Source organism: Hypanus sabinus, chromosome 13 (genome assembly GCF_030144855.1).
Source record: "Hypanus sabinus isolate sHypSab1 chromosome 13, sHypSab1.hap1, whole genome shotgun sequence".
NCBI lineage: Eukaryota > Metazoa > Chordata > Chondrichthyes > Myliobatiformes > Dasyatidae > Hypanus > Hypanus sabinus.
In genome coordinates, this window is record NC_082718.1 from 35,315,841 (window position 1) to 35,387,929 (window position 72,089).

At 41.0% G+C, this 72,089-nt stretch overlaps 1 long non-coding RNA gene across 3 annotated transcripts; it reads right to left on the bottom strand.

Annotated features, from left to right (window-relative positions):
• Positions 1-5,223: 5,223 nt before the first annotated feature.
• LOC132403774 (uncharacterized) lies at positions 5,224-49,299 on the bottom strand. Of its 3 annotated transcripts, XR_009515340.1 has the most exons (5): positions 42,585-49,299; positions 42,177-42,331; positions 37,871-41,455; positions 9,253-9,551; positions 5,224-5,439 (listed from the first exon to the last, which is right to left on the bottom strand). It is a non-coding gene; the product is annotated as an uncharacterized LOC132403774 (long non-coding RNA). The 3 variants fall into 3 exon arrangements; XR_009515338.1 differs by lacking the exons at positions 37,871-41,455; positions 42,177-42,331; positions 42,585-49,299 and adding an exon at positions 20,847-21,004 and having other exon boundaries at positions 9,253-9,461; XR_009515339.1 differs by lacking the exons at positions 37,871-41,455; positions 42,177-42,331; positions 42,585-49,299 and adding an exon at positions 20,847-20,986.
• Positions 49,300-72,089: the final 22,790 nt, after the last annotated feature.

A 72,089-nucleotide genomic window follows, 5' to 3' on the forward strand; every position in this document is an offset into this window, starting at 1 on the left:
GCCACGATGAGGCCACACACAGGTTGGAGGAGTAACACCTTTGGACAGCCACCAATCTGCTGGCATGGACATCGATTTCTCAAACTTCTGATAATTCCACCCACCCCTCTTCTTCACTGTTCCCTATTCCCAATTCCCTCTTTCACCTTATCTCCTTACCTGCCTATTACCACCCTCTGTTGCTTCTCCCCTTTCCCTTTCTTACATGGCCTTCTGTCCTCTCCTATTAGATTCCCCTTCTCCAGCTGTTTATCTCTTTCAACAATCAGCTTCCCAGCTCCTTACTTCACCCCTCCCCCTCCTGGATTCACCTATCACCTATGACCTTCTAATTCTTCTTCCCCTCCCCCACCTTCTTATTCTGGCTTCTCATCTCTTTTTCCAGTCCTAATGAAGGGTCTTGTCCCGAAGCGTCAACTGTTTACTCTTTTCTATAGATGCTGCCTGGCCTGCTGCATTCCTCAGGCATTTTGAGTTATTACTTTGATTTCCAGCACTGTAGATTTTTTCTTCTTTATGATTCAACATTATAGTGCAAACTCAGAGATCATTGTGGTGAACTACATATACCTGTCTGGACACGCCCCCTGCTGACTGCTCCTGTGGCTCCTCCCACAGACCCCTGTATAAAGGTGATCAAGGCCTGAGCCCAGCCTCTCAGTCTCCAGGATGTAGTATGGTGGTCACTCACTGCTTGTTCCTTCTTCCAGTCAATAAAAGCCGATATCTCGCCTTTACGTCTCAGAGTGAGTTATTGATGGTGCATCAATCATATTTTTTTTGCATAGGGAAGTAATAAATCACGTTGAGGTTCTGGGCTCCGTTACTTCTAAAGCTGTAGAATCATTGTCAAAGCTCCAGTGAGCAGTAACAAGAGAATTCAGGACTCTAGCATTTCCATTGGATTCCCAAATTTCCTGTCACATATGGGAATAATGCTGGCACTTCGCAGTGGAAATGATTGCCAGTTCTAGCTGACATATGGTGAAGTTTTTGCATGTTGATCTGAACACTAGGGAGAATTTAAATGCTCATTTCCAAAATAGAACCATATGATCATATGCATCCTCCTGAAATGGCTTTGATTTGACATGTCATCCCAATAATGGCACTTCTAACAGCTGGAGTTCCAGGCGAAGTATTCTGATCCAGAGGCTGGTGTGCTCTTATTGAGCAGCCGCTGATGCTCATATTTCAGCTCTTCAGTAATATACAATACTGTGCAGAAGCCTTAGAGTCCAAAGACTTGTGCAGAGTTTTGTAGTTGTCAATATGGAGTGGAGAGCAAGTTTGTGGAGCAGATGGGAGCAAAGGATGTTGGGAATGGTGAGGGTTGAGTGCTGTAGGAGGGGTGTGGAACAAGAGGCAGAGGAGGAATGTCATGGCAGGGGGTGACCTGGGTGCAGACACACCCAGCCCTGAGACGCCAGGCAAGGTCATTAAATTCCAAACAACTGATTTGTTGATCATTACAGAATGTCTCTCTGGTGCCTTCCACTCTCTCCTCTCTCCCTTCCCCTTTTCCAAACCCTGATTCCCCCTTCCCTACCTTCTTCTAACTCACAGTCTATAATAGAGACCCATATCAGAATCAGACTGATCATTGCTCACATTGGTTGGAATTTTTTTCCCAGCAGTAGGACAGCACGATACATAAAATTACTACAGTACTATGCAAAAGGACATAATGTTGAGGATTTATGAGGCCTGGTGAGGCCTCACTTGGAGTATTCTGAGCAGATTTGGGCCCCTCATCTGAGAAAGGATGTGCTGACATTGAAAAGGATTCAAAGGAGGTTCATGAGAATGTTGGTTTTTAAAAGTTTCCCAGTTCTCTAACTTCCATTAGTTTTTGCTCTACTATATTCCCTCTCTTAAGCTTTTATATTGCCTTTGACTTCTCTTGTTAGCCATAGCTGTGTCATCTTGCCTTTAGAATACTTCTTCTTTGGTGTGGATATATCCTGTGCCTTCTAAACTGCTTCCAGAAATTCCAGCTACTGCTGCTCTGCTGTCATCCTGCCTGTGTTCTTTTCCAGACAATTCTGGTCAATCCTTTCTCATGCCTCATGCCTCTGTAATTCCCTGTACTCATAATTTGTGGGGGGGGGGGGTGGGTTTGTACATTGAGTCTTTGATGTTTTCTTTGCACGAGTTCCATGATGCTTCTTTGTTTCGTGGCTGTCTGTGGAGAAGACATATCTCAGGGTTGTATTCAAGAACATTTCCAAAGCTTTCTTGAATAAGAGTAATGTCCCCACAAGTGCTTGGGAACCCATAAACCATGCCCAGTCAAAATGGAGAACAGGGGTTTTGAGATGTTATTAAAAACTTCAGCCTCTTTCAAAGGACCACGCAGAACCTCAATGGAATAGAAGAGGGGAGACGTAACCTACTTCTTCAATCTTGACTAAGAGTCTCAGTCCGAAATATCAACTGTTTACTCTTTTCCATAGATGCTGCCTGATCTGCTCAGTTCCTCCAGTATTTTGTGTGTGTTGCTCTGGATTTCTAACATCTGCAGACTTTCCTGTGCTCATAACCTCCTAAGCTAAGCTCATGCCCACCCAGCAATCATCTCCAGCGGCAGAGAGTTTGTGGTTCCTATTTTGACCTCATCAGTCACAAAGCCACAGAGCTGGAATAGAAGCAAGTGGATCTGAAAGCCTGCCTAGGAAAAAGAATTACTCAATGCACCTTTACAGCATACAATAGAGCTTGATATTCTGCGTACCATTGAATAATGGAGCTTCAGGCAGTTTGGAACAGGACCTTTCAGCCAACAGATCCCAAACTAGCAGTCTGCCATCACTCACAAGGCTGTCAAGTGGCCTATTAATATTTGATAACTACTTCTAAGGTTTTTTAAATGTAAGTCGTGACTTCTACACAACAATCAATTATTCAGTAAAGTTTACTGAATGCTCCACTGTTATTCAAACTTGATTTGTACTCAGAATTTTCTGGTAAGTCACATGAAAGCAAACTTGATGCATTGGAATAAAGAGCAGATAAGTCAGTATTGTATTCTTCTGTATTGTGTTATGGAAAATTATATCTATTATTTATCCAATGAGATCCGATTTCTCCCTGTGGTTTAAAAATAGATAATATCTGAGTCTTCATGTAAAATGCAATTAGCATTAGAGGTTTAATTTGGAAGAGGTGAACTATTTGAAATCATTGTAAATTGCTGTGACTACTGCAAATGAGGTTTCTATTTTCCCACACAGTAAGCTTTCACAAAGAGTAGGAGATGAAGACCAGCTGACTGTAATAGGTGTTTGTAAAATGTATGGGATCAGTAGGATCTTAGTTTTTAAGGAAGAGTCCATGACAAAGTGTACAGACAAACGTATACAGGACACAAGTGGATCAAGCAAGCAGTTTTGTTCAGAGGTTCAACCCAGATTGTCTCTGGAACTTCTTGTACAGATTACTACAGCACAGAAAATAGGAAGTTACATGAAATCACCTTCAAAGGACTGAACATTTTAATGTAATGATTCTTGTTTGTAGTTAATGTTGCCTAAGCAAACTGCGGTATCCTGTCCCTTTTGTGAGACATAGCACAGAAACTGTCCCTTCAGCCCTAAAGCCAATGCGACCAAAATGCGCGTCTAGGCTAAAATGTTGAGCACCATTTTCTAACAAGTAGGTCTTTTTCCATTTTTTTTCTGCTACTTTCACTGCTGTGGTAGAGAAATAATCAACCACCTTCTACAATTATTGATGCTTCTTTATTGGGTATTGTCTATAAGGCGTTCATCATCGAGCTTTATTTAGATGCTTTGTTCCCAGCATAGACATTTCGAGCCAAATTTTGCATCATGGGAGTAGTAGACTAGAGTCTCAGGATTTCCAATAAAGGCTGATGATCAAAAACTAACGTGAATGGCTTTCTCCAGCAAAAAAAAAAAGATTTTTTAACTCCAAATATTGTTACCAATGCCCCTTTCTTAATTTTAGTGTAAAATATTTCTCTTGGTCACTGAGCATTGATGGATGCATTGACCTTTTCTTTGTCCCTGTCCATGATGCACAAATCACTGCCCCAACTGTGTAGTCAGACAATAGCAAGCTATCACAAACTATCTTACTTACTGCCCATTATGCTGCTTGTGTTTAGGGCAGCAATGAAGGTCTTCCATCTCTGTCTGTCCTTGGTCAGTTAGATGTAGAAGGATCCTTCATTACGGTTTCTATAACAGATTTGTTTACCAGTTAGGGTTGCTAACCCTGAACTGAACTACCAAACCTGGAGGTCAGGTGGACCACTTTTAGTCTGGCCTCTACCTCTTGAGCTGTTTGCCATAGGTGACCCTACCAAGACTCAAAGCATAATGCCTTGACTCAAGCCAACATAGCTCTTTGGGTTATCAAGGAACACAGCCTCCCTCCAAACCATAACCTCTTGGAGGATTACAAACTGTCACAAGCAAATTTTCATGCCATAGTTAGTGAGAAAATAATACTATATGCCCAAACAGCCTCACCATTGAGGGTTTTCTAAAACAGTTGCCTTGTGTTAATTATGGTCTACATTTCTTTAACAGCTGGCAAATAAAAAAATGGAATGAAATATTAATAGAACAGCCATTGTAATGGATCAGCTGAGATTTGAGTAGAGCTCAGTAATATTTTGGTTTTTTGGTTCTGATGCTGGTTTCAGCTTTCACCTTAACTGGCTGCAGTCTGATTTCATCAACTCAAAGACTTGAATGTTCTTAATGTTCTCTGGATGAAGTTGATGGTGATGGTGATTGCAATTAAAATGTCATTCTGATTGTACAAAAATGTTAGATGCCCACAGAATCTTGTTCATAATCCCCTGAAAATCTTGATACCTGTTAGCATAGATTGACAATGTTAATTGTTAAGCCAGACAGCATCTGGGAAGAGGCATTTCAGACCATGGCCCTTCATCAGGACAAGTCAAATAATATCTACATTGGGGATTTCCAACCTGGAGTCCATGGACCCTTCAGTTAATTGCAGAACCCCTGTAAGGACTTTGTATATTCTCCCATTAACCACATGGGATTCCTTCGGATTCTCCAGTTTCTTTGCACAGTCCAAATATGTATTGGTTGCTAAGTTAAATGGTCATTGTAAGTTTGTCCTGTGAAATTGGGGGATTACTGGGCCCCATGGCTTAAAATGCTGGAAGGGCCTATTCTGCACTGTATCTCAATAAATAAATAAATTAAATAAATAAATATATGTGAGACAAATCTAATTTATTGAAGGCTTTTGTCCCAGTCATTGTGGCAGATAAACTTTGGGCAGGTGTTACTGTTCATCATTCATCCCTCTGTTAAGGGTCAATTCATAATCTCCATGGTGTTACCAGCTGTTGTTTGCTTTGGATGGTGTTGCCTTCAGTAGGAAATTACTAAGTTGCATTTTCATCACTCTTGGTTCATTCAGCACTTCTACCTATGCAGATGGGAAAGATTTTGGAATAAAATAGAAAGGCATTCGTCAGATTTGTATGAAGAGAATTTGACACATTTTAATGTCCTTGAACATCTATGAATATTGCGTCAGGACTAAAAACTTGGCTTGTGAAGAGTTTATGTTAAATGCATATTTCCAACTATTCCTCAATGGGCTCAGTCAATTTCTTCCAAAGGGTTGCATGGTAGCATAGTGGTTAGCAGAACACTTTACAGTACAGGCATCCAGGTTTCAATTCCTGCCAGTGCCTGTAAGGTGTTTGTACATTCTTCCCACGACTGTGTGGGTTTCCTCTGGTTGCTCAGGTTTCCTCCCACAGTCTAAAGACATGCCGTTTGGTAGGTTAATTATTTATTTACTGTCCGTTATGCTACAGGTACTTAGGGTAGCAATGAAGGCCCTCCATCTCTGTCTGCAAAGAAGGATGCTTGATTTCTGTTTCTGTAACAATTTTTTTTTGACAGTCAGGGTCATTAGCCCTGAGCCGAACCCCTGATCATGGAGGACCAGTGGACCATTCTTAGTCTGGCTTCTACCCTTTGATCTGTTTTGCACGGAGCCAAAACACAAGGTCCTGACATCAGGCAACATAGATTTCTAGGTCATTGAAGCATGCAAGCCTCCAAACCATCGAAAATATTGTGGTCCTCTTGGAGGTGGTAGGTTAATTGGTCTTTGTAAATTGTGCTGTGATTTGGCAAGGGTTAAATTGGGGGATTGCTGATTGGCACAGCTCAGAAGGCAAGGGGACTCTATTGTCAATAAATAAAATGAATAATTAGTAGGCTTCCTTTTTATTCACAAGAAAGGAGCACATTTTTAGTTTGTCCTTATATTCTCAGCATCTTGGAAGAATATATTCTCAAGTTTAATCCTTTTTGTTCATAAACTCTGATCATACTTTCTTAGTTCAATAATGGAGAAGTCTACAGTAATCCCAAAGTATATACTGATGTCTTGATTATTAACATACATTTCAATTGCAAAATAACTACTTGTTTTAAATTTTCACTCCTGGCATATATGTTGTTTCAAGTGCATTCATCACGATGTATATCCTCCTAAATATTCTATTCTGCCTACCCTTGCATACAAAGTCTATGTGTGCTTGCTTTCTACAATTAAAATATCTGACTGACACATTTGAGACAAATTGTTTGCATGGACAAGCCTGGGAAAGCTGGATTTTGGATATTAAAGATATCGAGAGAGATGAAGTTAGTAATGGAGATGGATTTGCACACCACTGTTGTAACACATGGTTATCTGAGTTCCTGTCACCTTCCTGCCAATTTGAACCAGCCAGGCTGTTCTCCCCTGACCCCTGTCTCATTGAAAAGGCAGTTTTGCCCACAGAATGCCATTCACTGGGGAAAAAAATCACCAGTCTCTGTAAACTCCAGAGACTGTTGTGTGTGAATATTCCTGGAGATCAGCGGTTTCTGAGATACTCAAACCTCCTTGTCTGGCACCAACAATCATTCCACAGTAAAGTCACTCAGATCATATTCCTTCCCCATTCTGACATATGGTCTGAATGACAACCAAACCTCTTGACCATGTCTACATGCTTTTAAGCATTGAGTTTCTGCCACATCATTGGCTGATTTGATATTTTTAACAAAGCGGAGTTGTCAGGTGCACCTAATAAAGTGGTCATTGAGAGAATGAATTGAGGTAAACACGAATCATGGTCATACTGAATGGTGGAACAGACTCATTCTTGCTTTTATTTTTAAATTCTGACCATTGATGCTCATGTAATCCAGACATTTGTCAATGTTCCCTCCATTGCATTGCTATTGGTTTGTAGACTGACTTTTTCTTTTTTTTGAGATACAGAGCAGATAAGGCTCTTTAAGTCAATGAATGGATCCTTTGAGCCACACCAACCAGTAATACCCCAATTTAATCCTAGCCTATTCACGGGACAACTTACAATGACCAATTAACCTACCAACTGGTGCTGTGGAAGGAAACCAATACACCCAGAGGAGATCCACATGGTCACTAGAAGAACATACAAACTCTCACAGGCAGCAACAGGAATTGAACCCAGGTCGCTGATACTGTAAAGTATTGTGCTAACCACTATGTTACCATGCCACCCTGCCTATACCAGCTGAAATTACTTCTCATTTTTTGTGGCCATTTTCACAAACGAAGCTCTCTTTCATTTCCCTGTTTTCAGTAACTTGAACTGGATGTGTGTTACCAGAAGTCGACATGCTGAAGATTTATTTTAAGTATGCAATTGCTAATTATTTAATGTGATCTCATTATGGATTCCACATTAAAACATTTAATCTTGTACTGACCCTCAAAATTTGCATATTGATTGAGCCCAGAGAACATGACAAAATCTTTGCAGCCAATCAAAACCTTAACCCAACAATTAGTCCTGAAGTAGGGCCTCAGCCTGAAGCACGCCTGTTTTCATTTCCATAGATGCTGCCTGACCTGCTGAGTTCCTCCTGCATTTTGTGTGTATTGCTTTAGATCTCCAGCATCTGCAGATTTTCTCATGTTCATATATTGTGAAAATAAAACCTAATAATGAGGTCTAAAAGACTCTAACCCTAACCCTCAAAGTGACATGCCTTTCATTATCTTGGTCCATGGGGAAAACACAGGCCGGTGCCTAATCAACCCTAGCTGGGTCACCTGGGTGAGGCTGTTTGCTGTTTACATCTTACTTTGAGATGAAGCCTAATAGTTAGGCCTCAAAACATAACTCTCCAAAGGGTCAAAATAAAATCTAAAGAGGTCTAAAATACCTTATATTTTCCTCAGGGTTTACTCCCAAGTCTTTCCCCATGAGTGGGTGTAGCCACAGGACAGCAGAGGCTTGAGATCAGAGTTTTCCTTCTCCTAGATGAGCTGCTAACATGGCCGTCAAGCCCCATCTGCCCAAAGCGACTGGTTTTAGGTTGCCAGTAATCCACCTTTGCCTCTTCTCCTGTCAGTAGAAATTTTTCAGTCGGGCTTGGTAGCTAAGCCACACATGTAGGCCAGGAGATGGACTTGGTTGTCAGAGACTATTTGAGACCGTCGCCATTGGGTGCATTTGATAGATAGTGAGATCTTATCTACAACACCTCCTATCCCACACTACCACCTACCCCTGCCCAGCTATGACCACCTTTAGGAACCGAGCTGCCATAGCAGACAGAAAAAAGTCTTAAGAATTCAATCTTCAAGTTGGAATTGCAGCCAACAGAACAACACTGACACATTCACATTCAAACAGTAGCTTCCTGGAACAGCAATTCTCTCTTTTTTTTTCAAATTATATGAACAAGATGTAAATTGATTTTAAAAAATAAGCAATAACTTTAACAGCATACACAAAATGGTGGAGGAACTCAGCAGGCCAGACAGCGTGCACGGAAGAGAGTAAGCAGTCAATATTTAGGACGTGACCCTTCATCAGGGCTGGATTGAAAGTCAGAGTAAGTAGGTGGGAGGAAGGGAGGAAGAAAAAGAAGGTGGTAGATGATAGGTGAAATGGGTAGGGAGGGGGTGAAGTGAAGAGCTGTGAAGTTGATTGGTGTAAGAGATAAAGATCTGGAGAAGGGGGAGTTTAATAGGAGCCGATAGAAGACCATGGAAAAAAGGGAAGGGGGAGGAGCACCAGAGGGAGGTGATAGACAGATAAGAAGATAAGATGAGAGAGGGGAACAGGAATGATGAATAGTGAAGGAGAGGAGGCTGGGCTATTACCGGAAGTTGGAGAAATTGATATACATGCCATCAAGTTGGAGGCTACCCAGACGGAATATAAGACGTCACCTGCCACCTTGTACTTCCCTGGTATTCTCCTCTTTCTTTCCAGTCCTGAAGTAGGGTCTAGGCTCGAAACGTCGACTGTTTATTCCTTTCCATAGATGCCCCCTGGCCTGATGAAGTTGTCTGACATTTTCTGTGAGTTGCTCTGGATTTCCAGCATCTGCAGATTTTCTTGTGTTTGCGAATAACCTTAACATTTTATGCTCCTGTTTCTATTCAGTACAATAAAGGAAGACAGGATTTATAGACCCCCCTGGACACCTCATTACTTCTCAATTCACAAACTCAGTGTTCTTAACTGTCTGTTACCAAGAAAGGGGAAAAAAAATCAGGAACAAGCATTAATGTCACACAGACAACGTATGACACCTATTATGGTGCCACATCATTATTGCTTTATTTCTGTCTGATATTTAATTAGATAACACACTAGGAGCACAAGCAGATTCCATTTTAATTATTTTTATAGAATAATTGAATGAACTAATCAGATATAAAGTACATTCTTTCATCTGAGAAGCCTGGCATTCCCTGCGTTATTATGCTCTGCTTTGTGGACAATTGAAAAAGCAACATAAAGGATTGTGTATATTTTGGCATGGGTAGGTGCCAAATGCCAAAATCTCCTTCATCATCTCTACCTACTTTCAGTATCAGAATAAGGTTTAATATCACCGGCATATGCCATGAAAGTTGTCTTTGCAGTAGTAGAACAATGCATTACATAATAATAAAGAAAAACATGAATTACAGTAAAAAAATATATATATATATAATTAAATCTGTTTCACTATTCCAAATTTTTGAGTAACCTTGTTTTAAAGCTCAATTATGTTTTGTAAACTAGTCTAATTCCATAGAATTAAGTTCTAAGTAAGTTTATTAATAAAGCGCATACACATCACCATATACAACTCTGAGATTAAGTTGCAGGAAAATTTACACTTAAGTTACTGTACATTCTTGAACGCTTGGTCCTGATATACACTACTGTGCAAAAGTCTTAGGCACATACACTCCATATAGTTAGTGTGCCTAAGACTTTGGTACAGTACTGTATTTGTCAACATGGAGTGGAAAGAGTTAGTTTGTAAATCAGGGCAGGAGCAGAGGATGTTAGGAATGGCGAGGATGGAGCGTCGAGGGAAGGGTGTGGGACAGATGACAGAGGAGTACCGGGAAAGGAGATGGCGTGGTTGCAGACACACCCAGCCCTGAGACAGCAGGTAAGGTCTTTTGATTCCAAAACAATCGGTTTGTTGTACACTACAGAATGTCTCTCTGGTTCTTCTCACTCTCTCCCCTCTCCCTTTTACTTTTCCCAATCATTTCTCTGATGATAGGTTAGTAAGCTTAAATTTTATCTCTGTTGCTTTTAATCTACCAAGATACTGCATGACTAGCTGCCTAGTTCCATCATTTTTTGTTTAATGTAATAACTACTAGGCACTCAAGGATTCTCCAGATGATGAACTTTCCATCGTAAGGACTCCCACCATTCGGTCTGTGTTCTCATCTCGGTGCTGCCATCAGGAAGAAGATACAGGAGTTCCTGGACTCACCCCACCAGGTTCAAGAACAGCTGTTAACCCTCAACCAACGGGCTCTTAAACCAGTGGAGATAACTTCACATAACTTTACTTGCCTCATCACTGAACTGTTCCCACAACCACAAACTTACTTTCACGGACCTTCCCCTCCTGTTCCTGATATCAATCATTCATTCATTTATTTATTATTTCTTTTTTATATTTGCAGTTTGTTGTCTTTCACACATTGGTTGCTTGTCTGTCCTGTTGGGTCCGGTCTTCCATTGGTTCTGTTCTGCTTCTTGGACTTACTGTGTATGCCCACAAGAAAACAAATCTCAGAGTTGCATATGGTGACATATAGTGTGTACTTTGATAATAAATTTACTTGGACTTTTGCGAAGGCTGAAAATACAAAGATGTTCATTGAGAACAGTGATGAGGAGGAATTTCTTTAGCCAGAGTGTGGTGAATCTGTGGAATTCATTGCCACAGGCGGCTATGGAGGGCAGGTTATTGGATATATTTAAAGCAGAGGTTAATAGGGACTTGAAAAATCAGGTTATCAAAGGTTACAGGGAGAAAGCTTGAGAATGGGGCTGAGAGGAATAATAAATCAGCCACGTTGAAATGGTGCAGCAGTTTTGATGGACCGAATGGCCTAATTCTGCTCTTACGTCTTACAGTCATATGTTCTTATGATATCAATTTCAGGATGCTCTCAAGGTTTAAGATGGAGCTGCTGAAGTCAAGCGACTACTTACTGGCAGTTAACTAAACAAGGAGTGCAACTAAATTCTTCATTAATAAACACATTTTCTGTAATAAAATTATGCTAAACAATGACTGCAAACAATGAAATGTTACGAACCCGCAGGTTTCATTTACTGTGGACTGTCGCTTTAAGCGCCTGAGTGAGGCAGGACTATGACATCAGTCACAGGCTGTCGCGGTCTGTGCAGATTAAAATACAGAGAGAGAGAGAGAGAGAGAGACTGGGGAAGCCGATAGCTTTGGTTTGTCGCAGCTGGGGCTTGGAAATCTCCGATGCCCACAAGAGTGGGTTGGTCATCAGCACACAGTGCACAACGGATGTGTGGCTGTCGCTTCGTATAATCCATAGGAGTGGATTTTGGGATATCATGTGGGGCCACTTGTGTAACCCTTCCCTGGGTATGCTGTGTGGTAACCATTGGAAGACGATATTCCTGTGACAGGTCAGTTTTGGTGATAATTCGTACCTGGATTTGGAACAACACAACCGACAAGATCTACGGCGGCTGCTAACTCCTTTCCAGCGTGGAACCTGTGGAATACTTCATACTTACCTTCTCTCTCCAGTACAACGTGGATTACAAATATCTCTCTCCCATCATTTATTATGTGGATGACTGAACTTTCTTACTTCACCATCTCAAAGCTCTAAGCCTTGTTCCCCCAAGCTCATTAGTTTGGGAGCTATGTTTACACACATATATACATAAAACACTGTTAACTTTTGTTTCTCTTGGTTACATTACTATATTAGAAGTAGATACAAATAAAGATAATGGTTTTAATGTTAAAACCAGACTCCATGTGTAATCTATTGCTGCTGGTTTGTGTCTAAGCATTGCAGTACGTAACAGAAAATGCTAGTAAAGGTGAGGCTGAGTTGAGTGTCAAAGATAGGCAAGGTTGAGGTATATTTGAGGCAGGTGGAGTGGAGCAAAGTCAGAGAGGAGGAGGGGTGGTTTCAAAGGCCGTGCACTTAAACAGAGAGCGAGGTTTGATCAATCTAAGTGCCAGACTGATTTGTGAAGGTGGGCTAGAGGCCACAACATGGCAGCAGGCTCCAGGCCCAAAGCACATCGATGCGACAGGGCCTGGGTCTCAGAGCAAGGACCAACCCAACGTTGAATGGCTGGGCCAGACTGATTGAGAAGGAAGGGTGTCAAGACCTGAAGGGAGAGTCAGGCCACTTCTGCTCGCTGCTCCATAACGTCTACTCTACTCTACGTTGCACTGAGGCTGTAGGCCTGCTCCAGCTGCTACAGGCTTCATGTCTGTGGGCTCCATGACATTTACTCTCTATGAGCTGAACTGCACTGAGGTTGTCATCTGCCTCTTGCTGCTTCAGTCTTCATGTCTGAGTGCTCCATTTCATTTTAAATGTTATTTGCTTACTTTTATTGTTTGCACAATTTGGTTTTTTTTCTCTCTGCACTTTAGGTGTTTATCGGTCTTTTTTTAATGAGTTCTTTTCGATTTCATTGTTTTGTGGCTACCTGTAAGGAGACGCATGTCAAGCCTGTACAATGTATACATACTTTGATAATGAATTTTATTTAAACTTTGAACTTTTTAGCATCTCTCCCAGAGATTAAAATTCCAAGGTATCAACAAAGTATGTTTCCCCAGCAGAAGATGAGCAACTGATGTTCCGTCTCATTTGCGACAGCTTAGCTGATAATGGTACCAAGGATCTGAATTTTCCTCACGACACAGAATTCACATTTAATCTTAGATTCCATCTCAATATAGCCCTTCAGGCAGCCCTCAAAGAAATGTGTACATAATTCCAAATAAAACTTACAAGGAGAGAGCATGATTCTGAGTATAATAAAACCATAGAGGTCTGTGTGATGGTATCATATGCAATTACACTCATTGAAAGTGGCAGGACAAGTTAAGAAAGACATACGGTACTGTGCAAAGGTTTGAGGCACATATATATAGCAAGCGTGCTGAAGATTTTTGGACAGTACTGTAGTAATTTTATTTATTACTCTGTACTACTGCCACAAAAACAAAAACAAATTTTATGACATATGTGAGCGATGATAAACCTGATTCTGATGTGGGTCTCTATTGTGGATGGGCAGAAGGAAGGGGGCAGGGAGAGGGGAATAATGGTTGGGAAAAGGGGAATGGAGAAGAAAACGAGCAGGAAGCCCGAGAGAGACATCCCATGATGATCAATAAACCAATTGTTTGGAATCAAAAGGCCTTGCCTGATGTCTCAGGACTGGGTGTATCTGCTCCAGTGCCATTCCTGCCACCTGTCCCTCACCCTTCCGGAGGTGCTCCACCCTCGCCATTCCCAACATCCTTTGTTCCCGTCAGATTTACAAACGTGCTCTCTGCTCGACATTGACAAACACAGTACTGTGCAATGGTTTTCGGCACCCTAGCTATACAGTATATATGTGCCTAAGGCTTTTGCTCAGTATTGTATACAATACTGGGCTTTATCAACAACATATAAGAGCATATAAAAGGGAGGCAGGGTAAAGGTACATCTTCACCAAAGGAGGTGTAACATGCTCCTTCCCTCCACTAGCCTGCATTCACCTTTAGGCAAGGTGAAGCACCCCTCCCCGCCAGGCAGACAATCTCTGAAAGGTATTGATAATGGCTGGGGGTCACCCGTCTTGTAAAGACGCTGCCCAGGAGAAGGCAATGGCAAACCACTTCTGTAGAAAATTTGCCAAGAACAATCACGATCACAGATAGAGAAAAGCGTAAAAACAACATTGTGAAGGGTTCTTCTCGACAGCCGGCAATCAGAATAAAGACAGATGGATGGCCATGATCATACAGTATAGCAGACGTTAATGATGATGATAAAAGCAGAGAGATATTGCAAAGTACTTGTAAAGTAAAAATGGTTCTTCCTCAAATGGAGTATTGAGTCCAATTCAGGCTGCCTCTTTGCTCAAAGGATAAGGCAAGATACAGAAATGATTTATGCCAATAGTTCCTGGAGTGAGCGACTACAATTAAAAGGATTGTTTGGATAGACTGGGACTGTTTTCCTTAAAGAGAGGTCTGAACGCTACTTCTTCTCTTTTTATCCGGTCCTGCTGGAGGATCTCAGCCCAAAACATTGACTGTACGCTTTTCCATTAGTGCTGCCTGGTCGGCTGAGTTCCTCCAGCATCTTGTGTGTGTTGCTTGGATTTCTAGCATCTGCAGATATTCCCTTGTTTTTGAAGGAATTTCTGATCGAGTACACAAACTGATAAGGGATCTGGATTGGAGAGCTGAATCCATTAGTTAAGTTGGTAAGATCTGACGGTCACAGTTTGTAAAATAGAAGAAGATTAAGAATGAATTAAGGAAAACTACTTTTTATATCGTGTAGGGTTGGAATCTGCAATGCATGCCTGCATTTGAGGTTCTACTGTGCTTTTCAAGAAGGATAAATATCAGCTCTTGCAGTCTAAAACAAGAATATTTGATGATTTCCAATGGAGCCGCTCACACAAGTTGCTTTCTTAATAGTGCCCCAGATGTCATTTGATTCCTGATTCTGGATATCAAGTGGCGAAAGAGCATAAGGAATACAGGCCATGAAGAAACAACAATGAAGTAAAATTTGCGAGTTGTTCTGGTGGAGATCTGGCGTGGACATGATAGGTCGACTGCCTTCTTTGTTTGTTGAAAACACTCTATGATATCTATTGGATATTTTTAGATGAGAAAGTAAAGTTGCACCACAACTGAAAGTCATTTGTTGAACATAGTTCCCTAAAAGAATGCAGGATTTTAATAACAATGCATGGAATGTACTGAAGTATTCCACACGTAAATTATGTGCTGCATCCTGAATATTACAGATGCTGCAACATGATCAGATGTTACTAAAAATGTCCCTGGAGTTCTGTCTTGCAGCCTATGCCCACCAGCTGTTCTTCCCATGGAGCTGAACTGAATTTGGCTAAAGGTCCCCTTTTCCGGGGTTTTTCTTGAATTTTACTACTTGGGGAGATCCTCATGAAATTCAGTTTCTTGTTGACCCAGTGGACCATACATCCAATTTCACCGGCAGACAAGAACTTAAATTCTATTAATAGCAGTGTCCCTCCATACCACCCTGCTATAGGATTACGGTCTTTTTTAAATACTAAGTAATGTTTTTCTGAGTGTGATGTACCCTGTAACGCTGCGTTCTGGAGACAGCAGTAATTGGCAGGATGTGCTTGGGATGCCAAATGAGAGGCAGCATAGCAGAAATGCAAAGCCAAACTGCTTCTAGCTGCAAGCCAGCGGTACCCGTCCAGAAGTTTGTTAATGGCAACTGAAGCAAGAGTAAACAGGTTATGCAATTGAAAAGTTTCAGAATTAATCACCTCTGATGTTCACTGTCTGGAGCCATCGAGGTGTACAGAAATATGCTCACAAGTCAGAATTTAAAAGCAGCTGTCATTTTTAGCTCTGCCATGCAATTAGTTGTGTTTATTTTAAACCAAAATATTCTTTGTCACATGAATTTTCATCTCATTGGTTGAAATATCAATTACATCAATGTTGAATGAAAGTCATCATTAAAGAGTAATTATAGAAAGCTGAGTTCTAATATAAAAGATTTTAGTGTAATTATTACCTCCAGCTTTGTTTGCAGAACCTAGCATGTAGTAATTGCCATGACAATACCACATTCATGTGGGAGTAATACTTCATTCTGTAAAACTATTCACACTGTCAGAACCATGCAAGAGTATTGGGCGCATATATATATAGCTAGGGTGCCTAAGACCTTTGCACAGTATTGGAGTAATTTTATGTATTGCACTGTACTGCTCTCACAAAAAAATCATGACATATGTGAGTGATGATAAACCTGCTTCTAATATGGATCTCTATTGTGGACTGAGAGTGAGAAGGGGGCAGGGAGAGGGAAATCGAGGTTGGGAAAAGGTGAAGGGAGAGGGGAGGGAGCAGGAAGCACTTGAGAGACATTCTGTAATGATCAATAAACCAACTGTTTGGAATCAAATGAGCTTGCCTGGTGTATAGAGCAGGGTGTGTCTGTACCCACACCAAACCCCACCCCTGGCACTCCTTCTCTGCCACCTGTCCCACACCCTTCCTGCGGCAATCTATCCTCACCATTCCCAACATCCTTTGCCCCCAACAGATTAACAAACTCGCTCTCCACTCTATGTTGACAAATACAGTACTGCGCAGTAAAGTCTTCGGCACCCGAGCTACAGTACATATATGTGCCTAAGAGTCTTGGACAGTACTCTAAATGTCATATTACATGTATGAATCCCAGCAGAAGAAAAGTTCACTTATTTGTCAAATAGCCTGAACCCACTTGGAAACGAACAGTGTACGCTGTAGTGGCGGTGAACCTTTCTGTGAGCATCTAAGTTGTGGATAATCTTTTCAAAAATTCACTCATGTACTGTGGTAATTTTGAGCAAAGATTATCATCGATTAATGAGTTAATAACAATAATTATGGACTTTTTAAGGATAATGGGTGAAACCTGTTGCTTATTTACATGTATTCATTGTTTTCCTATTATTTAAAGGAGAACAAAAACTGATTGAAATAAACGAAGCAGTTTAGAAGATCTGTTCAGAATTTATTAATATTAATCCTTTAAAAATATATTATTATTATTTCCTTCTTTTTATACATGCACAGTTTGCTGTCTCTTGCACATTGGTTGAACACCCAAGTTGGTGCGGTCTTTTATTATAGTTATTATTCCATTATGGATTTATTGAGTATCCTCACAAGAAAACGAATCACAGTGTTGTATAAAATGAGTCACAGGGTGGTTGTATATAGTGACATATATGTACTTTGATATTATATTTACTTTAAACTTTGAAAAATAAATATTTATGGAGGTGCTAAGCAACAGTACATGCAGTATTCAACCTTACTATCCCTGAATATCCAGTGTTCACTCACAAACAGTAGAACAAACACACGCAGTGCAAAGCAAATGCCAACTGGCCCAGCCTTTCACAATCCAAATACTGATGTGTACACCAGATCTGCGGGGATTTCAAAAGATATCATCCAACATCAAGGTGGGGCCAAGCCAGTGGGAGGCAATTCCCAACTCTTGTGTTGTGAAAATCATTCACTGTTTCATTTGGCAATAACGATGGCCTTTATGTATTTTTTATTATAGGTGGGGTTTAAAGAATTGGAGGTTGAGGCTGCATCATGCGTGACAACTATTTTTTTTCACATGCTGTCTTGGGCATGGGCGCCATAGGTTTGCCACCTTGGACTCTACAGGACTTCCAATTTTAACCAAGTAAGTTTATATTCAATCAAATATTGAAGAAAGAAAATACTCAACTCCGACCAGCAGTAATTTGTTTTACCAAATCCGTTCTAGTTCAGTTGTAATTTTGGTGAGAAACAAACTATCAAACTTAGTCTAGACTACATTGCTGGTAACAGCACTGAGTTGAATTGATCCTTTTAAATTTTCAGTTTACTCTGTAGCATATTAAAAACAACAGACATACAAAATCAGAGAAATTGAAAATACACAAAAGCAAACTGAAGAACAGCAAAAAATCTCATTGATATGAATGAGTTACTGAAGCAATTTTCATTGGACATGAATTTTCCGTCCCACAGTTCCACACTAGTAAGTCAGTTAACATAAGTGACATTAATTCTTCTGAAAATAGGATCTCGATACTCTTACAGATGCCTCAGGCATCATGCAAGGAATGCTTTTGATTATTCTCCCTATGGGAACTAAATCTGTGGGCCAATTTTCAATAAGAATAAGAATATTTATCAGAAGAGACAGTTTCCGATGTGCTGGCATTTTACCAAGGAGGACAAAGTTGTAGCTTTGGTGAGGGAACTGAGAAATCAGGGTCATGTTTGACTAGTTAAGGAGGTCAAAAATAATCTGTAACAGAATGTTACGACTCTGAAACATTTTGAAACTGAAGTAAAGTTCCAGAAAATGGAATGACATAATAGCATAGAGTTTAGGGCAATGCTTTTCAGCGCTAGCACTATGGTTGTGAAGCACTTAACATGACGCTATTACGCCTCAGTGTATCGGAGTTCAGAGTGCAATTCCACCATCCTCTGCGAGGGGTTTGTATGTCCTTCCTGTGACTATGTGAGTTTCTTCCCACGTCCCAAAGACATACCAGTTTGCAGGTGAATTGGTCTTTGTAAATTGTCCTGTGATTAGGCTAGGGCTGAGATGGGTTGCAAGGCTCATTGGGCCCAATGGGCCTGTTCTGTGCTGTATCTCTAAATAAATAAACAAAAAAACAACAAAATGAAGAAGTAAATAATACTAAAGATGTCAGTTAAGCTGGAGAATTCAATGTTCAGGGCTGGAGACTACCCAGATGGTAGATGAGATGTTGTTCCTCCAACCGAAGTTTGGCCTCATCATGGCAGTAGAGGAGGCCATGTATGGACACATCCGAATGGGAATGTGAAGGAGAGTTGAAGTGGGTGGCAACTGGGAGATCCTGCCTGTTGTGGCGGACGGAGCGTAGGTGCTCGACGAAGCGGTCCCCCAATCTGGGTCGGGTCTCGGTGCAGCCTCCTCTACATTGGCGAGACCTCTTCCAGTAACTCCCTCCCTCTCCCTTCCCCCATCACACCTTCACTGTCTCCTCTTCTAGCTGCCTATCACCTCTCATGACTCTGCCTTCTTCTACTACCCATACTGCTTTCCCCTTAGATTCCTTCTTCACCTCTCCTGCCTATCCCCTCCCGGCTTCCCCTCCCCCACCCCTTGATCTTTCCTCTGATTGGTTTTCCACCCTCCCCCACCTTCTTAATAGGGTCCCTGCCCCCTCCTTCTTTAGTCCTGATGAAGGGTCTCGACCCGAAATGTTGACTGCTCCTTTCAACGGATGCTGCCCGACCTGCTGAGTTCATCCAGCTTGTTTGTACATCTTCCTATGAGGAGTGTTTGATGGCTCTGGCCTCTACTGACTGGAATTCAGAAGAATAAGGGGTGACCTCATTGAAACCTATTGAATGTCAAAAGGCTTTAATATAGCAGATGTGGAGAGGATGTTTCCTATGGTGGGTGAGTCTAAGAGCAGAGGACACAGCCTCAGAATAGAGCAGAATATCCAGAGGGTGGAAAATCTGTGGAATTTGCTGCCACAGGCAGCTATGGAGGCCAAGTCATTGGGTATATTTGAGGCAGATGTTGATAGATTCTTGATTAGTCAAGGCATGAAGGGATATGGGGAGGAGGCAGGAGATTGGGGCTGAGAGGGAAAACGGATCAGCCATGATGAAGTGGCGGAGCAGAGTTGAAGGCCTACTTCTGCTCCTATATCTTATGGTCTTATGGTTTTATATGGAAGAAGCTGAAGACCTCATTGCCTGGGAATTTTGTGATTCTTTACAGTATTTTGCTATAAGAAATGTGGAACTGAGATTAGGGTAACTTTATTGTTTTGTGTATGCATACTGTATACATTCTTGTTAGGATGTTGGCTCTGCTATTTACAATATCACAATGGATTAGTTCCAAGTAAGCAATTGTCACTGTTGGTATGTACTTCGTGATGCAAATGAATGTTTCTAGGCAACAGCAAGAAGGATGCTAGTTAGATGATTCTAGTGTCGTGTCTAATGCAGTCTAATTATGCAGAATGCGTGACTACTACAGTGGGAAATATAATGTTTGCTCTAGGTACATACATGAAATTAGGAACTCCGGATTCCAGATTAAAAATTAGTCCATTTATAAATCCAGCTTTAAAAAAATTTACAGTCAGATAATGAGCGTGGGTATTGCAGGAAGTCTTTATTTATTCCAAGCGTTGGTGGTGGAGGGGGCAGAGGAGTGGGTGGGGTGTGGGAGTACGACTGCTGCAGCATGAAGGGAATCAGAACGTGGAACGGAACAGCACCATTTGAGGTGATGATAGTGATCCAGGAAATGTGGCAATTGAATTAGCTTCTCCCAAAGATTTGAAGTTCTTCAAAGTATGTATGCAGTATACAGTCCCGAGATTTCCCTTCCCACATTTAGCCATGGGAACAAGGAAACACCATGGGATCTGTTCAAAGAAAATGTAAATATCCAAAGCGCAAAAAGAAAAGGACAAATCACACACAGCAAAAAAAAAGAGCAAGAAACACAGAAGATAAAACGTCAAACCACAAAGTCGGTAAAACAGTCCAGGAAAGTTTAGTTCAATTTAATACTGTGTCGTTCATTGACTGTGGGCGGCAGAACCAGTCTTCCCTGATCAAAATCTCACAAAATAGCAATAAAAAAAGGAGTAACCCCTGAAACCAGAAACACATAACAACATGATATACCTGTACGGAATCCAATCCACAAAATGCATCAATTAAACCTTGTCAAAGACCCAAGACTCTGGCAACTTCTTCTCATGCGTGTGCCTAGCAATGCTTGGAGAGCAGAACTTCAGTCAAGTCCTTTGATGATGATTAATAGAACTGATGAAAACACTATATAAAGTCCCATCAGGTTCAGTGATTTTTGTTTCACCAGCAATAATTCAAGCATGGTGGCTGTATAATTTTATTACATTTTACTGCAAGAGACTTAATGATTTGAAGAGCTTCCATAAATGGACAGACTAGAAGGAAAAATTGAGTTCAATGGACTTCTTTATCTTTTCATTCCAAGTCCACATTGTATATTAAATAATAAACAATATACAGTACTGTTCCAAGGATCTTATACACCTACATATAGCTAGTGTGCCTAAGACTTTTGCACAGTAGTGGATTTGAAAAAGGATCTAGTGCTTTCTCAATGTCCATGACGAATAAACTCTTCTCCGAGGTGGCGGTGTTTCTCATCGAAACATCAGTTATAATCTATACCTGCACCCATCTGGAAGCCTGAGAAGAGTTTATTTGTCAGGACTGTATTTGTCAAAGAGGAGCAGAGAACGAGTTTATAAATCTGGCAAGAGCAAATAATGTTGGGAATGTCGAGTGTGGAGCACCACGGGAATGGTGGGGGATGGGTGGAAGAAAAAGAATTCCAGGAGAAGGGTAGCTTGTGCTTCACACCCAGCCCTGAGACAACAAGCAAGGTCATTTGATTCCAAACAATTGGTTTATTGATCATTACACAATGTTTCTCTGGTGCTTCCCACTCCCTCCCCCTTTTCCCAACCACGATTCCCCCCTACCCTCTTCCCACTCTCAGTCCACAATAGAGACCCATATCAGAATCAGGTATATCATCACTCTCATGTCATGAAATTTGTTATTATTTTGCAGCAGCAGTACAGTGTAATTTATAAAATTACTACAGTACTATACAAAAGTTTTGGCTCCTTTGATATATATACCTAAGACCTTTATGCATGCTGTAAATATAGAGAAAGAATTAACTATTATAATTATTATATTGGAACAAGAATTCTACCATCTATTAGAAAATCAACACACAAAAAAATACTGGAGGAACTCAGCAGGTCAGGCAGCATTGATGGAATTGAACAAACAGTCAATGTTTCGGCACAGACTAGAAGGGCCGAGCTGGCCTGTTTCCGTGCTGTAATTCTAATGGTGTTATATGTTATATGGTTTCATGCTGAGAGCCTTCATCAGAACTGAAAATGAGAGAGGAATATGCCAGAAATCACCTCTCTAACAATTATTCAAAACAGGTAGTTGAATGCTCGTGATGACTGACTTTGTATTATACAGGAAGCATTAGGTGTGATTGCAACAAAATAGCCTCTTTGTGATTTTAAGATTATGTCATAGGTAAAAGGAAGGGCAAATGTCCGAACTTTAAGTCAGAATAACTTTCCTACAATAAGGCCAACATTTTCATTATTTATTTATTTATAATCTCGTCCAGCCCAACGAGCCATGGTACCCTGTAACCCATCTATTTACCACTAACCTAATTACAGGTCAGTTTAATAATAATCAATTAACTTTTAACTAGTATGTCTTTGGACTATGGGCAGAGACCCACGCGGTCACGGGGAGAACATACAAACTCCTTACAGATGATCAGAATTGAACTCCAAACTCCAATGCGCTGAGCATTACATTAACTACTACACAACCATAGCATCCTGTTGAAATATTCTTTTCTGTCAGTGATGGTGTTACTTAGATAATTGCTGGAATAATCAGAAACAGATTATATCATCTGATCTGCACATTTACTGGATTAACCTTGACCTCAGAGCTGGGGATATTGGCCTCTGACATCAGTTCACTTAGCCTTTTAGTAAATATAGAGGATTTTGTGGAGATAAAATTGGTTGTATTTTCATAATTCCTTGAGCACTTAGTAGGATAATTTTTTTTTTGCCATAGGACTGAGGTTCTGGTCTTGAAATGTCCATCACTTAAACCAAAGGCTATACTGGCATATTGAAAGCAGTGATAAATTTCATTGTCAAAGTCTGCCTTCATTAAGGGATGGCTCCTGAGATGTCAGAAGTGATGTACCTTGTCCAGTTCCCATTGTGAGTCCTTCTTATCACTGTGTGATGCAGTGGAAGCACATTAGTAGAACATCTCGGTCTTGTGGTAGCAAAGCTAGCATTCATTTCAAGAGGCCTGGGCTATAGAAACAAGGATGTAATGACATTGGTCAGATTTCACTTGGAGTATTGTGAGTAGTTTTGGACCCCTTATCTAAAAATTAGATGCACTCTTTCTGTTACTGGACCTTAGACTTTTTGACAGGCCACAGTCTGTCCGTGTAGGCAGAAACATCTCTAGCTCTATCATGCTGAACACTGGCAACTCCCACCATTGTGTGCTCAGCCCACTGTTGTTCACAATGCTGTTGCATGACTGCACTGCTAGATCCAGTTCAAACTAAATCATCAGGTTCGCTGATGACATAACAGTGTCTGGCCGCGTCAACAACGATGACAAGACGGCCTACAGAGAGGAGATGGAGCGGATGGTATGAGCACACCTTAAATCTCAATGTGGACAAGGCTAAAGAGATTACTGTGGACTTTAAGAAAGTACAGGCTGACCTCTCCTCAATGCAAGTAAGTGACTCCTCCCTGGAGAGAGCACTAAGTTTCTAGGAGTGCACATAACGATCAGTCTCACCTAATCCCTCAACACCACCTCTTTGATCAAAAAAGCACAGCAATGTCTCCACTTCCTGAGGCTCCCACCCCCTCATTCTAACCAACTTTGACAGGAGTGCTTTCGAGATTGTCCTGACCAGCAGAATCACCATTTGGTATAGGTCTCTGACTGTAGGTCTCTACAAAGGTTTGTGAGGACTGCTGAAAGAATAATCTCTCTTTCACCCAACAGAGATAATTATCAGAACTGTGTACGCAGGCCCTTGGCATTGTCAGCCATCTCTTTGGCCCCTACCAGCAGGCAAGTGGTTCCACAGCATCAGGACTAGAACTGTCATAAAAATACTGAACTGTTTACTTTTTAACTTGTGTCAGAAATGCAATTTATTACTTGTTAATTTATTTGTGGTAATATTTTCCATGTGTGTGAGTTTTGTGCACCTTGGTCCGGAGGAATGTTGTCTAATTTGGTGGTACACATGTATGCAGTAGAATGACAATAAACTCAACATGAACTTGAACTTGAACTTGAAGGTTGTGCTGATGTTGAAGTGAGTGTTCACGAGAATGATCCCGGGAATGAAAGGATTAACATACTAAGAGCATTTGATGCCTCTGAGCCTGTATTCACTGGAGTTTTGAAGAATGAAGGGGGAACTCATTGAAACCTAACAAATTTTGAAAGACCAAGATAGAGTGGGCATGAAGATGACGTTTCCTATAGTGGAAGAGTTTAGGACCAGAGGGCACAGACTCTGAATACAAGGACATCCTTTTAAAGCAGAGATGAGAGGAATTCTTTTGCCCGAGGGTGGTTAATCTGTGGAATTCATTGCCACAGTTGGCTGTGGAGGCCTACTTGTTGGTATATTTAAAGTAGAAGTTAATAGTAAGGGTGTGAAAGGTAACGGGGAAAGGGCAGGAGAATGAGGTTCAGAGGGATAATAGATCAGCCATGATGGAATGGCAGAACAGACTCAGTGAGCGGAATGTCCTAATTTTTCTCCTATGTCATATGGTCTTCTGGTCTTGTGGCTGTAGAGTCAGCTATGTGTTGTATGTATGCTCAGCACTGGACTCCTAAAACAGACACTTTGTTTTGAGCACTGTTCCAATAACAGATTTCCAAGCGAATAGAGAAAATAATTTGAAAATGTGCTCAAAGTTTCTTTGAAGAAGTACAAAGCTCACACCAGCTCTTGGGAAGTCCTGTTCTATGACTACTCAAAATGAAGGACACAGATGGTAAACAGCCAGAAGGCAACACATCAGGGTCACACATCAGTGATGAACAGAACACACCAACTCAGTAATCCTCCCACTTCACCCATCATCTTCCACCCCAAACGTGGAAAAATATGTGGTTTCCTTGTTTGTCTCAATAGTTATCTCAAAAACCACAAAAAAATAGAAGCAAGTCATTCTCAATCCTGCCACACTGCCTGAGAAGAAGACAACACCATCATTCTTCTGAGCAAATAGAGTGTGTCATTGGTCATTTCCAGACCACCAGGTGGTGGGTTGATATTTTTGGTAATCTCTCCACAGGAAGGTCTCTCAGAGCCAAAGTCAGGGAGACAGTGGCCATCAAGAGCTACAGAACCAGCACGACTCCCGGCACTTGACCTGCTTACCATGGAGGAACAATTCCCTGAGCTGCTGCAGTATCTGCTGTTGAAACAGCACAGAGCAGAAACCATCTGAAAAATGATCTCTGTGGCAGCACCCGCAAAGAACATCCCGCTCCACCGACGCAGACAAAGAGGTGTTGCTGCAGCAAGTGGTCGGAAGAGGAATTAGCCTAAAGGTATTCCAGTAGGAAGAGCACATTGTGTGAAAGGAGGTGACAGAAAGAATGAACACTGTTCACAACACCCAGAGAATATGTAGCAGATGAGGGAACAGCTTGTTAATGCACTCGTCAGTGCCTTATATTCAGCAGAGATGTAAAATATGCATGGTAGAGAGTGTTTTCTCACAGTCTTTTGCACATTGCTCACTGCATATTGTCCTCAGCAAGCTGAGGAAATGAATGTTTGGAGTCCCTAATCTCCAATTATCCATTGAACAGAACTGATTCCCAATCTTCTGGCTGTTTTATTTATGCAAATAACCTACAGTAAGCATATCAAAGCAATAGGGAGATACCAACACTATAGTCTCTACAAAATTCTCCAGATCTATTGGCAAGTTGAATAACCAACGTCAGCATCCTCTGTTATGCCAAGATCTCCAGTTCTGAGATGCTTACTGCACCCATTTGGTTTCTATAGATGAACTATTGTCAGCACCACCGTAATATCAAAGATCTCACCATGCTGAAAGGTACTTGCTCACTGGCGCCATCTGAAGAAGATAGTGCCAGTGAACAACGCAACCAATGGCGATGTCCTCCAAATAGTTCATGAAACTACTTCTTTTACTACTTCTTTCAAATATGATTCTACTACTATTGGAATCTGATGGTGTGTTTTCAGGCCAATTGAGCGATCTTACGGTTTGCTGCTTCCAAGTGAGTTTGAGGACTGGAGGCCAGGAAGACTAGAGAAAAAGCATGAGCCCATAATCAACTCCATTTCCGAACAAACTCACCGATTAAAGCGTCGAGTGAGACTGAGAAAAAACGAGGATGGAAGTGAAAGGCGAGTGGGTGTTCTGCGCTGTCTGCCTGCGTTTGCAAGTCTGTCTCTCTCCTTTTCACATGGTACTTCCGAATGATGATGCTGGAGTCCTGGGTCTTTAATCAATGTTGTCTGTGGATTGGATTCTCTAGTTCATGTTATCATGTGCTTCTAGTTGCTGGTTACTCCCATTTTAATTTCTATTTTGTCTGATTTTGATCAGGCAGACTGGCTCTGCAGCCTGTAGTCAACAAACGACACAGGGCTAAATCGAACTGAAATGAGCATCGCTAAACTGTTGTTATGACTTTATGGCTTGATGTTTTATAAGACAATAAGATATAGGAGCACAATAAGGGAATTGCCCATCGAGTCTGCTTCGTCATTTCAATTTGCCTGATCCATCTTCCCTCTCAGCCCCAATCTCCTGCCTTCTGCCCATATCCCTTCATGTCCTATCAATCTCTGCTTTAAATATACCCAGTGACCTGACCTCCACAGCTACTTGTGGCAACGAATTCCACAGATTCACTGCTCTCTGGCTAAAGAAATTGCTCCTTATCTCTGTCCTAAAAGAACACCCCTCTATTCTAAGCCTGTGTCCTCTGGTCTTAGACTCCCCTAATATAGGAAACATCTTCTTCACATCCACTCTACTGAGGCCTTTCAACATTCAATGGGTTACAATGATGTCATCCTCATTCTTCTGAACTTAGGTGAGTAGAAGCTCAGAGCCATCAAATGTTCTTCAACTGATATGCCTTTCATTCCTGGAATCATTTTCAAGAATCTCCTTGAGACCCTCTCCAATGTCAACACATCCTTTCTTAGATAAGGGGTCCAAAACTACTCACAAAACTCCAAGAGAGCCATCACCAGTGCTTTATAAACCCTCAAAATTACATCCTCTTGAAATTAATGCCAACATCACATTTGCCTTCCTCGCCATCAACTCAATACTGACTCACAAAACAATTCTGTGTTTTTCACTTGTTTTTTTTGCTGTTTGTGTGATTTGTTCTTTATTTGTGTGTTGGGTGTTTGATGTTTTTCTTTGAACGAGTTCCGTGGTGTTTCTTTGTCAGTGGGAAGATGAATCTGAGGGTTGTATACAGTCCAAAGATCCCAAGCTACTTGTGCTTTAAATCATTATGCTGACCACTACATCACCACGCTGTCCCATTATATTTGCTGCCTAACTAGATTTCATCTAAAGTTCAATACCCAAACATAACTGGGGTATGGGGCACTGTGTTTGCCCATAGTGAAACAACAAATGATTAACGTCACCCCTAGAATTTGTTATTACTTACATATTCTTTACAAAGTGTGGGGGGCCATTGATGAGAAGCAGGTGCTAACTGAAGCTGAAAGATTCCACCAACCTTATTTTAATTCCTCTTTCTGCCAGGTGAGGAGGCTTGTTACAAGGGTGTTTTTAAATTAGATGACTACCCACATCCATCCACCTCCGGGCTTCTCTCTCTTTTCCATTGCAATTGCTTCAACATCCTCTAATCTTCACAAGACTTCTGCCTTTACATAATTGATCATCTTCCCTTCCCACGTGACCAACTTCCCAGCTTATAATCGTCCCTCTGACTACCTCAACTCCTCCTGATCCCATTCCCTGAACTTTGGCTGGAGAAGGTTTCAAATCTTCTTTGTCCTCCTGAATAATCTCTCTGAATCCTCTTTTTCCCTGGGTATTTCTCATTTCCCTCTGCAACTGAACATATCCTCACTTCTTCAACTCATTACAATTTTCTTTAAGCTCAATTTAATTTTCGCTCACTCCAAATCACAGCTGACTGCATACTTCTCCCCGATCAACACTACCACTGTTATATTTTGCCAAACATTTTCATTCTCCTCTATTGATTACCTTCCCCAGATCATCTCCTGCCACTAATCTTTCCATCACTCCCTCTCTTTCCTGAACTAATTCCCCTTCCAATCTTTCCTATCATCTCAACCCCTTATCTTCTCTTCCGCGTCTTTGTGTAAGATTTGATGTTCCCTCTGATTCTTTCCTCTTTGGCGACAACAATTATAGATGCAAAGCCTATGAGAAGATTCTGTGCTAACATGCAAGCGATGTCTGGAGCTATCAGTTCTAATGTATGTGACTTTTTGGATTATGCAGCCTTACTCAAACCTGACAAAGTTCTCTGTGCACAGCCTTTTCAATAGTCGCTTTCAAGCCTTCTTAGCTTAGCTTAACACTCTCTACAAAAATAAAAGTTATCTGTTTAATAACATTTCGAGTGGTCAGGAATTGCCATAAGTTAGAGAGCATGTTACATCCTTCCGAGAAGACCTTAAGAACACTTTTGAAGAGTGCCTCTGTCTATGATAGAGCTCAGTGTAGAAAAATTTCTCAAGAGATCCAGTGTCAGAGAAGTGGACAATGTAGACCACTCAGCAAATCTGGAAGAACATGGTCAGAGTAATTGAAGTACATTTAGAGTGCCTATTAAAACGTATTCACCACCCCTCCCCGGATGTTTTCATGTTTTATTGGGGTTAAATTCAGAGTTTTGCTGGGAAGTGTGGCTTAAAGGGCTGGAAAGACCTGTTCCACTTGGTATCCTAATTAATAAATAGATAGATAGATAGATAGATAGATAAATGTTGACTAACACTGTAGAATTCCTCAGTGACTGGCTGAACAAATCCTTGCTAACGTCTGACTTACAGCTTAAAGGCAGATGGAGCTTTCCTTTCCTTTGTCAATTGTTGTCAAAGTAATTTTGAATGCATTGGAGATTTTCTGGAATAAACTTCACAAGTGCATTAAATTTTGAGGTGAATTCCCTGAACTACTTCCATCAGTTTCTCTGAGATGATCTTTAACTTAAATCCTGTGTAAAACAAAAATAATCTGGTGCAGATTTAGGAAATTAATCTGCATCTTGGCTGAAATTTTAAGGCTAGAAAAGGAGGGAGGTTTCTGGGCTAATTGAGTTCCTTCCATGAACCAGCTTTTTTCTATAGATTTTCAACTAACTTCTACAGACTTGTCATGGTAAGCGTTCTAACTGTTGCATCACCATCTGGAATGGAGGGGCCATTGCATAGGATGGGAAAATACTGCAGTAAGCTGTAAATTTTCTCAGTTCCATCTTGGGCACTAGCCTCCCCAGTGTCCAGTACACCTTCAAAGGGCGATGCCTCAAAAAGGCAGCATCCATCTTCAGGCATCCATCACCCAGGAAATGCCTTGCTTTCATTGCTACCATCAAGGGGGTGGTACAGGAGCCTGAAGACGCATACTTGCCATTTCAGGAATAGCTTCCTCCCCTCCACCATAATTTTTCTGAATGAACAGTAAACCCATGAACACTACTTCAGTATTTTTGTCCCTCTCTCTTTGCACTACTTCCTTAATTTAATTAATTCATTTACTTAGAGATACAGCCTGAATAGGCTGAATAGGCAAATACTGAATAGGCCCTTCCAGTCCTTCGAGTTGCACTGCCCAACAACCCCCGATTTATCCTTAGCTTAAACACAGCGCAATTTACAATGGCCAATTAGCCTGCTAACCAGTATGCCTTTGGACTGTGGGAGGAATCCAGACAATCTGGAGAAAACACAAACTCCTTACAGACAGTGGTGGGAATTGAACTCTGAACTCTGACACCCCAAGCTGCAATAGCGTCGCGCTAACTGTTAAGCTACTGTGACTCCTCCAGTAAATTTAAATTTTTAAAATATACTCTACCTCTAATTGTAATTCATAGCTTTTATTACTATGTACTATAATGCACTGCTGCCACAAAACAACACTTTTCATGACATATGCCAGTGATACTTAAACTGATTCTGATTCTCTACACTGAATGATGCATAATATAATGGGACAAGAACAATACTTGAAGGGAAAGAGAATACCTTTTCGTTTTCAGTATAACTAAATTACTCCAGGAGTTTGAAGGATAAATCTAGCTTCAGTGAAGCAGAATTCAGAAGAAGCATATAACAAGTGGTTGATACATTATCATATGGTTTTTATGTAACTGACATGCTTTTGGTATAATATCATTGTACGATGTCTACATTACACAGACACAGGGCATTTGATATTTAATCTAACTGACTCTGTAAATTAGGTCTAGTGGTCTTGTGGTGCCTAATGGTTTCCATGGTTGTCTGGTGGTTAGGATTCAGAACTTTCACTGCCATTGCCTGAGTTTGCTTCCTTTTCAGGGAATATTGTTTTGGACACCAAAGTAGCTCAGTGGTTAGTGTGACTCTATTACCGTTCAGGGCGTTCTGGAGTTTGAAGTTCCATTCCAGAGCTGTTCTGTAAGGAGCATTTGCATGTCCTCCCAGTGGAATGCATGGGTTTTCCCCGCAGGCTCTGGTTTCCTCCCACAGTCCAAAGACGTGCTGGCTAGGTTAATTATGATTGTAAATTGTCCTGCGATTAAATTAAGATTAATCGGGTTTGTTGGGAGTTGCTGGAGTGGCATGGCTCGAGAAGACAGAAGGGCCTAGTCCATACTGCACCACTAAATAAATAAACAGATAAACAAATAAGTGGATAGGTTGATAGATAAATAAATAAATAAATAAATAAATATGCCAACATAGAGTTAATACTGCATCCCGAAGGCAGAAGGAAGTCCCACTCTGCTTCAGTAATAATAGTTCACAATTTCTGAATTCAGGTAATTATTATATACCAAGCATCCATTGATATATATGGCTTATGCATTTGTTATAACACTAAGAAATTTCAGATTACTGAGAAGGAGAGATGCTTACACAAATGAGATAAATAATCATGACTATATTCTTTAAATAACCAAAGCACGTTACCTGAAAAGTAGCAATAGCATCAGATCCAATCCCAAATTTCTTTTCTATTGTATTAAGTCCAATGGCAGGCAAGTATCAATTTTGGTTATTTAAAGTTTGCTTTCTGTTCAGTAAAGCCTGGAGTCAGTTCAGAGAAATTCTACACATTTCAGTAATTTAGGCTCTAATGAAATACTTAATTATGTCACCTTGATATGGGACACAAAAAGATGATACAGATATTGAAGAGTAAAGAACAGGATGTATATTATAGATATAGAACTTTTGTTCACAGGCATTTAAACAGACGTTGTTTCCAAGCAGAAGCTACAGTACAAAAGTCTTTGGCATATATAACTAGTTAGGATGCCTAAGACTTTTGCGCAGTACTGTAGTCATCTTATGTATTGCACTGTACTACTGTTGTAAAGAAAAATGATCAATAAGTCAATTGCTTGGAAACAAATTCCCTTGCCTGGTGTCTCAGGACTGAAGGTGTCCTGCACCTGCACTACCCACCTTGGCACTCCTTCTCTGCCCCCTATCACCTAGCGGCCACACCCCTTTCGTGGCACTCCACCCTCCCCTTTCCCAACATCTTTTGTTTTCGCCAGATTTACACACTCGTTCCTTGTTCCACATTGAGAAATACAGTGCAAAGGTCTTAGGTACCCGAGCTGTATATATGTACTGACGATTTTTGCACAGTACTGTATCTACTTCTGTAATTGTTGGTACTAATGGTGGCTCACTGGAAGGCTAAATAGTAGAAGACTATTTAATTCTATGGAGACTATGGATATTAATTCCTGTGAGCAGTTGTTACGCACGTGTTAACTTCCCCTCATAAAGCATGACTAGAATATTCCCTGATTTTGACAATATTTGAATTTTTTTATAAGCACTGCAACTCTAATTTCTTTGACAAAAAAAGAAAGTGAACATGAGAGCTAAAATAGGAGACAGGGTGGAGATACTTTTCTACCAAAGCGCTTCTTCCCTCCATTAGCCTGCAGGTTTCCCTTAGGCAAAGTGTAACACCCCCTTTCTCCCATCACTAACACTCACTTCTCTCTGGCCTCTTGCCCTCGCCTGCTCTTTGCATTTTCACTTGCTGGCACATCAGCTGCCTTGACTTCTACAACAGCAACACCTCTGAATGTGGCTGTTTCCACTCGGTCCACACCAATCCCAGCATTATCATTAGGCCAGCAGTCAAAGGTAGTGCCACTGTAGTCTGGTGGACTGATCCCTATCTCACAGCAGCTAAACAGCACCTCTCGGACACCTCTTCATACATACCACAGGCCATAATCCCACCAACTAATACGAGGCCACCATTCCCGATACAAATCTCTCATCCACAACCTCTGAAGACAGCTAATGGGATGTTGGCCTTCATAACAAGGGGAGTTGAGTATAGGAGCAAAGAGGTCCTTCTGCAGCTGTACAGGGCCCTGGTGAGACCCCACCTGGAGTATCGTGTTCAGCTTTGGTCTCCAAATTTGAGGAAGGACATTCTGTGCTATTGAGGGAATGTAGTGTAGGTTCACGAGGTTGATTCCCGGGATGGCGGGACTGTCATATGTTGAAAGATTGGAGCAACTGGGCTTGTTTACACTGGAATTTAGAAGGATGAGGGGGATCTGATTGAAACATATAAGATTATTAAGGGATTGGACACGCTAGAGGCAGGACACATGTTCCCAATGTTGGGGGAGTCCAGAACCAGAGGCCACAGGTTAAGAATAAGGGGAAGGCCATTTAGAACTGAGTTCAGGAAAAACTTTTTCACCCAGAGAGTTGTGGATCTATGGAATGCTCTGCCTCAGAAGGCACTGGAGGCCAATTCCCTGGATGCTTTGAAGAAAGAGTTAGATGGAGCTGTTAAAGATAGCGGAGTCAAGGGATACAGGGAGAAGGCAGGAACTGGGTACTGATTGTGGATGATCAACCATGATCACATTGAATGGCAGTGCTGGCTCAAAGGGCCAAATGGCCTACATCTGCACCTATTGTCTATTGTCTATTGACCTGAAACCTCCAACCATATCTGTCCATTTCTATCCCCTACCCCAGGTTCAGGGTGCCAGGATGGGCGCTAGCCTGCAGGTCACCCTTGGGAAAAATGTGGCGCCTACGTGATACAACATGGAATATAATGATGACAGACATCTAAAATGAAGAACAGACAGGTGTAGCCCATCGTGTACATTCAGAATATTGCACAGCTGGAATGATTGTAAAGTCTACCAAGGAATTAGACGTGAAAACAAGCAGAGTAACTGCTGGACAACACATCCAAGCAGTTGTGGAAGGTTACAGACTGAACTTCCCAGAAAATCGCAGCAGAGTCACTGAGAATAAGATAAGCAACTAGTCTTATAAATCACTGTCAAAGGGGACAGAAAATTAATTAGGTACATACTCATCAATTATTTAAAAACCATAATTAAATTGTTCTATATATTAACGAGCTAAGAACATTTCAGTTCAACAATCTGTAAATTGCTTCTGTTTCCAGGAGCTTCCTGTCGGAGATCTTTATCTTTGACATTTACTTAGTAGAATTGAGTGTCGCCCGTACTCCAGCAGTCTCTGAATTACCATGAGGTGTCAAGAATGTTTACGGCATACGCAGTGTTATGGGATGTGCATAAAGCTCCCTGCCTAGAATAGTCTACTCATTGTAGAATCATCTTTATGACTTATAAAAGCTATTAATAGAGGGATCTGGCAGTATTTTCAAGGCACTTTGGATTTGAACTTCAACTTGATCATCATCATCATTATTATGTGCCATGCTGTATGATGTAAGCAATCATGATCTTTAACCCTGCTTGTTCTTGGAAAATTATAACTACAAAAGTTGTTTGCCATTAACTTCTACTGGTATAATTTAATAGCATGTTTATATAGTAAACTTTAAAAAAGAACTTTGGAAACTTGGCAAGGTAAAATCCAAAACAGTTGGGCACAATTAGTGCTGATAATATTTGCAGTCAAATACTATTTTAGACATTTGGATATTGTTTTAATACCAAGGTTGGTCCATTCATTTTAAATAGGAGAGCGTTAGCAAATTGTAGAGCTTAAGGACAAATCAAGAGGAAATGCTTTTGGAGGAACTAGCCTGAACCCAACATATTGATTCAGCTACAAAGAAGGCAATATAGCAGCTATATTTCATTAGGAGTTTGAGGAGATTTGATATGTCACCAAAATCAGTCGCAAATTTTTACAGATGTACCATGAGGAGCATTTTAACTGGCTGCATCTCTATCTGGTATGGTGGAGGGGGGAAGTGGTATTGCATGGGACCGAAGTAAGCTGCAGAGATTTGTAAAGTTAGTCAGCTCCATCATGGGTACTAGCCTCCATAGTATCCAGGACATCTTCAAGGAGCGGTACCTCAAAAAAGCAGCGTTTATCATTAAGAACTCCCCCCAGCCATACTCTCTTTTCATTGCTACCATCAGGAAGGAAGCACACACTCAATGATTCAGGAACAGCTTCTCCTTCTCTGCCGTCAGATTTCTGAATGCACAATGAACCCATGAAAACCACCTTTCTACTTCTTTATTTCCTATTGTTTGCACTACCTAGTTAACTACTTAATATACTGTATATACATATATGCTTACAGTAATTCAGTTTTTGTCTCTTCATTGTTAGGTATTTCATTGTAGTGCTGCTGCAAAGTTAACATATTTCATGACATCTGCCGGTGATATTAAACCTGTTTCTGATTCTGTTCCCCTTAAACAGCAACCCTTTTAGCATGACCCAGAGCACATTACAGCCGAAGAAATGCAGTCACTGATGTAATGTACAAAAGTGATAGCCAATTCACATGCTGCAAGTCTCCAGGTAAAGCAATCTCTTCATGAGCTGGATCTTTTCCTTTGGAAGACTGGTCAACGTTGAACAGGATACTGAGGGCATCTACCCTCCACATTTTCAGATCAATCTTATGGGATCTTTTCCACTCACTTAGGAGGACAGATACAACCTCCTTTTAACACCATAAGACTTGGGAGCAGAATGAGGCCATTTGGCTCATCAAGTATTCTCTGCCATCCCATCATGGCTGATCTATTACCCCTCTCAACCCTATTCTTCTGATTTCTCCCCGTAACCTTGGACATCATGACTAATCGAAAAAAGTAGTGAGGTAGTGTTCATGGGTTCAATTTCGATTCAGAAATCGAAAGGGAAGAAGCTGTTCCAGAATCACTGAGTGTGTGCCTTCGGGTAATTCTCCATTTCCTGGCCCAGGGGTCGGCAACGTTTACCACTGAAAGAGCCAATATGGATCCATTTCCCACAGAAAAGAAAACACTGGGAGCCACAAAACCTGTTTGACATTTAAAATGAAACAACGGTTTTTGTTGCCTTTATGCTATGTATAAACAAACTATAATGTGTTGCATTTATGAAATTGATGAACTCCTGCAGAGAAAACGAAATTACATTTCTGCATGCAACAAAAACATTTTGAGCTCCGAAAAAAAGACGTTGGGTTGAAGGTTACTCCATAGGTTGCATACCTTGGATCGAAGAATTAAAAGAAAGCGCGCACTGGCAGGTGTCAGGCATTGGCAGTGGTGATGTATATTAATAGCGATAAAAAACACATTGTAGCGGTGTAGCGCTACACGCAGCGCTAAAATAAAGACACTGCAGTCAAAGGTAACTTTATTCGAACTAACAGCCTTGATTTAAAGCCTCCCTCAACCCGTCCCCGTGGGCACGGATGCTCCAAAAGACATGTACTCACAAACCCCCGTAGGCTATCTCCCTTAGCCGGAACGGTGGCTAATTGTGAGCCGGTTCGGATGTGCCAGGAAATGGGGTCTCCACAATGTTTTTAGATTGTACAAGATCACCATAATCTTCAAATTTCGAATTACATTTCAAAAACTAACAAACTACGGGGAGCCGCAGCACAGAGATCAAAGAGCCGCGGGTTGCCGACCCTTGTCCTGGCCGATGGGGGTCCTTAATAATAGATGCTGCATTTTTGAGGCATCACTCCTTAAGGATGTCCTGGGTACTCTGGAGGCTAGTGCCCATGGTGGAGCTAAGTTTACAATTCTCTGCAGCTTACTTTGATCCTGTGCAGTTGCCCCCCTCCCTACACCAGACGGTGATGCAGCCAGTTAGGATGCTCTCCATGGTATATCGGGCCTATAGTGTTTCTCTTAGCACTTCGAATGAATTCGTCAGTTTGGTTCTACTGTTCTATTCCACGGCCTTATTCAATTCAATTTCAAACCAGAAATCTCATTTGTTTTTGAATACCACTGCTAGGTGAGCAGTTAATAGATTTCACAAAAGCAATGCTAATCGTATGCTTAGCAATATCATCAAGAGAAATTTCTTGTCCTCAAGGTATTTTTATTGTTTCTTTGCAAATTCTCTTTAATTTGCTCTGTGATCACCATCAAGACCTCCCGCAGCATGGAGTCAAGAGTAGAAATTTGTTCCTAACAACAAAGGAGTACAACAAAATATTTTATTAATACACGTTTTCATGTAGAAGACATGGTAAATGATCACGGCAAACAATGGAGAGCCGAATGAAGTTGAGGCTAAGTCTAGGATCCAAGCATGGGGGGTGCGAGGTGAAGTTGAGGCAAGGTTAAATCACGTTCAAAACAAAGTCAGGGCAATGTCAAGGCATTTTTGAGGGAAAGTTGGGGCAGAGGAGAGGCATATTCAAGGCCCATCCACCTAAACCGAGAGCAAGATCTAAGCGCCAAGCCAATTTGGAAATGTCAGGCATGGGCCAAAACATGGTGGCCGGGTCCAGGCCCTAAGCATACCGATGTGACAGGGCCCTTGTCCCAGACCTAGTCCTAGTGTGAGGTACAACCCAATGATTGGGTGAATTAAACACCAGGCCAGATGGACTGACAAGGCAGGGTGTCAGGACAAGAGGTGCATGTCAGGCCTGTTCCACCCACTGCTCCACAACATTTACTCAGCTCCGTGCTGAACTGAACCTGAGGTTGTGGCCTGCTCTGGCTACTCTAGGCTTCTTCTCCATGGGCTCACTTTTCTTCTGAATGCTACTTGCTTACTTTTACTGTTGGCATTATTTGTTTTTTTCTCTGACTTTGAACGTCAGGTGTTTGGTGATCTTTTTTAATGGATTCTTTTGGGTTTCTTTGTTCTGTGCCTGCCTGTGAGGAGATGAACTTCAAGGTTGAAATTTGAACTATTGGACCCCAATAAGATTGCAGTGGGCATTGCTATAATACTGCCTCATTCTTCCATTTCTACTTCTGCTGTGCCTGCATCTTGTCTCCTAAGTAATACTTATTTGGATTTTTTTCTATTTTACTTGGTGCACTCCCCTGTCATATTTCACCTTCTTTGCTGAGAGAGACACTGTGGACTATATAACAACGAGAATATCCCAAAATAATTGCCCCTCTAATTCTCCCTATTTTGAAAACAGAGAAGACAACAGCTACACACACACACACACACACACACACACACACACACACACACACACACACACACACACACACACACACACACACACACACACACACACACACACACACACACACACACACACACACTCTGCAAACCGAACTGTGATTCATGATGTGATGCATTTGATCTGCAGATAGCTTTATAATGGCCACACTCTTCTAAATATCTGACCATAGCTGTTCCAGTCATTTATTGCATACTAACGTGTCCTCACTTATTGGAAATAAAGGGGAACAACTTTACAAAGCACGAAGTACAACTGTATTCAGCTTTCTCAATGGACAGCTTCCTGCTTTCACTCATGCCCATTGATAAGAAAAGATCCCTCTTATGCAAGAGTCAGGTGACTTACAGTTTCGCTTGCCTCTTCCCCGAAGTTATTTGTGAAATATTTCCTCTATTTCAGCAATTGTCTGATAAAACAGTTTGTCCCAGCAGCGCAGGTTTCTCATTGTAAAGGAAGTTGGAATTACGACAGGGATGGAATCAAATAGAGACTTGCTGGAACTGACGTCCATTAACATTGCGAAAGTCAAACAGTAACATGTTGTACTGTGAACCAAGACTAATGCTGTACCGATTTCCTCACGGCCTCTCAAGGAATTGTCACACTTTTTGCTGTACTATGCACGAATTCAAAACAAAATACTGCACGCTGCCTTTATTCAAAAGCAATCTGTGAAAGATTTATTTTAGAGCTTAACACTTCATTTCTAAAATTATTTCTTGTTGATTTGTGCATTATATTTCACCATATTTTGTCACAGTCCATTGCACTTTTCATGTTCAGTGCATTATTGTTGTGCATTGTCTATAAAAGAGTTTGAAAAGTTTTGTCTGGTTCTGAAGAATTAAGGTACATCTGATACAAGTAAATGGGATGCTTACTTGTTTACTTACTGCCTGTTACACTGCTGGCATTCAGCACAGCAGTGAAGGTCCTCCATCTCTGTCTGTATTGAAGGATTCTTCATTGCTGTTTCCATAGTTTTGTTTAGTCAGTCAGAGTTACTAACACCGAGCTGAACTCCCTGAACCTGGAGGACCGATGGACAACTCTTAGTCTGACCTCCACCCTTTGACCTGATTGGCATGTGTGACCTGACCAAGAGCCCTGACTGCAGACAACATAGGTCTCCGGGATATTGAAGCATGCAAGCCTCCAAACCCAAGGAGAAGGTTGTGGTCCTCTAGGAAGATAAGATAAATGGACAGTATAAAATACTGTATACCAATAAAACTGGATGCAGAAACATAATGTATTTTTCTGAATGAAGGTTTCGTAATCATCAGCAAGGTTTGCAAAAATCCTTAGATAAAAATCTTAATTGGTAGATCATGTAATTGCTCTGAATATCCTCTTGAAGTTAAGGGGTAGTGGACAGGAAATCTCCCAGGAATTCATATCCTACAATCATTTTATTGTATTTAACTTTCTTAAAAAAATAAATGCTTAATTTGTTATACTACATGTCAAAGCTCATGACTGACATATAGCTTTATCCATTGCTCAAATCAGAATCAACTCCATACTTCAATAAAGAAAAGTCTGTCCTTTCAAGTGCTTTTGAATACTATTGTTTCTTACAGTTCTGTAGTAGGGTCCCATCCACAACCCTCTCAAATCACGTTTGTTCTTCTCCAGCCCTTGACTTTGCCCATCCACCAGGCTTCACCTATCACCTTCCAGCTAGCCTCCTTCCCCTCCCCCACCTTTTTATTCTTGGCATCTTCCTGCTTACACTTCAGTCCTGAAGAAGGGCCTCAACCTGAAACGTCGACTGTTTATTATTTCCATACAAGCTGCCTGACCTACTGCGTTCCTCTAGCTTTGTGTATGTGTTGTTTGAGATTTCCAGCATCTGCAGACGTTCTGATGTTTTTGACAATTGATCAGACTTTCCCTAATTTACATGTGACATAGCCTGAGATAAATCTATCTCAGTGATTATACACATCTGTTTGAAGTTAACAAACCATAGAACCATAGAACTATAGAACATTACAGCACAGAAACAGGCCTTTTGGCCCTTGTTGGCTGTGCTGAAACATTTTTCTGCTTAGTCCCACTGACACGCACCTGGACCTTATGCCTCTCCATACAACTTTCATCAATGTACCTGTCCAAGTTTTTCTTAAATGTTAAAAGTGAGCCCGCATTTACCACTTCATCTGGCAGCTCATTCCACACTCCCACCATTCTCTGTGTGAAGAAGCCCCCTCCCTAATGTTCCCTTTAAACTTTTCCCCCTTAACCCATGTCCTCTGTTTTTTCTCTCCCCTATCCTCAATGGAAGAAGCCTGCTTGCATTCACTTTATCAATACCCATCATAATTTTATATACCTCTATCAAATCTCCCCTCATTCCTCTATGCTCCAGAACACATACACACACACACACACACACACACACACACACACACACACACACACACACACACACACACACACATACACACACACACACACACACACACACACACACACACACACACACACACACACACACACACACACACACACACACACACACCAAAGCATATACATCCACATATACCCACATGGAACATGCACATTGAGGGTCTGACCGCAAACCCATGATCAACTCCAATTCTCAACCAGCTCGTCGATTAAAGCGTCAAGTAAGATTGAAATCAAGAAGGATGAGAGCAGAAGGCGAGTGGGTAGTCAGCACCATCTGCCTGCGCTTGACCAGTCTCCCTCCCCCTCTTGCTTGCTGCTGGACGAAGGTGCAGGCATCTTGGATCTTGCGCAAGGTTTGATCGGCTCCGATGATGGATTATCTCATTTTTAGGAGACTCTAAAGTTTATGCTATAGGTGGTTCTGTTTTCTAGTTACCCCTTCTTTATTGCTATTTTGTGTGATTTTGTTTGGGGTGGACTGGCTCTGCAGTAACGAACAGAGTAATGAACGACACAGCAGTAACTGAACTGAATCATACTGAATATTTCTAGACTGTTTCAAGGACTCTGTGGTTTGATGATTAATATTCAGTTAACTGCATGTTAAGTGACATTAGGTGGAGGACCAACATACGTACACAAATGCATGCATGCATACACTCACACACATGCACATGTACCTGCATATAAACTCCCACACTTGCTAGGAACTGCACACACACATACTGTACACTAATCACGTTACACTAATACTTCACTGTCATTAATTCAAGATGGGCTTTATTTCTTATTTTTATTTTACTTAGCGATTCGGCCAGGAGTAGGTCCTTCTAGCTCTCTGAGCCACACTGCCCCAACAACTCCTGACAAACCCAATTAACCCTAACCTAATCATGGGATAATTTACAGTGACCCATTAAACTACTCAGAACATCTTTGGACTGTGGGAGGACATACAGAGACTCCCTACAGAACTGTGCCGGAATTGAACTCTGAACTCCAGAACCGTAATAGTGTCATACCAACGACTACACTACCGTGGAGCCCATCTCTGATCTGATCTGAGATTTACTGTTTGACGGATTCCTCACATCTCTCACAGTGGTGTATCATCCAACTCAATGCTCTTTAGTTCGGTTATTATTCTCACACACAGATTGGGAAAAGCTAGTGACTTTCTAAAGCTAATTTCTTTTAGTTTGATGTCTTAAAGTGATTTTATGTGTTTTAACCTTTTACTTTTAAATTACTTCCAGCTATTTTAATATCAGTAACACTTCATATTATTCAATGGTGCAAATAAATATAAAAGATTTTAATAAAAAATAAAAGATAAAAATAAAACTGAAAAGAAAGCAGAAAATGTCAGTAATACTCTGCCCTGCGTGAAGGGGGCCCTTAAAGGTGGATGCCACCTTTCTGAGACATGGCTCCTGGAAGACGTCCTGGATGCGATGGAGGCCAGTGCCCATGGTGGAACTGACGGAGTTCATAACTTTCTGCAGCCAAAACCTGCTGAAACAGAAATGGGGGTTAACGTTTCTGGTTGAAGAGCTCCCATCAGAAAAGATGAAATTCTGACAGAGGGTCTTGGACTTGAGACGGTGACTGCATCTCCGGCCACTGAATGCTGTCTGACCTGCACTTTCTATTCTTGCTAACGGCTTTGACAGAAGGCAGCCCCAGCATTGCTTGCCCTCAGACAGGCACTCACAGGCATAGCACCTGAGAACGAGCTTCTGCCAAGACCTTGGTATGCCTCACTGGAAGCCACTAAAACCTGCAAGCTCACTAACAGCATACCAGGAGTTTAGTGGGGTTTGGGAATAATGTGGCCGATGAAATCAGATGGCAGGCTGATACCTGTATCATACAGCCGGTCTTCTTGAAATAGCACAAGATTATTTTTAGATGTGTATCTTTTTGCAGACAAGACACTGCCAGTGTGTTAAACAATGTGTTAGTAAATAATCTTCCACAGTATGTTCTATCCATAATTAATCCACTAAACATAAGGACCTAATCTAGTCGATGATATGAATAGAATTACTGCAGCATTATTCAGTAATAATATTTTATCAGTTTACAAAGTTATAATAGATTACATAGTTGAAAAGTCTCACAATGGTATTAGCCATTTCTAAAGGGAGAGCATAATCAGTGGCATTTGGCGTTCACTAGCATCACCATTAGTGAGTCTGCTATGATCAACATCTCGCGAGTCATCACTCACCTAAAATTCAGCTGGACTTCTCCCATAAATATCATGGCTACAGGATTACAACAAAGGTAAGATGTCTTCTGGCAAGTGATTCCTGGTGTCCAGAGGCCTTTCATTATCTATCAGTTGTCGGTTGTGTGAACCATAACTTGCCCAGAGGACAGCAGCTGCAATAACATTCAAGTACCTAACTTTAACATCACCCAAAGTTGAAAGTTCAAATTATATTTATTATCAAAATGCACGAATGTCACCATATACCACACTGAAATTCATTTTTGTGTGGACAATCACAGTAAATACATGAACGACCCCCCCCCCACCCTATGATTGGCACCCAAAACTTTCATTCCCTTCAACTCCCCTATCTCACAATAGATAGAGAATGTGCCAGTTACAAATTGTTCTGCTGTTACATACCTTGGCAACTCCCACAGAACGACCACAGAACTATCAAGGACAAGAGCATCATGTCCATTAGAACTGCCCATCCTGCACATTCCCCTTCAAGGTGCAAGCCATTTTGACATGACTTTTTAATGGCCCTCCAAGGTGCATGCCATTTTGGCTTGACCCTTCATCTTCAATGCCTCTAAACTCTGAAACACCCTCGCCAGCCATACTGTTGGACGATCTACACCAGAAGGTTTGCAACTATTCAAGAAGTTGGCTCATCATAATCTTCTCAAGGATAGTTGGAGATGGTCTTACCAGTGCTGGTCCGCTTCCCAGAAAATGAATAAAAAACAGATAATACAACTCTGCATAAAGAGAAGATTCTTGATGATGCTGCTGGAATACAAGCGATTACATATTAATGGTGAGAACTGATTGCTGTTATCAGTGTAGTATAAACATTATTCCATTTGTATTTCTTATTAAAGTAATTAAAATCAAAACACAAAAAGCCGAGAAAGACAAGAAATTGGATCCATTATAGTACACATTTATGCATAACGCATTCACAGAAGTGGCTTTACCCAGGTTAGATTGCACAAGCAATCCTTCCTGAATGAAATTACACCCACTGGGAAATTGGCCCAGGCACAAATCAGCTTAGCAAGGCTGACATTTCTCTGGCATCGGCCGTGCATCTAATGACATTAGATTTCGTTCCTTGCTGGCATAAATTGGAGCTTTGTATGCAACCTATGACCTTGACTGAACAGTGACAAAATAAAAATGAAAGGTATCTCCTGCTACTTTGTTATATTTCAGTCTATTCCGCTGACCACTGGAATATTTGACTGGACAACTTCGAAGGTGATTGTATTTCATAGACTGTGCTACAACTAACAAGGCTGTGTTTTTTTTTGTTTCAGCAGTTAGCTGCTCATAAAAGTTACCTTATTGGTGACTGTAATAGCAACGCTCCATTACTGGTGGCTTCAGTTTGACATGCTGTAATTTATTTATTTATGTATCGCAATGCAGCATAGAATAGGCCCGTCCGGCCCTTTGAGCCCCACTGCCCAGCAATCACCCGATTTAGAGTCATAGAAAAGTACAGGACAGAAACAAGCCCTTTGGTCCTTGTAGTGCGTGCTGAACCATTTTAACTGCTTACTCCCATTGATGTGCAGCAGGACCATTGCCCTCCATACCCCTACCATTCATGTACCTATCCAAACTTCCCTTAAACACTGAAATAAAGCTCACATGCATGACTTGTTCCATACCTTCACGACCCACTGAATGAAGAAGTTTCCTCTCATGATCCTCTTGAACCTTTCACCTTTCACTTTTAATCCGTGACTTCTGATTGTAGTCTCACCTAACCTCAGTGGAAAAAGCCCGCTTACTCTTACCCTATCTATACCCCTCATAACTTTGTATACCCCCATCAAATCTCCTCTTAGTCTTGTACATTCTGAGAAATAAAGTCCTAACCTTTTCAATTTAATCAGCCTAATTACAGGACAATTTACAATGGCCAATTAACTTGCTGACTGGTACATCTTTGGACTGTGGTAAGAGACGGGAGCAGCCAGAGGAAACCCACGTGGTCCCGGAGAGAATGTATAAACCCCTTCTAGGCAGCAAGGGGAACTTATGCTCCTGACACTAGTTCACACAACAATTAAGCAGCTTAGGCAGCACAGTAGCGTAGTGGTTAGCACAACACTTTACAATACAGGTGCTCTGGGTTCAATGCTCAGCGCAGCCTATAAGGAGTTTGTACAATCTCCCCACGACCATGTGGGTTTCCTATGGATGCTCCAGTTTCCTCCCACAGACCAAAGACTTACCAGTTGGTAGAGTAATTGGTCATTGTGAATCGTTCTGTGATGAGGCTAGGGTTAAACCGGGGGATTGCTGGGCGCCGTGGCTCGAAAGGACGGTAGGGCCCATTCCACACCGTATCTCTAAGCAAGTAAATAATTAAGATCCGTGTGAGTATCAACGTTATCTCTTGTGAATATGAGGTTTGTGTGCGTGATGCTGTCGTGGTCATCCTGTGCCAGCTGCTCAACAGGAACGTGATGGTACTCACAGGACTGCAGTATGGTGCCTGTGTGCAAGCTGAAGGCAGCAGCACATCATGAAGGAGAAGCAGCAAGGAGATCTGTCGCCTGAGCAGGCTGAAGAACTCCGGAGATAAGATGAGCAGGAGGGAGAGCAACACCACTGAAGGGCAAGACCCAGCAGAACAACTCCAGCCTTACTTCTCAAAGATCTACCCTAACGTGCAAAAGTCTCAGGCAGATAGATATAGGTAGAGTGTCTAAGACATTTGCACAGTATTGCACTGTACAGGTGCTGCAAACAATAAAACATGACATATGTGAGTGATGATAAACCTGACTCTGATATGGGTCTATGTTGTGGACTGAGAGTGGGAAGGGGACAGGGAGAGGAAAATCATGGTTGGCAAACGGGAAGGGAAATGGGAGGGAGAGGGAGGCACCAGGGAGATGTTCTATAATGATGAATAAGCTAATTGTTTGGATCAAATGAACTTGCCTGGTGTCTCACAGCTGGGTGTGCCTGCACCCAAACCGTGCCTCACCCCGGCACTCCTCTGCCATCTGTCCCACATCCCTCCCATGGCACTCCACTTTCACCCTTCCCAATGTAACAGTCAATCTACATAACTACTCTACCGAAGGAGGTGTAAGGTGCTCTTGCTCTCTGCTAGCCTGCAGTTCACCCTTGGGCAAGGTGTAGCACCTACTTAGCCCCCGATCAGGATCATGTGAAATCGTGGGAGCAGATGGTGGATGGTCGTATGAGCAGCTGGTGCATATCACAAGTCCTGGTTATGCAACCACTGATGCCTGGCAGACAATCTCTGAAGAGTATTGATAATGGCTGAGGTCACCCATCTTGTAAAGACACTGCCCAGAATAAGACAATGGCAAATGACTTCTGTAGAAAGATTTGCCAAGAATAATCATGGTCATGAGAACATGATCTCCCACGTCACACAACATGGCACAGAGTGGATGGATGGACGTAACCTCTCAAATTGTTCTTTCTTTCCAGGAATCAATCTAGTGATTGATTATGCCAAAACATCTGAAAAGCAAACTTATACTGGGTATGGTTCTACTGACACCATATATCTCATCCAGAAATTCTTCCCGATTTAGCAGCAGGTAATGCATTTTGTAACTGCATCACTCCTTTATAGTTTGCTTCCAAAGTCCAATAAGTGAAATTCAGAAGCAGAGAATAATGTGCTGACCAATGCAAACAAAATGCTGGAAGAACTCAGCAGGCCAGGCAGCATCTATGGAAAAGAGTAACCAATCGACTTTTCAGGCCGAGGACTTCATTCAAGACTGAAGTAAGGACCCTGATGAAGGGTCTTGGCCCAAAACGTCACCCATTTGCTCGTTTCCATAGATGCTGCCCGGGCTGCTGAGTTCCTCCGGAATATTGTGTACGTCGGTTTGGATTTTCACATCTGCAGATTTTTTTCTGTGTATGAAACAATGTACTGATATTAGCTTGCACACATTTAGAGCAACAAATTAGGGATACATTTCCAAGCAACCCTCTTATTCCACAGCGTATTGCCATGGAAGATAACATTTCATCTGCGTTCCTAACTTCTAGCTACATCAGCACATTCATTCTGAGCCCCAAGTACTGGGAAATAATTTTTCACATTGTCGTCTGAATCACTTTCAATTCTCAATGTATTTCGCAGAGTTCCTATCTTCAAGTGCAACAAAAAAAATCTGATATCCTATGAAGAACAAAAGGACATAACAGATTCCATCACATCAAACGACGACAAAGGTATCGGAGTAATTGTATGAGCTGGTTTGTGGAGTTAATCTCTTTTCTGGGATGTGCTTCAATGCCATTTGTACTTATGTATAACTTCCAGAGAATGAAGCAAGCAATTATTTATCAGTGAGCATGTCAGGGTGACATGCACAATAAATGCAATTTTCTTAATTCAATAGATATAACTGTTTTTTTCCTCAAAACGGATCTTATAATTGTTACAAAGCACTGAGGTATCTGACGCACACTACTGCCAAGGCTCCAAGAAGCTTCCTCATTCTCTATTTGTGTCCACAATACTGTCTAGAAAGTCACGTACAATTGAATTAGTGAATAGGTGAGATGAGCTCATAGTATTTCATTGAAGGGATTTTTTTCTGGTTTGCTTACATCTACCTAGGTATTTACTTATTGCTGCTCAAAGCTAACTGAACTGGGTTGCGGTTTCTACTCAATCATTTTCACACTCTCTGAGCACTAGCTAATTTTCTAACGATATAAAGATAAATGCAGATATTAATTGTATAGATATGTGGCAAACTGCAATAAGCCGTTAATGCCTTACTAAATTTTAATGCCTAAATTTCATGCCCTAATTCTCAAAGACTTACAGTACCATGCAAAAGTCTTAGACACATATTTATAGCTAAGGTGCCTAAGACTTTTGCACAGTACTGTAGTAATTTTATATATTGAACAGTACTGCTGCCACAAATAGAAAAGAGAAACAAATTTCATGACATATTTGACTGATGATAAATTTGTTTCAAAAATGAGTCTCTGTTGTGGACTGAGAATGGGACAGGGGAAGGGAGAGGAGAAGGAGCAGGAAGCACCGGAGTGACATTCTGTAATGATTAATAAACCAATTGTGTGGAATCAAATGGCCTTGCCTGGTGTCTCAAGGCCAGGTATGTCTGCATCCACATCTCCTCCCACCCCTGGCACTCTTTTTCAGCCACCTGTCCCATACCTCTCCCTGAATCTCCATTCTCACTATTCCCAACATCCTTTGCTCCCACCAGATTGACAAACTTGCCTGTTGCACCACATTGACAATTACAATACAGTGCAAAAATCTTAGGTGCTGTAGCTATATACATAAACGTGCCTAAAACTTCTGCACAGTACGGTATACAGACATCAGTTGTATGGATATGTGGGAAATCACAATTAGTCAATAATGATATAGCCTTTATCCATATTGTCTCTCATAGAACTGATGTGCAGTTAATTTTCCTTAAGTGCTCTAGTTCACTGCATTGCCAAGTTGCTTGGATAACTTCCATACAAATCAAATCCTGAAACTGTTAAATTAAAAAATAGAAAATGTGGAAAGCATTCAGCAAATCAGGTGGCAAGTTTGGAAAGTTAAGCAGAGTTAATTTTTCAAGTGAAAGACCTTTCGTCAGAACTGGTTAAGAGGCAGAAATGAGGAGCTTTATGTTGCTGAGGGAGCACCCGGTGGCCGCACACAATCAGAGATAAAATTTTGCCTTATCTATCCTGTTTATTCGCTTTTCCCAATTTTGAATTGAAAGATCTTTTTCTCTTTCCACTGCTGATCTACAGACAGCATGGGGCAGCACGGTAGATTCGTGGCTCGCAAAACGCTTCACAGTTCAATTCCGGCTGCTGTCTGTCAGGAGTTTGTACATTTTCCTCGTGACCATGTAGATTTCCTGCGGGTTCTCCAGTTTCCTCCCACCGTCTAAAAACGTACTGGTTGGTAGGTTAATTGCTCATTGTAAATTGTCCCATGTTTGAGGTAGGATTAACTCAGGAGATTGCTGGGCAGCATGGCTCAAAGGGCCAGAAGGGCCTATTTCACACTGTTTCTCAATAAATTTAAAAAAAAGTTGTGTTTTTATTTTAGATTTCCAGCACCTGCAACTTTTATTCATTCCATTTTTGCTGAATATTTTAAACAGTTTTTTTAAAATGCAGCTGCACAATTCCAGAATTCTGAGTTGCATTATTGATCAGGATAGGAACACTAGGAGGTAAAGAAGGAGATTTTTCTTTCAGGGAAATATTGGCATTTCCCAGCCTCACTGTGCTTCATCAGGATTTCCCAGAAAACATTTTTAAAAAGCGCTGAAGTTGCAGTCAATCATGTGCTGATCCTTTCCTCTGATCCTGGACTCCTCGTGGAGTCAAGAGAGGGTTTTCAAAGTTGCAGCAACCCCCACACCACTTACAATTAGGAATCTGCGAAGTTTGTTATTGATTTTAATGGAGCAGAGCGGTTCTGAAGGTCTAAGGTAATTGTTGGCTAATTTAGATTTTTTGAATGGCTTAGCTAAATATTTTGAGTGCTTGCAAGTGACTTCAGTTTTCATAATTCTATTTTTAAAATTTCAGTGAAGCTTTTATTTATTTCAGAAATTTACTGCCTTTGACTGTTCCAAATGGCTTTGGTTGTCAGAAGGTTTCAGGAAGTTTTAGCTGCCTTATGGTTAGCTAAACTAAAGAGAGCGGTTTACAAGCTAGCAAATACTTTGAACATCTTTCATCTCAGCCCGATTTATTTGACCATCCCAGAGCCATAGCACAACACTGCTTGCCCTACCCAGCATAGCCCTCAACCCCAGCTACCTCCAACGTGAAACAATTCTATATCATGGAAACCTCTGACCGTGTGTAGGAATTGGCTGCCAGGTTCAGTCAACAACTGCAGTAAGTATACCTGTCCATCCGTCAGCAGAAAGTGTGGAAGGCCCACTGTTATTAGCAAATTGTGGGTAAATGTTTACAAATTCCCAAAACCCACCTGCATCACAACAGCAATGCAACACTTCAAAACAACCATATTTGCCTCAACTGAGTTGCCCACAGCATCACAATCCTGAGTATCACAATCCATAAGTGATACGAAAGAATTCCTATCCAGTTTTGAATATGAAGCTTCAGATAATGTCTTTGGATGTATTTTTCCAGAGATTGATACTGCTTTTAACATTTTACTGGCCCATACACCCCTTGGTCTCTGCAATTTACCTTTTATTTTACAGTACTGTGCACAAGTCTTAGATATATATATAACTCAGGTGCCAAAGGCTTTGGTACAGTACTGTAGTAATTTTATTTATCACACTGTACTGCTGCCATAAAAAGCAAATTTCATGACATATGTGAGTGATGATAGACCTGATTCTATTGTGGACTGAGAGTGGGAAGGGGGCAGGGAGGGGGGAATCATGGTTGGGAAGAGGGGGAGGGAGGGGGATGGAGCAGGAAGCACCAGAGAGACATTCTACAATGATCAATAAAGCAATTGTTTGGAATCAAATGACCTTTCCTGGTGTCTCAGGGCTGGGTGTGTCTGCATCTGCGCCACCCCTGTCCCTGGCACAGGGACAGAGGAGATCTCCGCCACCTGTCCCACACCCCTTCTGCGGCACTCCGCTGTCACCATTCTTTGCTCCTGCTTTCTGCCCGTAATCCCTTCATGCCATGACCAAACAAGAATCTATCAACCTCTGCCTTAAGTATACTCAATGACTTGGCCTCCACAGCCACCTGTGGCAACAAATTCCACAGATTCACCACTCTCTGGCTAAAGAAATTCCTTCTCCTTTCCATTCTAAATGGATATCCCTCTATTCTGAGGCTATATCTGCTGGTCTTAGACTCCCCTACCATAGGAAACATCCTCTCCACATATACTCTATTGAGGCCTTTCAACATTCAATAGGTTTTAATGAGATCACTCATCATTCTTCTGAATTGCAATGAGTAAAAGCCCAGAGCCAACAAACACTCCTGTGATAATCACATCTACTATGTCTATTGTTTTTCTCTCTCTATTCTGCATACTGACAGATAATAAAGAGTGAATGAAAAACTTAATGCTCTGTTTTTCCTTCTTTGATATAACAAATTCATAAGTTGAGTCAAACTGCTGAATGCACTTTAACAGGAGAAACTACCTTACTTCAAAGTTCACTTTTGCCGTCAAATCGCATTGTATCTCTTCTAAGATCAACCTGCCTGGGATTTAGGGGTTTGCGTGTCATTTTTCAACTCTTAGTCTATGGAAGCCCTGCTATTTGCCAGCTGCTGACTCAGGTTTTACCCTGATAGAGTTTCTGTTTACACTGGGAATTTTTAGCTGACAGGGCTGCCCCTGAACATGTGCAAGTCTATCTGCGGAAGCCTTTGTACCATATGTCAACTTGGCACAAACTGTAAAGGATAAAAAAAATTAGAAAGCCTGTACCAGCTGGGTTCTGTGCATAGATACCATTTTTGGTAGTCATGACAACTGCATAGATCCATGACATATGTAGTTTTGAAATCTGAACCCAGACTTTTAAGTCTACAATAACTCTTATGACATTAAGGACTCAGCCTTTGAAGGAGACAATAAAAATTGTACAAGGAGGGGATTTGATGTGCCAAAAATTGGCTTTGATGTTCAATAACTGGTGAACCTGTGTTTTATGAGGAGAAGAAACTTTAATCCTTCAATCAAACCTAAGAAACCAATCAAACCTCTGCATGGCAGAGAAAAAAAAGACCATTGCCATCTTTTGTGATTACTTTAACAACGGGAAACGGACATTATTTTTCTCTCTGTTATTTATTGGTCCGATAACCTGTGTGACCCATCGAGTTGTTTCAGACAGCAGTTGAGACTCCTTAGATTTTGCAGGATCAAGCATCCAAATTAATGTTGTTCTGGAAGCCCATGGAAAGAGAGGCTGTGGCATGTCGATGTGCTGGGTTATGGTCAGTGGTCTTTGATGGACCTAGATTATGGTCTCTTTGGGGGCTTTGCTATTGCTTGTTTGTGGGTGGTGGAAGGAGGCTGATGCTTTCTACTGGAACAAATGAGGGGAGTGGGTCTGTGGGGTTCTAACATTTTTCTGTCTGTCATTCTTTCAGGCATTCTTCTGTTTCATGGATGTCTATGAAGAGTAAGAATTTCAAGTTGTATTCTGTATACATTCTCTGATATTAAATGGAACCACTGAAGCATTGTACCATTGATCAAGAACAGGCAAGAGAGGTAGGTTTCCTTCCATGAGGGATATTAATGACTTGGAATCTCTAGGTCCATTATAGCCATTACCGATACCACCATTTTGTTTCTTATTTCAGATTTGATTAACAAATTCATCATGCGTCGTATTGTATGACATAGCTGATCATAGTCTTTGACTGTGATTGTTCTTAGCAAATTTTTCTACAGAAGTGGTTTGCCATTGCCTTCTTCTGGGCCGTGTCTTTACATGACAGATGACCCCTGCCATTATCAATACTTTCCAGAATGTCTGCCTGGTTGTCAATGTAACCAAAAGATCATTCAACCATCCACCATCTGCTCCTGTGGCTTCATGTGATCCTGATCAGGAGGAGGGGCTAAGCAGGTGCTACACCTTGCCCAAGGGTGACCTGCAGGCTAGAAGAGGGAAGGAGCACCTTACGCCTCCTTTGGTAGAGATATGTGTCCACCCCACCACCCATAATTAACATTAAATATCTCAGATACCTGGGGTAGCAGCTGAGGGAAATGACCATGGACCCTAATCTTGAACGGATGCCAGTGAACCATACAGCAGGATTCCAAGATTGTTGTTTTCCTTCCCCGCACAGCCATTGGGTTGGACAACTGATGTCAGGGGTCCATTCCGGGTATTCTTTCGAAGACTCCAAAGTAATTTAGAAAGTGCAGGTAGAGAGGGAGAATGGGATAAAATGTATTGTTGTTTGATGATCCACCATGTCCTGGATTGGGAAACAATTGGGATGCTTGTGGAAAGGGGAGGCAGTACCAATTGTAGCAAAGGTAGTGAGAAACAGAGAGTGGAAATGAAAGCATTCTGTAAGTGCCTAAGGAGAGCAGTTCTGTTTCTGCCCAGAAGATGAGTAAAGGGCTTTTAGCATTCTGCTTCTGGCAACTCCAGAGTATTTTGTAACCATAGGAAACCTATGGTGAACCAATGGAAACCTATTATTGAATTTTAAACTGAATTTACTTTTTAAATTATTTATTGAGATAGAGCATAGAATGGGTCCTTTCGGCCCTTTGAACTTCGCCACCCAGTAATCCTTCAAAGCCAAATCACTGGATAATTTACAATGACTAATTTACCAGCAACTGGCATGTCTTTTGACTGTGTGAGGAAACCGGAGCACCCAGAGGGGGGTGCACGCGCTAATAAGGCAGAACATACGTACTCCTTACAGGCAACAGCAGGAATTGAACCCCGGTCGCCTGTTCTGTAAAGCATTGTGTTAACCACTACACTACTGTGTAACCCTGTGGGAGCTTAATTTAAATACGTTAATGAAGGACTCTACTCTCCACCCACCCCTACCTCATGAGCAGATGAGAAAGTCAGGTACAAATAAAACCCTTCCATTAAAATAAAAACCGCTTCAGACACTGACAATTTATTCTCATCTCAGAGTAATGCCCGCAATGGCTAGGGTATATAGTCTGCAATGAAAGGTGAAGTAGATGACATCTGTTTTCCTCACAACTAATTTCGAGAAAATTAGATTTCATTTAATATTTTAAAGATTAACTTAAATTACTCAATTCTGACCGGTGTTAATGGAATAGTTTCCTTCTTGCTGGAAAATCTGATGATTATTTGAAGATTATTTCAATGATTATTCCATTATTGCTTGATCAATTGCTGCCTTTTAGACAGGCTGCAGGTGACAACCTAGTTCTTTGGGACTAAGGACAACTTCCATTCTAGTTCTAAAATGGCTGATGTGTGGGAACTGAACTCTCTTGTGGGCAGGGCAAGAGGTGCTTCCACTGCATTTCGACCAGTTATAGGCCAGAGGTCCCCAGCAATTAGTGGAGATACGTATTACACTTCTTCAATGAATCTTTAAAGACACCCTTCAATCTTTTTCTCTGTTCATCTGTTTCCATGAGCCATACATCACAGAAGCAGGTTCTCTGGCCCACTGACTTCAAGCACTGACTTACATAAGTCCTAAACTTATTCTATTACATCCTTTCCACATTCTCAGCAACATAGTTCTTAGACTAGATATGGCTCAGTCCATCACGGGTAGAGCCTTACCAGCCATTGAGCACATCTACATGAAACACAATTGCAGGAAAGCAGCATCCATCATCAGGGATCCCCACCACCCAGGGCATGCTCTCTTCTCACTGCTGCCATCAGGAAGAAGGTACAAGAGCCTCAGGACTCACACCACCAGGTTCAGGAACAGTTACCACCCCTCAACCATCAGACTTTTGAACCAAAGGGGATAACTTCACTCAACTCCACTCACCTCTTCACTGAACTGTTCCTAAAACCAAAGGACTCACTTTCAAGATCATTTCATCTCATGTTCTCAACATTTATTACTTGTCTATTAGTCATTATTATCTACTTTTTGTATTTGCACAGTTTGTTTTCTTCTGCAGTTGTGGTTGAACATCCAAGTTGGGCAATCTTTCATCAGTTCTGTTATGGTTATTGTACTAGGTTGCCTGCAAGAAAACGAATTCAGGATTGTATATGGTGACATATACGTACTTTGATAATAATTTTACTTTGAATTTTGAACCTCCCTCCAGATTTTACATCTCACCTACTCACTAGGGGCAGTTGACAGTGGCCAATTAGTTCACCAACCCACGGAGTTCTGCAACAGTAGAGGCAACTCAAGTATCCAGAAGAAACCCCTGTAGTCACAGGGAGTAACACATAAACTTCACTCATATAACACCAAAGGTCATAAAGGAACATTGGTCTTTGGAGATGTAAGGTATCAGCTCAACTTGCTGGCCTATAGTATCGTCCCACAATAGAAATCAGAGCAGAGTTTCTGCCTTATTGGTATGAAGCTGCAAACACTGTGTTTTGCTCAATATAGCTGATTGGGAATAATGAGGGCCCCAAAACCTGGAGATGTTGGCTTGGGGGAGGACAAAGGTAAAATTTCACTTACTCTGGGTAAACTTGGAGCATTTTAGAGAGATTTTAGGGCTTGTATTATATTTCCTTGAGTTGCCTGCTGTCAGTAATTCAGGACACAGGAGGAAAGCAGGGATCGTTGCTGCCCAGTAGACCAAAAGCTTTGTGTGAGGTTTGAGGTCCTGATCCTCAAGCATCTCTTTCCTCAGTCAACCAACAGCTGTGCTAATGTACTGTAAATAACGGTGCATTTCATTATTCATATCCGTTTCCGTCAAAAGGGAGATTGAAAATTTTGCTAAATGGTATAATACAACAATCTCTCACTCAATGTCAATAGACCAAGAAACTGATAATAGACCAGGAGAGGAAAACAAGAGGTCCATTAGCTAGTAATTATTGAAGGATCAGAGCTGGAGAGGCTCAGTAACTTTAAATTACTAGAAGTCACTCTCTCAGAAGACTTATCCTGGACCCATCATATAAATAAAATTGTGAAGAAAGCATGACAGCACTTCTACTTCCTCAGGAGTCCGCTGAGACTCAGAATGTGATCAAAAGCCTTTGCAAACTTCAACAGAGATTTGGTGAGAAGCATGTTGCATCACAGGCTGGCATGGGAACACCAATGCCTTTTAGTGGAAAATCCTACAAAAGGTAGTGGATTCGGCCCAGTACATTACCGGTAAAACCCGCCCAAGCATTGAGAACATCTATCTGAAATATTGCCGTAGAAAAGCAGCATCCATCATCAAAGGGCATCACCACCCGGGCCAAGCTCCTTTCTCGCTGCTGCCATCAGGTAGAAAGTACAGAAGCCTTTCAAAAGTTTCAAAGCCTCTCACCAGTTTCAAAAACGGTTACTACCACTCAATCATCAGACTCTGGAACAAAAGGGGATAACTACACACATTTAAGGACTCTTTTATCTTGTTATTTCATGCTCATTATTTATTGCTATTTACTTGTTATCAGCATTTGCACAGTTTGTTTACAGTTTACAGTTCCTGATGTTTACAGTTTACAGATCCTATTTACAGTTACTGTTCTATAGGTTTACTAAGTATGCCTGCAGAAAAAAATCATCTCAGGGTTGACGTCGTGGTGACAATCCTTCAAGGTTGAGGATGATGGCCTTTGTTCTGTTGTTATATTTATGGGCTCTCAAGTGGCTTATCAGTCCAATTTTGGCTTTGAAAGTTCTTCCACGGAGGACAGGTAGTTCCAGATGACAGATCGGGCTTTGGTTGTTGCTGCCTCTCTTTCCATTTTCTTCTCTTTTCTTCTCATTCTGCACATCTGTTGGTTCAAAAGTTCCTTCTTAGATGATGGCTTGCCAGAGTTTCCTGTCCTTGGCATTGTCTTACCAATTGTTGATGTCAATGTTACATTTCTTCATGTTGGCTTTTAAGACATCTTTGAATCTCTTCTGTTGTCCGCATCTTTTACGTTTGCCTTCTTTAAGCTGGGAGTAGAACATTTGTTTCGGCAGACGTTCATATTTCATCCGAACAACATGACCACTCCATCTTAGTTGGTTCTTGATGACGTATGATTCAATGCTCGTTGTTTTTGCTTCATTTAGCACGCTGACGTTGGTTCTTCTATCTTCCCAGTTGATATTTAAGATGTTTCGAAGACAGCGTTGATGGAACTTTTCAAGTGCCTTCAGATGTCGTCAGATGCCTTCAGATTATATAGAGGTCAGGGCTGACCTCTTAGCCCTTTATTATTTAATTTGGCTTTAGAACCGCTTGCTATTGCTCTTAGGGATTCTAATTCTGTGCAGGGTATTAGAAGAGGGGATAAATTACATAAAGTTTCGTTATACATGGATGATTTATTAGTTTACATTTCAAATCCTAAGAAATCTATTCCTTCTATGTTATCTATATTTATGGAATTTGCTACTTTTTCTGGGTATAAACTTAATTTACATAAAAGCGAATTATTTCCTATTAATAATTATTTTGATTATTATGATCAAATACCTTTTAATATTGCCAAAAACCATTTTACTTACCTTGGTATCAAAATTACAAAAAATTTTAAAGACCTATATAGGCATAATTTCTTTCCTTTGGTTGAATATACTCAATAGGTACTTTCTAAATGGTCACCTATATCAATGTCATTGATAGGTCGAATAAATGCTATAAAAATGGTTATGCTACTGAAATTTTTATATATATTTTAAGCAGTTCCCTCTTTTGTTCCAAAAACATTTTTTGATAAAATAGATTCTCTGATTTTGTCTTATGTTTGGAATAATAAAAGCTCTAGAGTGAATAAACTTTTATTGCAAAAATCAAAAAAAAGATGGAGGACTGGCTTTACCAAACTTTAGATTTTATTATTGGGCAATTAATATTCGTTATATTACTTTTTGGATTTATGATATAGACGACCAAGATCACCCTTCATGGTTACAGCTGGAGGAAAATTCAGTGGTGGGGTTTTCGTTAGCTTCTTTATTAGGAGCTCCTCTTCCGTTTTCGCTCTGCAGAATAGGTAGACAAGCCCTCAACCCTATTGTTAAACATACTTTAAAAATTTGGTTTCAATTTCGTAGATTTTTTGAATTAAATGATTTTTTACTTTCTAGTAATATTTATTCTAATTTATTTTTTAAACCATCAACTTTGGATAAGGCTTTTCTAACATGGAAAATTAAGGGAATAAAAACTTTTTTAGATTTGTTTTTACAAGACTGTTTAATGTCTTTTTCACAGTTAATGGATAAATATGATATCTCTAATACACACTTTTTCAGGTATTTACAGGTTAGGAATTTTTTTCGTGATTTTTTACCAAATTACCCCTTGGCCTGCTCTTTAAACTTGGCTTATGTTATTTTTCAGTTTAAACCTTTTCAAAAACGATTAATAGCTATCATTTATAAACAGTTAATGAATGCTCGCATGTCGCCTAATGATAGGGTTCAACGCTCCTGGGAAGTAGAACTTCAACATTCACTCTCAGATAACCAATGGAGTAAAATTTATTATTTAGTTAATAATTCATCTATCTGTGCATGCCATATCTTAATTCAGTTTAAGATGGTACACAGGGCCCATATGTCCAAAGATAAATTGGCACATATTTTTCCAAATATAGGCCCTATTTGTGACAGATGTAACGCAGAAATGGCTACTCTAACTCATATGTTTTGGTCATGTGTAAGCTTAAATAATTTTTGGAGGGATGTGTTTAGAATATTATCTGAAGTTATAGATATGGATGTTCAACCTAATCCACTTACAGCAATTTTTGGGATTTTTCCAGAGGAAGCAAGCAAAGTGTCTGCTTCTGCCCAACATGTGATAGCTTTTTCAACTTTACTGGCTAGGAGAACTATTTTGCTACACTGGAAAGAATCTAACCCACCTACTGTTTTCTATTGGCTCTCCTCCATTATGTCACGTCTAAGTTTGGAGAAAATTAGAAGCTGGACATTTGATACATCCTTTGATTTTGAACAAGTCTGGTGACTCTTTATTCAATATTTTCAAATGATTTAATTTATCTTTATTTATTTATTTTTCTTTATTTTCTTTGGGGAAAATCCTTCTCCGTGAAGGTTCGGAGATGACTGGAAGGATGTGTTTTTTTTTCTCTCTCTTTTTTTTAAATTTTATCCTCAATTGGACTGCCCAATCTTTCTTTTTCTTTCCTTTTTTTCTTACTTCTTTTTTTGTTTCAGTTTAGTTAGTGGGTTTTTTTTTATCAATAAAATTTCCAATCTTTTTTTATGATTGCTATGAGGAGTTGTAGTTTTTATTTTGATCATTGTCTATATAACAGCATAATATTTTACCTATTTGATTTTGACATTATATACCTTCTGGTTTTCTTATTGCTGTTTATATGTCTTTTATATTATCTACTTGTTAAACTCCTCTTTCGATTTGTATATTATTTATTTGAAAATCAATAAAAAAGATTGAAAAATGAAAAAAAAAGATGTTGTCGGTATGTTGTCCAGGTTTCTGATGTATACAGGAGTGTTGGGATTACCACAGCTTCATACACTAACATTTTGGTGTCTGTTCAGATGTCACGATGCAAGGCTGCAGTCCAGAAGAGCCCCCAAAACCTGAAAAACCAATGGTGGAGGAAGAGAGCTCAGGAAATCCAACAACTAGCAGACGCCAACGACACTCGAGGCTTTTTCGATGCAACTAAAGCTATTTTTGGCCCACCCACTCATGGTCAAGCCCCTCTCAAAAACAAAGATGGTTCAACCATCCTGAAGAGCAATGCTGACATCAATTCTAGTTGGAGGGAGCACTTTGAAGATCTTCTAAATCAAACCATCTCATTTGATAAGAATGTGATTAACAACATTCCAAAACAGCCCATTGACAACTCCCTAAGCAAAATATCAACATTTAAAGAAGTCATGGAAGCCATCAAAACCTTAAAAAATAACAAGGTCACTGGCCTTGATGGAATACCAGCCGAGGTCTACAAAATTGGAGGTAACCCACTTCATTCCCAATGGCATCAACTTGTCATCAAGATCTGGATAAATGAAGACGTACCAGCAGACTTTAGAGACTCAGCAATCATTACCATCTACAAAAGGAAAGGCGATCAATTTAAATGCGGAAAATATCGTGGAATTTCCCTGGTAGCAACAGCAGGAAAGATCCTCACCAGCATCATGAACAACCAGCTCAAGTCTTTAGCCAAGAAGATCCTTCCAGAGACACAAGCCTGTTTTAGACCATCACGTGCAGCAATCAACATGATCTTCACAATGCAATAACTACAAGAAAAATGTCGTGAACAACTTTAACCTTTGTACATGACATTCATTGACCTCACCAAAGCCTTTGACTCGGTATCGAGGGAACTCCTATGGGATGTCCTATCCACCTTTGGATGCCCTGAAAAGTACATTCGAATCCTGAGACTCCTCCACGATGGCATGCTTGCCATAGTCATGGTCAGCAACAGTAACTGTGAGCCTTTTCAAGTTAGATCAGGAGTAAAACAGAGATGCGTGATTGCCCCAACTTTGTTCACCATCTTCATTGCGACAATCATCCACATCATCAAGGATGACCTACCCCAGGAATTGAAATTGTCTACAGAACAGATGACAAACTTGTCAATCTTGCCCATCTCAAGTCCAAAAACAAGACATCCACGAGTTCTCTCATTGAGCTCCAATACACAGATGACAACAGTGTTGCAGCCCTCTCAGAAAACCACCTACAACAGATTCTGACTGCCTTCAACCGTGCATACACGAAACTTGGACTTACCATTGATTCCAGGAAGATGCAGATCATCTACCAACCATCACCAACTGAGACAAATCAGATAGAACCATCAATTCAATTGGCGAAACCACCCTGGGAAATGTGGACCACTTTCCGTATCTTGGAAGTCACCTCTCCTCCAATGTTGACCTTAATGAGGAAATCCAATATCGTCTAAGATGCACTGGAATAGCTTTTGGACGTCTCCAAGCAAGAGTCTTTCATGATCATGACATCCGAGCAGATATCGAAGTGTTAGTGTACAAAGCTGCAGTTATCCCAACATTCCTGTATGCATCAGAAACCTGGATATCATCCTGATGACATCTCAGGGTTGTACATGGTGCATGAGTGCATTCTCTTAACAATAAATTTGACTTTGAACTTTGAATTTTATCCAGATGTGGGAAGCTGTTCGCATTTTCTAGGGTCTTACATCCATCTTTATCATTGGAATGGATTCAAAGGGCTGAATGGCCGAATTCTGTTCCTGTGTTTTACGGTCTCGTGGAGGGTGTTGTGTACAGTGGGGTCATATTAGTGGAGGAGATGTATAATTTTGCTGATAACACCACCATTATTGGCAGAATTTCCAGAAGGTGATGAGAAGGCATACAGGAGCAACACTTTTTAGCTGGTTAAGTGATGTTGCAGCAACAGCCATGCACTCAAAGTCAGTAAAACCAAAGAATTGATTGTGGACTTCAGAAAGGGTAAGACGAGGGGACACACACCAGTCTTCGTAAAGGGATCAGAAGTGGAAAGGGTTAGCAATTTCAAGTAACTGGGTGTCAACATCTCTGAGGATCTATCCTGGGCCCAGCATATGGTGCAGTTACAAAGAAGGCAAGGGTATTAGGGGTTTGAGGAGATCTTGTATGACACCAAAGACACTCGCAAATTTCTACAGATATACTGTGGAGAGCACTCTAACTGGTTGCATCACTATCTTCTAAGTGGAAGTGGTGAGGGAGACACTGCACAGGAGCGAAATAAGCTGAAGAAATTTGTCAACTTTGTCAGCTCCATCATGTGCACTAGTCAGCCCAGCGTCCTGAACATCTTCAAGGAGCGATGCCTCAAAAAGGCAGCATCCATCTTTAAGGCTGCCCATCAGCCAGTTCTTGTCTCTGTGCTACCATCAGCGAGGAGGTACAGGAGCCTGTAGGCACACACTCATTGATTCAGGAACAGCTTCTTCCTCTCTGCCATCAGGTTTCTGGCACACATATATATGTCCCTTCAGAATGTGTAAGCAGTATATATACTTCTTACTGCAATTCACAGTTTTTATTATTATTGTTATTATGTACTGCTGCCACATAACAATAAATTTCACAACATATGCCAGTGATATTAAACCTAATTCTGATTCTGGTTGAGAGAGAGAAAGGAAAGTAGGATTAATGTTTTAACTCTTTGACCTAGTTATTGAATAATGTCTGACGTGACCAATGCTTTGTGCAAAGTGGTTAGCATTGACGGACATGTGCTAATTGAGGATAAGCTACTTACAAAGTGTCCTGATGCTAAAGTGTATATTTCACTGAGTAAAGTGCATTTTCATGCTAATTGGATTGCTATACATTAGTAGATAGACCGCTACAATCAGTCAATCTGACTGTCTAACAGAATAATTACTAATTCATAGAAAAAAGGTTGCCTTTTTGAGGGCTTGGTAGATCAGAAGATCTGCTCCATAAGTTCGTAACCTCCTCTATCGATTCATGCTTTTCATAGTCATTTTTGTTAATGAACAAGTAATTTATTTTGCAATACTGCAAGGAGTAGGCCCTTTGTGCCCTTCGAGCTGTGCTGCCTCAGCAACCCCACAACCCAATTAACCCTTACCTAATCATGGGACAACTTACAATGACCAATTAATATTCCCAGTACATCTTTGGACTGTGGGAGAAAACTGGAGCCCCTGGGGAAAGCTGATGCATCCCATAGGGAGAGACTCCTTACAGACTGGTGCTGGATTTGTACACTGGACTCCAGAACTCCCCAGCGATTCACTAACTGCTACACTACCATGGCACCCAATTACAACATTGTATCTTGAGTCACATTAGTAGAGTTTTGGAGAACCAAGACTGCTTGTCTCAGATACTAAAACAGATTATTTAAGTCAGTTCTGGAGATATATTTCAATTAAAATGTTGATGCATACATTTTAAATATCAGTACCTGTTTTACACTTAACTAGTTTGAGACACTCTCTAGTGAATAAGGATATAATGCTGCTGAGATTCATCCTAAGATGTGCTGGGGCACATCATCAGTGACGTAACCTGGCATCATCGGATGTTTCAGGTCTTTCAACATCAGACACCTTCGACCAGATGAGCAGCCAGGGTTGATTAGGCCCCAGCTTATGTCCCAGCAGCATTGGTCTATGGGTCACACTTCTTGATCCATAGCCCTTTGGAGGCTTGTTCAACAGCCTCTGTGATGATCCTGATGGCCCTTTTCTTTGCAGCCCCCGCAATGACAGTCCTGTTGAAGAGTTTTAGGAATATCTATATACTTTGTAGCTAGGATGCTTAAGGCTTCTCAACAGTACTCTATGCCATGCAACAATGGGTTCCCTGGTTTTCTTTGTTTCCGGGTTGGTTGAACTGAATATGCCTGAACTCTTTCATTTTTAGGTTTTCTATTCTACGTTTTTCATTCATTTTGTTTTGTTGCCATTTACATGATTTGTTTTTTTTTCTGTGTGTGTTGGGTTGGGTTTGATGTTTTTCTTTGAACAGGTTCCATGGTTTTCTTTGTTTCATGGCTGTCTGTGAGGAAGACAGATCTCAAGGTTGTATACTTAGTAATAAATATACCTTGAATCTTTGAATTGTTAAATACTTATGATATCACTTAAGAAATACTTATAGATACCTTATTTCCGGGAAGAGGTGTATGGGGGGTAGGGGTTGGGGGGGGGGGGGTGGCAGGAGACAATTCGGTGAAAACATTTCTTTATTCCTTAAGTGAAATTTCCTGAAAGAAAACTCTGAGTGAACAAGATATCTGATGCTTAATAAAGAAGGATCTTGGAGAGAGAACTGGATTCAATATTTAGTGTCATTAGGTCCTTGAGTTGAATGGCTTGGCTCTTTGGTCCAACTTATTAATGCTAACTAATTTGCCTACTTGAGCTAATCCCTTTGCAGATGTTATTTTAAAGGGCAAAAATATCAGATTTTCCAAACATTTATTTTCACATTAAATATGTTATGAAAGTGGGTTCCCAGGGCAGGAGGAAGTGAGGACTGTGTGCTGGTTATTTCCTTGAGCCTGCAAGTAATCTGTACAGCGTCTAACTGACACAAAGTTAGTAGATGTAAAGCAACAACATTTCATGTCATGTGAGGATAGTTTTTATGTTATTCAGCATAAAGTGGTGTGGGAATCATTGGCAATATTAGCACATATTGGCTGAATGAAACTGTCCTTATTATTAAATAAAACCAGAAAACATTAGTGTGTTCAGCAAGTCAGGCTGCAGCTGCAGAGAAAAAGAAAGAGAAGTGGAGTCGCTGTTGAAGAAAGAGGGAGAGAGAGGGAGAAAGAGAGGGAGTGGAAGGGAGAGTGAAATGGGGAGAGAGAGAGAGAGAGAGAAAGAAAGGGAGTGAAAAGGACCGAGAGAGAGGAAGAGAGAAAATGGAGATATGGGAGAGACAGAGAAAGAGGGAGAAAGAAGGAGAGAGAGGGGAGAGATGGAGAGAGTGGAGAGAGAGAGAGAGAAAGTGTTTCCTGTTTATTTCAGACTGCAGTTCAATACCATTCAGAGTGTTGTGGAATTGGCATCGCATACAGATCAGAGCAGTGAGAACAAAATGTTTCCTACCCAAGGAATTTAGAAAACTGAAATGGTTCTTCTGATAACCCAGTTGTTCACTTATACTTTTATTCCAGATGTATTTAATTAATTATGCTTGAATATTTCAGTTACTACAACAGGGTTTAAACTCATTCACCAGAGTAGTCATAACACTACTGAATTAATAGCTCAGTAACTGAAACACTGCGTTACCATATTTATCTTGTTCAATAGAAAGATTAACATATTAAGTCTGATTTTCTGAATTTGTGCTTCCAGTTTAATTAGATCCATGGAATTGACAGGTTTCCCAAAGCAACATACTGGTGGGCAGGGCTATATGCCAAGTTCATCCTCTTCAGAAGTCAATGTTGTTGTTACTGAGAGCATCAAAAAATGTGAATGACTGCTCTGGTCAGAAAACATTAGAAAAATACTATCGTGGAAATAGACTTGGGCTAGAACAGAGGTTCCCAACCTAGGGTTTAAGGACCCCTCAGTTAATGGCACTAAAAAGGTTTGAAACAATTGGCTTAGAACCTAAGTCCCAATCTTGAACATCATCCTCATGAGTTAAATTGTCTCTATCATATGTGCCCGTGGAATTTTACATGATATTTAGAGTCTAACTGAAGAACAAATGTCTATATTTCTAACCTCCCAGTTCAAACCAAATAGTTTAAAGTAAGTTTATTGTCAAAGTACATACATGTCACCATATACAACCTGAGATTAATTTTCTTGTGGGCATACTTAATAAGACCATAAGACACAAGAATAGAATTAGCCCATTTGGCCCATCGCGTCTGCTCCACCATTCAATCATGGCTGATCCTTTTTCCCCCTTCTCAACCCCCCTCCCTGGCCTTTTCCCCATAAATTTTAATGCTGTGTGCAATCAAGAACCAATGAATCTCTTCATTAAAAACACCCAATGACCTTGCCTCCACAGCTGCCTGTGGTAACAATTTCCACAAGCTCACCACCCTCTGGCTAAATAAATTTCTCCACATCTCTGTTTTAAGTGGATGCCCCTCTATCCTGAGGCTGTGCCTCTTGTCCTAGACTCCCTCACCATGGGAAACATTTTTCCACATCAACTCTGAATATGCCTTTCAACATTTGAAAGGTTTCAATGAGAGCCCCCCTCACCCTTCTAAATTCCAATGAGTACAGACCCAGTGCTGTCAGATTTTCCTTGTAGGACAACCCTTTCATTCTCAGAATCATCCTTGTGAACCGTCTCTGGGCCCTCTCCAACACCAGCACATCTTTTCTCAGATGAGAAGCCCAAAACTCTACACAATACTCTAAGTGAGGACTCACCAGTGCCCTATAAAGCCTCAGCATCATATCCCTGCTCTTGTATTCAAGACCTTTTGAAATGAATGGTGACATTGCATTTGTCTTCCTCACCACCTCCTCAACCTGCAAGTTAACCTTTAGGGTGCTCTGCAAAAATTGTCTGCCCATTTATTTCTTCTACAAAAGTGCATGACCATGTATTTTCCAACATTTCATTTCATTTGCCGATGTCTTGCCCATTCTCCTAATTTGCCTGTCCTTCTGCAGCCTAGCTGTTTCCACAACACTACCTGCCCCTCTACCAATCTTTGCATCATCTGCAAACTTGGCAACAGAGCCATCTATTCCATCATCTAATATACAGCATAAGAAGAAGAGGTCCCCTGCAGAACACCATTAGTCACGGGCAGCCAACCAGAAAAGGATCCCTTTATTCCCATTCGCTGCCTCCTCCTGATCAGCTAATGCTGTAACCATGTTAGTAACTTTCCTGTAATACCATGGTCTCTTTACTTGGTAAGCAGCCTCATGCACGGCACCTTGTCAAAGGCCTTCTGAAAGTCCAAATATACAACATCCACTCCATCCCCCTTATCTATCCTACTTGTAATCTCCTGATAAAATCATAACAGGTTCGTCAAGCAGGATTTTCCCTGAAAGAAACCATGCTGACTTTGTACTATCTTGTCCTGTGTCACCAAGTACTCCATCACCTCATCCTTAAGAATTGACTCTAACATCTTCCCAACCACTGAGGTTGGGCTAATTGGGCTATAATTTTCTTTCTGCTGCCTTCCTCCTTTCTTAAAGAGTGGAGTAATATTTGCAATTTTCCAGTCCTCTGGCACAATGCCAGAGTCCAATGATTTTTGAAAGATCATTTCTAATGCCACCACAATCTCTAACGCTACCTCTTTCAGAATCCTAGGGTGCAGTTCCTTTGATCCTATGTCCTATCTTTCTAATAATTTAACGCCATTCTTTACCAGCAGAGCCATTCCATCCCCTCTGCCTACCTTTCTATCCCTCTGATACAATGTATAACCTTGGACATTCAGCTCCCAACTACAACCATCCTTCAGCCATGATTCAGTGACGGCCACAACATCATACTTGACCATCTGTAACAGTACAGCAAGATCATCCAAATTATTTCTTATACTCTGTGCATTGAGATGTAACACTTTGAGTGCTGTATTTGCTACCCTATTTGATTTTGCATCCCTATTGCACTGATAGTCACCCTGCTGGCTGCAATTTTGTCCTGCCCTTTCTGAATGCACGCTATCTTTGCTTTTTTACCATCTATCCTGTCTTGAGTCCCTTCACTCCGGTTTCCACCCCCCGCTAAATTAGTTGAAACCCTCCCCAACAGCTCTAGCAAACCTGCCCGCAAGAATACTGGTCTCCCTCTGGTTCAAGTGCAACCCATCTCTTTTGTCCAGGTCGTATCCTCCCCCAGAAGAGATTCCAATGATCCAATAAGCTGAAGCCCTGCCCCCTGCATCAGCTTCTCAGCTACGCACTTATTGCCAAATCGTCCAAATTCTGCCCTCATTAGCAGGTAGTAATCCAGAAATTATTATCCTGGAGGTCCTGCTTCTCAGCTTTCTGCACAGCTCTCTAAATTCTCTCTTCAGGACCTCATTGCTTTTACTTCTTACGGTCATTGGTACCAATATGTACCAAGGTATCTGGCTGCTCTCCCTCCCTCTCTAAAATGCTGTGGATGTGATGTGAGATGCCCCTGAACCTGGCACCTGCAAGGCAACATGCCATTCAGGTGTCCCACAGAATTTCCTGTCTGTTCCTTTGACTATTGAGTCCTTTGTCACTACCACTCCCCTCTTCACCCTCTTACTCTTCTGCACCATGGACCCATGGTCAGTGCCAGTAACCTGGTCTCCGTGGCATTCTCCTAAGAGATCATCCCCCACATCAATGTCCAAAACTGTATACTTAGTTTTGAGGGGAATGACTACAGGGGTGATCTGCGCTAACTGCTTATTCACATTTCTATTTCTTCTGACAGCTACTCAGCTACTCGCCTAAATCCATAATAGAATAATAACCATAATAGAATCAATGAAAGACCATCCCAACTCGGACGTTCAACCAGTGTGCAAAAGACAACAAACCGTGCAAATACAAAAAGGAAGAAAGAATGATAAAGAATACATCAGCAATAAACATCAAGAACATGAGATGAGGAGTCCTTGAAAGTGAGCCCATATGTTGTGGGAACATTTCAATGATGGAGCAAGTGAAGTTAGGTTCAAGAACCTGATGGTTGAGGGGTAATAACTGTGCCGGAACCTGGTAGTGTGAGTCCCGAGGCTCCTGCATCTTCTTTGTGATGTAAGGAGCGAGTTGAGAGTGTGGCCTGGGTGATTAAACAATGCTTTATGTAGATGTGCTCAATGGTGCTCAACACTTCGCCACTGAGACTGCTAGACTGATTGTATAAGAAAGTCTGCAATGCAGACCCTAGTTGCAAGTAAGACACTTCAATTATTTTTCTTTGTTTTGCTTGTTTGTTTATAATTAACTACAAACTGATCAATAGATTCTAAAGGATAGTATTTATCTTAATATAGATTTAATTATTTGCATATATTTCTATGAATATTTATGATTCTAATTGGCCCCCTTAAATTGGGAGCCCAATTCACTGAGCACGGCAGCTCCATACACAAAAAGCAGAACTTCCCGATGGACAAGCATTTTAGTTCCGATTCCCATTTGTATTTGACCATGTTGGTCCATGACCTCGTCTTGTGCCAAGAAGATGCCACATTCAGGTTGGAGGAGCAAAAGCTTATATTCCAGAATGGGAAAATTGATAATTGTGCCATCAGGTTAGAAGCTACACAGATGGAATATAACATGTTGGTCCTCCTCTTTGAAGGTGGACTGATCTTGACAGTCCCACGGAAGGTGCAGAGGTACATGATGAAGTTGTCCCGCAATTTATGATGGGTCTCACCAATGTAGAGGAGGGCCCATCGAGAGCACTGGACACAATAGACAACCCAGCAGATTTGCAGATAAAGTGCTGTCTCACCTGGAAGGACTGTTTGGGACCCTGAATGCAGGTGAGGGAGGACCTTCCGTTGAGGGAGTAGCAAATACCAACAATGAGCCAGATCAGGCGCTACCCGGGTAATTGCTACTAGACCTACTAATGAATTTGATTGGCCAAGTGACCTTCTTCATGTCATAAGAAGGGTCTTGGCCCAAAGTGTGATTTCCATACTTGCTATCTGACTTACTGAGATCATCTAGCATTTTGTGTATGTTGCATTGGATTTCCAGCATCTGCAAAATTTCTTATTTTCTATGATACTGTGATTTTATGCATGCACTGATTATTTGGGAATGTGAGTTTCAGAAATGACGTGCCATCTTTTTTTTTTATTTTGATTCAATCATAGCTTGAAGTCATTAATTTACCCACAACCATAACTTGACACATGTCATTGGTTTTCTGTCTTCATTAGGCCTTCAGAGCCATATTTGGTCACTGGAGGGAAATGCCAGTATGGACTGAGATATGAAAAATACAGCTTGCTTCTTAATAGCACCTTGCTGCTGGTCACAGGCAATCAATTACATCTTTGATATAGAGGTAAAAAGGAAAAAAAAATGAAGGCAACTAAACTTAATGGATCACTGCCAAAAAGAAGATTACAAATTCAAACTCCACCACTTTTAGTAGTATCCCTGAAGTAAATCTTTGTTTTTAAATAATTGACCAGAACGCTCAAATCATTCATCTCTGCATATTCAGTTTGATGAATATAGATGAAACAAAAAGAAACCAAGAATCTTTGTTGCTTTCATTATAAGTGTGTACAAATGATTCAGAGCAGCACTCAACCAATGAATTGGAATTGTGCATTCAGGTGGCCTTTTGTTCCCACATCCATCATCAGGTGCATGGACTCTGGCATGATGCACAGCTTCTTGAGAAGAACTCAGCTAAAATTCCAAAAACACACACAAAATGGTGGAAGCGCTAAGCAGGTCAAGCAGCATCCACGGAGAGGAATGAACAATCGGCCTTCGGGTCAAAAAATCAAAGTTCAAAGTACATTTATGATCGAAGTACATATATGTCACCATATACAAACCCACATACTCAATAAAGCTATAGAATAATAACCATAACAAAATCAATGAAAGACCACACCAACTTGAACATTCAATCAAAGCGCAGAAGACAACAAACTGTGCAAATAAAAAAGGAAAGAAATAATAATAATAATAATAATAATAATAATAATAATAATAATAAATAATTAAGCAATATATATTGAGAACATGAGACGAATAGTCTTTGAAATTGATTCCATTGGTTGTAGGAACGTCTCAATGATTGGGCAAGTAAAGTTGAGTGATGTTATCCCCTTTGGTTCAAAACCCTAATGGTTGAGGGGTAATAACTGTTCCCGAACCTGGTGATGTGAGTCCTGTGTCTCCTGTACCTGCTTCTTGATGGCAGTAGGAAGAAGAGAACATGGCCTGGGTGGTAGGGTCTCTGATGATGGACGCTGCTTTCCTGCAACAGCATTTCATGTAGGTGTGCTGAATTCTTGGGAGGACTTTACCAGTGATGGACTGGGCAGTATCCACAACTTTTCACTATTTGATGAAGTATCCAGTACTTCATCCAGATTGTTAAGGAAGGAGTAAGAAGCTAAGCTAGAATTGGAGGGAGGGGAAAAAATACAAGTTGGCAGGTGATAGGTGAAGCCAGGTGAGGGATAGAGGGTTCCAAAACTGTAAGGCCTATGCTTGAAAAGAATTAAACCTAAAGACAGTGCATGCTTTTTGCCTATCACTGTAGTCTATTGATCCAGTGCAATCTCACTTTACCCTGCTGGCTTTTGAACAGATGACTCGGATCTGCAATATGTCTAAGGCCCATCTCTCTTCTGCTTCTGTAGAAAGTCAAGTCATGTTTATTGTTATTTAACTATATAAATACCTACTGCCAAATGAGACAGCATTCTCCAAACCAGGATATAAAGCAGAGTAATAGACTTAACACAAATATTATACACATAGATAAACTAAGTTAAGTGCATAAATTAAATATTGTAGAGTACAGTACAAATTATCTGGAGACACTTCGAATGTAATGTGGCAGGGAGTTTAGAAGCCTAATAGCCTGAGGGAAGAACCTGTTTCCCATCCTGACCGTTCTTGTCTTTATGCATTGGGGTCTCCTGCCTGATGACAGAATGTCAAAGAGGATGATGGATGGAACCTTTGACAGTACTTAAGCCCTGCACCTGCAGTGCTCCTGATATATGTCCCCGATGAATGGTAGGGAGACCCCAGTGATCGTCTCAGCCACTCTCACAGTCCTTTGTAGGGACTTACAGTTAGATGCTCAGCTGCTCCCATACCAGATGGAGAAGCAGCTTGTCAGGACTCTTGTGATGGTTTTCCTGAAAAATTCAGTTAAGAATGGGGAGGAGAGGGGAGCCTCACTTGCTACAATCTGCCCAGGAAGTGGAGCTGCTGCTGTGCCTTCTTGTTCAGGGAGGTGATATTAAGGGACCAGGTGAGGTCATCCATGACGTGAGTTCCCAGAAACCTGACGTTCATAACTCTCTCTGTGCCATTTATGTGTGAAAGGGTTGGTTCATCTGCAACTTCCTGAAGTCCACAATTATTTCCTTGGTCTTCTCCACAATCAGACGTAGGTAGCTGTTCTCACACCAATCCACCAGCCGCTCCACTTCCTCTCTGTACTTCAGCTGCACTACTGGCCCAGCTGATTTCACTAAATAAACCTGTTGTTTGATTGATTGAGGGAAAAGAGAATTCACCTAAGCCCTCAGAACTTGCTGTTGTAAAACAAACTGGAAAATTCGAAGCTGGAACGGTGGTGACTTGTGGGAAGAGTGCTCAGGCACAAGAAGCCACAGGAGATGAATGAGTTGAGATATGGATCGGACATGAACAAATTGAATGGAGCAAGGTGCGTGAAAAGAATCAAATGGCCCATCCCTGCTCCCGCTCTTCTACAAGTGTTGAATACAGATTGATGGGGATCCTTATCCATCTGCTTTGTGCTTTTGTCTGACGACACCTTGAGTATTATATCCAGTTCTGCTTCCACACACACAGGACATATCACGAGTGAGCCTGAGGCCAAATCTCTATGCTATGATAAAAAAAAAAATTGGTAAAGCTCCTTTAACCGGAAGGAAGTTCATCTGTAAAACACAGTCTGGTGAAGATAGGTTATATTTTCTTGTCCTTAAGCAAATTAGTTTGGGTTGCTGGCATGATGGGAAATAGAGTGTTAGAGTGTTTGTGTGGGGTAGGGAAGTGAGCTTGTTGAAAAGCATACCTATGTCTGAAAAATCAATATGACTCCCCCGTAGACACAGAACTTTTCTGTTCTCATCTTCTTCACTTAGTCAAATCAATTTGCCTTGGTGCCACAACAAAAATTGCTCCTCTGGTGCCTCTGGTTGCAATGTATATTTTCTGGTCTGCTTTCCCGACAACTTGTGTTCTGGCCCATTTGTTTCTTTATCCTGTCATCACAACACCGCACACCCACTAATGGTACTTGCTGCCTCTCTCCTACACTGTCTGTCACTCTCTCCAAATGGTGTGTGATGTACTGCAAGTCACAATCACACCAAACTATGCAAGAACACCTCGTAGTGATCCTTGTTACAAAGTAAGACAGCTGGAGAGAAAAAACATTTATAAGTTTTAATTACTGGGGCAGTAGCATTTTTGTTTATTACGTTCAACAGCTTCAATTTATTCGGGCTTTAATTATTTATCTTTTATTTATGTATATTCTTCTGCTTGCTAATCTCTATTTTGGCTATATTATGTTGTGTGATGTATTCATTACTGTGGCTTTGTATTTGTGCTTCCTGCTTCAGAAGTATCTTATGACTATAAAATTGTTTTCATAGCAGGATTCACGCGAGTTCAAGTAACCTCTTTAATCAGCAAAGAGAAAGTAACCATTCAGTCGAGATAGGGAGGTCAAAATGACCCTATTATTGAAGCATGGAGAGAAGGAATCCAGGTTATTGTTCAGCACAAAATCTTAACCAACCAGTGGAGATAAAGATGTCAGGATGACCCTTTTATTGGAGCAAGGAGAGAAAGAATCCAGGTTATTATTCAACACAAGCCCCTAACCATCCAGTGGAGATAGAGATATCAGGATGACCTTGTTATTGGAGCAAGGAGAGAAGGAATCCAGGTTATTATTCAACACAAGCCCCGAACCATCCAGTGGAGATAGAGATGTCAGCATAACCCTATTATTAAAGCAAGGAGAGAAAGAATCAGAGTTCAAAGGACATTCATTATCAAAGTATGTACACATTATACAACCTTGAGATTTGTC